Genomic DNA, 72,089 nt, shown 5'->3' with positions numbered 1-72,089 from the left:
GATAAACAGTTCACATGGTTGTCAGTAGGTGAATAAATGGCAACTTCTTTGTGTAAAGGTAATTTTTAAGTAAGATACTCAATTTAGCTGTTTGCTCACTGTCCTGCTGTTGCCACGAGTGAGCATCGGGCAGCTCAGCATCTCCATATCAGGCTTCTAAGTTAAGGTATAATGGATAGCCTAGAAAGAGGCTGTGTTTTTAGTTTCCTAGTCAAATGCACAGTGAAGTAATTCTTCTTATAATTCAAGAAGCAGGTAAAACACATAATTGTTTGAAATGGCATTATATAAAACTGTAGTGATAATGAAGAAAAAAGTTCCATAATTAATGGATTGCTGAGGACCGAAACAATATTCTGGACCACAGTATTTAGTAAGGAACAATCTGCATGTGCACTGGTAATATAGTTAAAGGTTTTGTATTTCTCATTGTTTCACTTAACATGACACATCACATCTCTAGTGTAATCAAAAAGGGAGTGTACAATTTCTTCTGTCTTCAGGCGTTTGCCTCTGTGGACAGTAACTACAGTACCTCTTGAGATGGTCTGATATCTGACTTCATTAAGATAGTACCAATCAATAATCAAAGCTTTTTTTATTTTTCCTCTGTGGTGATTTCTTACCTCTTTCTGAAAGGGAAACTTTTGATTAACTATTCAGGTTTCCCTGGACTACTGGAATTATGTCAGAATTTATGCCATAATCTAATTATCATTTTACAAAACTGATTTTTATATTTGTACTTTTGGTGGAAATAGTGAACAAGAAACAGATATCTAATATATTCCAGAACAAATAATCAGCAGCTGTTGTACATAGGCTTAGAGATGTCTAAATGGATTGATGAATTCAAAACTGTTCAACAGAATTGTCTTGTTATATTTGTGCACTCCACTTTCAGTGTCTAGCAGTTGCCTACTGTCATGTATATAAGTACACACACACACACAAACAATATATTATATATATTTATATATATATATATATTTAGTTCCTAAGGCAACAATGATGAAATTTAGAGCAATTTGATACAGCTGCTCATGTTTTCAAATACTCAGAATTATTCATTCAGTACAATTTATTAATTTGTACAGGAGAGGAATATCCTGCCAGACACTTGTTTTCATTTTACTGTTAACATTTTATTTTGGAAGTGTAAAATAGCACTTTTTGCAATGTATAAATATGGAAATGGTTTTCTAATATTAAAACATCAAGAAATATTTTCAAAAACATACTTTAAAACAAATTCCAATATAAGAGTTGCACTCAAATGCAAGATATATATTTTTCTTTTATTTATTTATTTATTTTCCTCTCCCTAAGGTAGAATTTAGTTCACTAATTTTCTATTTCAGTATATTTGCTATTTTAGTATCAGTCAAAGTTAAATATTGACTTTAGTTTATTCCAGAAAATGCAATCTACCTCTTGTAAATATCTTGATATCCATCACAGTCAGTATCAGTTTTAAATATATTACTTATGGACTTTGAACAGAAATGATATCTCAGCTTCAGAGCTTCAGCAGTACCATGCGGAACTTCTGTATATATCATTTCTTATAGATGTCAGCAAATAGAAAACTTTGCATCCTAGGATAAATCATGCCTGTTAACTCCCAGTAAGAAAAATCTTGCAAATCCTTTACATTAGAGAGCACAATTTCACTTTTGCAGAATTATTTTTAAGTCATTTCCATTTACATATGTTAAATCCTTCCCCAATCTACTGTAATTGTTGAATAAGATGAGATGATCCACAATAATGAATAATCATAATTAACTAGCCAAGAAGCATGCCTGACTTCACTTTCCTTCTACCGTTATCAATGTCACTATCAGCTCCCTGCACATGGAGACTATTATTGCAGCTGTCATGGAATTAAATGAAATCTATCCAGCAACATCTGGCTCCTCAGAAGAAAATATGAATAATTTCACTAGCTTTCCCCATCTCTGCCTCCTGTATTCTAATTATGATGTAATGGAGGACATCAGCATGCAGTGGACTAGGTGATTAACCCAGGGCAGCTGAGAAATAGGTCTAGTGAGATGAGCAAGGCACTTGGATCAGCTCAATCAATTATCTTTTTTCTCAAGGCTCTTAAATACAGGAGTGACCTTGTGATGGGAAACAGTAGGTTACACTTGAACCCATTTAGGAGGTCAGCTGTTTCACAGTACAGTACGGGAGCTAAATACTTATTTTTCAGTTCAGTTATATGAAAAAGGAGCATTATGTATATACTTTGCAAGACTTTATTTTGCTAATACAGGTGGAAGTCCTTAGCTTGTTCACTCTCTCTTTTAATCTGTTTTTATAAGTAGTCTCCCTTGTTTGTTTCCTGTTCTGATTAAGCATCTGTTTTCAGGTATTGAAGTGATATGGAGAAAGATATGTCACTGTAATGATGAGGAAAAGAAAACCAAGCTAGAAACTGACAAATATTTGTGGCATTCGGTCCTTGATTTGTAATAAACATGGGCATATTAAAAAAAAAAAAAGCAGTTTTTAAAATACACACATTTGTACCTCCTTATGTTCTGGAGATTGTGGAGCTTATTCAATTCAGATTGCAGAAACATTCAGTTTCTTGCCTGAAATGTTCATTCAAGCAGTTATCACTATGGAGCAATTGGACTAATGATCCTGGATTTATTCTAGTAGCATTGCATGGTGCCTACACTAAACTGAGCAATTCAGTGCAGTCAGACACTCATCCACATTGTCCTATTTGGCGTGTCATTTACAGTTGCTCCTATTTGGCGTCATTTACAGTTGCTTTGTGCTATCAAAGCTTTTAGCACAGAGTGGGGAGTCTTAACATAGTTTCCTATGCTATTCATTTTAAAGACAAAATAAGGAGTCTTGATCACAGTAAAAAATAAGGGTAAAAAAGGAAAGTTAATCAAAGCATATTCATTATAAAGGAAGGTGAAATATTTTCACAAGAGAAGTAAAAAAAGTCATGATCCTCAGTGATTCCTTGGTGTGAAAAAACATTCAACTGCTTCTGTCATGAGTAGGGCTCATTCTGCTACCCCAAGGCATAATGTAATCTTTCACTCTAATTATTAGAGGGGAACAAATGTCAGAGGCTTTAATAACTTTCTAGTACCAGGTGCTGCTGCAAACAGTATTGCTAATTTAAATATTGAATTATAACATCAAGTCTTCGTAAATATAAGAATTGAACTTGCTTTTTATCTATTTATTTATATTGACTCAATTTCTGAACATATTGTTCTTTTTTGAGTTCTTTTTTTGTGTCCTGTATAAAAGGTATCCTGTACTGGAACCAGTTACAATTCTCCAATATCTGAATCTAAATTTTCTTCTTAGGATTTCAATGGGCATATTGAAAATGTCCAGCATTAAAGCCATATTTTTTTCTTTGCTCCTGTATGTCATGAGCCATATACCATTTTTATGTCCTTTGCAGACAAGCTAGATCCAGAAATGGACTTATTTACCTACAAGTGTGGAACTACAACAATATTCTAAGCTCCTGACAAGGAATCTAAAATGCAGTGTAGCTGACAAAATTAAAAATTTAAAAATATAATCCAGTAAACTCACCCACTGAATACTGAGTTAGAGTTACCCAGCAGCAATATGCTAAGAACAGGTATATGTTTTTAAATTCTGTCCTCCTCTAGAATGTAGATACTTAAGTCCAGGCTACATCCCAGTCTCTTTCTCTTTGTGCTTTCTTAGTTGTGAGTACAACTGAAAGACTAAAAAAGAAAAGAAAAAACCCTAAAAATTGGTCACTTTAACGAAAGAGCACTTGAACAATGAGATGCCTATTGTACTCAGTTAGCAATTTCTTTTAGAAATAGCTGATGTATATGCATGTAATCAAGCCACCTCAGAAATCTGAGTAGACCATGGGTAAAGGTCTTTATTTCATGCTAGTACCTCTTGAGTACAATTAGGTTTGATAATTCCAAGGGCATGAAAAAGTGTGTGAAAAAGTCTCTGAGATAAATGGCTATTTGCTTCCATACATGATTATTATCTTCTATATCACTGAAGTTGTTTGCATCTAATTCTCTTAGACTCAATTAAAAACTAGAGTGGCTCAACAAAGGCTGTTGTATCTACTCCACTATAGACAGAGAATTAGACCCTCTGAGCTTTTCCTGATGATATTGTTTAAATCACGGAGAAATGGAGTTCCTGTGGATGTTTATGATATTGCATTATAAAAATGTATGGCTTTTTTCTTGACAAGAAGTTCGTAACTGACATCAGGAGTCTATCTACCTTGGACTGTCATATTACAACATTTTCACCAATCTATGACACAGATCAAAATTATAATTTAGTTTCACCTGAAAAGTTTAACTTTTGAGTTCTTGTTTTCCATCCTACTTATTAAAACAGGCTACCAACATACCTGTTTTATTGCCAAGTTAACATTTGCTGAATAAAATGGGCCTAATAAGTCTCAGACTGCCTACAGGCATATGCATGTGTGAAATTATTATCTAGAAAATATGCTTCTGGAGTTTTCCAGTTATTATAATGTAAGTCTCAAGTGAGAGAATAACACTCCACTGGTGGATTGGCTTAAAAGTTAATTTCAGAATTAAATCACAAAGTAAAGGATAGGCAAAAATATAATTTACTATACACAGAAATGACATCTGAAAATATTCTGGTTTATTAATGTAGGAATCATATACCCAAAATGATAGCATACACATAATTTCTGTTCAGATCTGAGAGGGGACTTTAATTTTTGAATGCTACCATTTTCTGCCTTGTTAATATAAATAATATAATAGGGGATGGATCAGCTAATCACAGCCTGGTATTTCAGGTTAAGGAAAAAGCATGGCAAGAAGTTTACCATGAAGAGACTCTCTGGGAAAAGAACAACTAATTTTGTTTTTCTCAGTTCTTGCTAGCTGTGCAAGTAAAACCAGCTCATGTAAATTAATATGAGATTTTAGTTGGGAAATGCACAGCTTGAGTTTGTGGAAAAGCTCTTACACTTATGTCTGATCAGCAATATGGTTTTCTGTTTTGTGATCACAAGTTTTCTCTCTGTCTCATTTTTTAGTGAAAAGCCCTGCTGCTTTCTTCCCACATATAGCAAGTGTTACATCCCCCTAGGCTATAATATTAAACATCCTGACACACACTTGTTTCAGTTCCCTTGATGGTGCTTTAGACTGAAATGGGTTTATTGGGTTTTCTCCAAGCTTCGGTAACATAATGTCTTTGAGCTTTTTCCACATATGGTATAATTAACATCTAAATTTTTTAAAGAACAAGTAGCAGGCCAAAAGTGGATAGGTTTTATCCAAAATAATAAAGCATTGTTTAAGATTTAATGAAACAGTAGCACCAGTTTCAACACTTCCCTTATTAAATGAACTTTGCTATTTATTCTGCTGAAGAGACTACTATTTTAATAAAGCAGTGATCTTTTCAGGAATGACACAAGTTCCTCAAAAAACTGAAATAGTGTATTTCTTTCATATATTGTTTCTTCAGCGTACAGACTTATTAATAAAATAAACATGAGTTGAATTCATCAAGAACAAGAGCTTAGAAAAAAAGCTTTGAGTTGAAAGACACAGAAATATATTAAATATAATATATTTAATTTTATATTTAGTATATTTAATATATAAGTATATTTTAATATATTTAAGAAAAGGATGGTGTGTCCCACCCCACCTCTTATAATATTATATCATAAGAGGCAAAAGGTGACAAAGATGTATTCTATAAGCTGTAATGTGAAGCAGATAATATTTAGCCATCCTAAGTGCTATTTGTTATCCCTAGTCTTCAGTGGTCCTATAGTTTCACAACCGACCTAGAGTCAGAAGAATTATGTCCATGTTTGTGTAATACTGCAGCTATCAGCCAGCACTCTTTAAGGTCGAGTAAAACTCTATTTTGTCTATCGGACTTGGTCCTTTGGCTTACAGTTGGACATAAGTAGTCTATCCAACAGGGAATAGGTAACTTCTGCAAATTCTTGTTGCAATCTCCTCTTCTTCCCACTCTCCTTCTCCACAGTCACCCAGAAAAGTAATTACCGATGAGAGAACTTTTTTCTAGGTCCCACTTGAAGTCCAGAGTGAGCCTTTTTAGCCTGACAAAAGTCCTTCAAACAGCACTTGACATTCTTGACACTGGATCTAGACTGCCTACTATGTCCTAAAACAAAAACAAAAACAAAAAAACACTAATCTTTTCCCTTTTAACCTAAGCTCTGCAAAGCTACACAAAATAAACAAAGAAACAAAAACCTACAGCTCACAAGCTCTTAATTCCTTCCAATTTTATCTTAACAGAATTCTAAATGAGCAATGACCATTCAGTCTCCTGGCAGCTTGAAACCACCACTTACTCTATTTTGGCTGTGGTGATGAGAATAACTGGTCATTTTAGTGGTAGGCCACAAAATATCCAGGTGACTTCACATTATACGAATCAGTCATCTTTCTTTGACCATTCTTGTTCCAATAATTAAATGGAATTTAAATGTTCCTTTCTCCTCTTCCTAAGAGTCACTTTTACAGTCCCTGTGTGGCACCAAGCACTCAACCCTAAACTGCTGTTTTGCCCTGCATGTCCCAGAAGCTGGCCAAAACTCTACTGGCATCTGGGGCAGAGGAAGACACAATAACATACCAGAATACTTACCTAAGCAACTATATACTGTAGGTTAAATTAAAAGATTCTTTAGCTTTAACAATTAGTGCAGTATTCAGAACTTAAAGTATACCAAAAAGCTGAAACATGGAATATTTGTTTGCGTATTTTCAATATTGAAATCTGTAGACATTGTAAGACCCTAATATGCAGTGGCCAAATTCATCATTTAGAACTGTGCAATTGTTTGACCTTAGAGGTTCTGTCCTAAGGACACTGTGATTAGGATTTTGATCTAATTCTGAGGAATGTCAATGGAAACACTTCAATTTTCTTCAATAAGAGTTTGATTGATTTTGAATAAAGAGTTATATTCATTAAATAGAGTTCATTACTACTAGACAGCACCAGAAACATGCATGGCGACTTTGAGGTAAACAAAACAAATATGTATCCTTCTGGAAAACATTACAGTGCTTCAGGGCTGGATTCAATACCAATTGCCATCTACAGAAAAATTTTATGTACACATGAAATACTTCACAAATTTGTGTCATTAAGTATTGCTAGTAACACTAAGATGTCCCATCATTTTGGAGAGTGTATGAAAACCAGCTTTGTGGAAGTCACAGAAAGTGCTCAGAAGTTGAAGCTAGGTACTCTTCAATTTATGGTACAGTGTCAAATTGGGCTGAGAGCCCTAAAAAGAAAATAAAAAGGTCAGAAGATACTCTGAATATTTTAAACTCTAATGTTATATAAAATGAAACCAGTGACAGAGCACATTTATAGTCTTCAGAAATAACTTAAGAACATATTTGTATTACGAACGTATGTGACTCAATAGTTTCCAGAGATCAGACTTTTGGGATCTTGCTGAGTTAGGTGTGATATAAACACTGGTAGATCATTTCTCAATAAGCTTAAAGAGTTAACTGATTTTGTACTATCACAGCTTTATCTAGGACCACATTTTCAAAAGGAGGTCACACTTTTACCTCTAAATAAATGATGATGGACTTTTGAAAGTTTCTACTATTTCTACAGCAGCAACTAAAACAGATAGTATCTGCTTATTTGAAGTTTATGTACTGTGTGTTGTCTTCCTTTAAAAAGGTACTCACAGTGCAGCGGAAAATAAGGTTTCTTTTTAACTTGCATTGTCTGCTGCACTGAGCCAGTAGCAGTCTCCGGAGGAAGGAGGCGATGATTCAGAGAAAGAGCATGTTTAGTGAGAGAAATGCTTGGAGGCATGGGTGGAGGAAGCAGAAGACAACACACACCAAACAAGGAGTCACCAGCAGACTTCTGAGAAGAGCAGACACGCAGCCAGACCTCCAGCATAGCTCCAAGAAAGACTTAAGACTCCATAGAGTTTGCTGCAACCCAAGAAGCCACTAAAGGTTGCTAGATTAAGGTCAAAGATCATTATTGCAAGAGCACATGAAACAGGAGGGAGATTTGTTTATAAACTTCTTTACATCTGCCCTGCTCTTATTGAGTTTGCTTTGTGGTCTTAGGTTGTGTTTTAATAAAAAATAGCAGTAGAAATTTTGGGGGGTTTAGAAGGAAAATCTATAAGGAAAAGGCACGGAAAGGTCTACTTCAATGATCTGGGCAACTTGGAATCCCACTAATAATGCAACTATTAAAACTTACTCCCTCACAATTTATTAGTTCAAATGACTTTTATGAGCCTTAGAAATTTTCAAGAATGTGACAGTTTTAACTTTGCAAAACACAAGCTCCTTGGATATGCAAGAAAAAACTAAACGCACAAATCAAAAATAGTGTGATCTTACCATTTCTGACAGCAGGCAGTCAGTTGAAAATTGGATTATTAGCCATTTGGATTCAGGAGTGGTAAAACTGCTCAGCCATCACAACATAGCTGTAATAATCCTTATGATAAATGAGGTAGAAGAGTCCTCATGCTACTGTCAGTGTTTACTATATCACTTCTGTGTATTTGATCTACTTCAGCACAAGGATGCACTGAGATATCTACAAACCTACAACTTTTCTTGGTAATTTCCTCAAATTAGTTTAGGCTGTCCACTAAAATACAACTCCAGGTAGCCAGTGTTATTAGATTGCTGTGCTCATAGATGTGAACTAGGGCATTATCATTCTAGACTATCATCACAGAGCACTCAGATAGACACAACTCATTCATAATTCTATTATTTAGCTCTATTATCAGAGCACTGCTAATGATTACTGAAAAAACAAGAACAATAAACAAAAATCTCCATCTCAGTCCCTGTGTTTTGTCCTACTGAAAGAAAAGGATAGACAATAAAGCCTTGCACTGGGTATTAGGGCACTAGAGCAGTCCTTCAAAGAGGACTACTAACTCCAATATTAGTCCATTATTTTAGGCTTTTATTAACTTATTTTCTTTGTGTGCCAGAGAGATCAATATTGCTTCTTAAAAATAAAAAAGAAAGATGGATTTCCCCATCAACATTTCTAAGTCATCTCCACATTCACTGATGATTTTCATGTTCTGCTGCTATCTGTGCAATCACTCAATTATCTCTTTGTTACTTCTTTGACTAATTGCTATCTATCGTTCTTGTCGTATATCTTCAATACAGATTTATGAGCTTTTACTGCAATTGCTGTCTTCAAGGATATGAAAATCCATATGCAGCTTTGGAATTTCAAGGGATAAATGCAGTTTAGTACAAATCAAGTTTCAGCCTTGCTGTAGACTCATCTGGATGTTGGAGATATCTATCTGTGAATAACTAAAACAACCTGGCAACTCAGGGTGGGCTGGAGATTTGTTATGTGTAAAAGCTCCAGCTGAGATCACTATATCCTGCTATTGTACAATTTGTAACCAGCCTGTGATCTGTGTACCTCTTCTGCTACTAACAAAGACTATTGGTAAGCATTGAAAAATCAGGGCATACAGGATTATATGGACTAGTATTTAGTGAATTAGGTATTCAATTCCTAAAGTTATGACAGACAGCATGGATAATTTGTATTTCAATATTATTAACAACATCCAGAACTAATACAGTAACTAAAATATCTAATTGTCTTATTTGATAGTATTGAAGTTATTTCACATATTATAAAAACATTGTGGAAATGAAACATGACCAAACTAAATGAGAAGATGTATGACAAAAGATAGGAACAGCTTGCAGTGTAAGACCTTGATCCTGCCGATATTTAATGAAGGGACTCAGTGTAATAAGAATAGGTAGTGTAACCTAAACAAAGGACTGTAAGTGAGCATGACAAAGAACAGCAAAATTATAGCAGAATATAAAATGCAGGTAATAGTGATATGATGATTCTCTCATAGAAAAGTTGAATCTGAAAAGAATAAGAAGGTAATGCTGGTTTTAGAAACTATTAAATAAAATTTAAGAAAAAAACTAATTAATATTCAAATTATGATTAGCAAAATGTATTTAATAAATAGCAGGAAACAGAGCTCTGAAAGTTTATGAAAAAAGGCACAAGACAAGGACATACGGTATTGTGAAACACAGTTACTGAAAATTTCAAGGATGATAGGAAAAACTCGCATTCAAAGAAGGTGTCTTCTGTGCAGTATTTGAAAAATTGGATATTCTGATTAATATTGTATAGGTTACCATCTTGAAATAACCAAGATATGAGGTGTCAAATGTGAGAAAGATAATGTTTGTGTCATTCATTGAAAGAAAGTAGCTGCCTCTTGAAAATATTAAGCAGAATTTGAGCAGAGTGGTGCCATCTGGGCACATTTCATTTCTTCTTTCTCTATTTTCACGGGATAATCTATTTGTGTGGGTGACTTGTCTGGTTTTCTAAAGGTATGAAGAAATTTGATTCCTTAACCAAACTAGGTTTTAAATATAAGGATTATTCAATAAAATATCTTCACAGTTTCATTATGTCCAGCTTGTGCTGGTTGTATTTTTATTATGAGAGGGTGTTGCTCCAATGCTTTGAGACAGGTGGAGACAATAAACCTTCTAACATGCATTCATTGCAAAAAAAAAAAAAAAAATATATATATATATATATATATATTTTTTTTTCAGCCTGGGATGTCTTGTACTGCGAAAGGTTTTATTCTGTTCAATTTTCTGAAACCTTAGTCAATAATTACATTATCTTTGATATGTCAGAATAGATTCAAGGCACTTTAAAATTAACTTTCTCATTATATTTACTGACTTCAAGATATCCTCTAAATTTAATTCTTTTAAATAGGCTGTTTTCATATAAACTCACAGTTTCCAATACAATATATTTAAAAGTTTGAGCTGAAATAGGACATATTTTATAACATTAACTGGAAGAAAATGAAGTATATTATAAGCAATAATTAAATTTCCAGGGAAGCAAAATATTCAATTTTTCTATAATTTTTCTTCTTTAGACTGTTATTTAGGCTGCTAACATTTTTTAAGTTTTTCAACAAAAGCTTTTAAAACCAGAACTAAAAGTTGATATTTCATTTACATTATTTAGCAATAAGCTGTAGTACAATTTGCCTCTAAATGAAATGAAAACAATTCTTAGGTACAATGTTGCTGTTGAAATTTTGCCCATACCAAATCAAAAGATGGGTCCACTCCTAAAAATAAATTGAGTAATATTATTATTAAAGCACTTACTGTTCTACATCAATGTAATCATAATCAGGTTTGTTTTACCATCTGAAACAAATATTAAGTGCAAAGAGTTTTCTAGAATTGTCCTGGAAAATGAACTGAAAAATAGATAATTACAATCCTAATTCTCTTGGACATAATAGGATTTAGATGTCTAGAGAAGATTTTGGTTGTATCTATTTTTCAATCAAGCCACTAAGGTTAGAGCCAGCCATGGTACTCTTCATGGTTTTTTTTTAAGAAGTTACTTCATGTTTGCTTTCACTTGAACAACATATTAAAAAATGTTTCTGGAAAGACCACGTATATATTTTAGTATCAATTGAAAAGGCAGCAATTTAGAAAATTTAGCTGCAAACTTCTCAGGAACAGAATCCCTGGCTTATGCTACAGTACTTAAAGATTTGAAGTTCAGTACTCTGAAACTATATTAGCTAAACAGTACTGAGAGTAACTCAGAATATGCCACAGCTTAACACAAATAAGGAATTCTGCTGGAAATAAGCCAAAGGTTTTTCTGTGCAAAGTGACTATTTCAGGCCAATGGCTCCTTGGCTCTGCCAAATACAAAGAATTGCCAAGAAAAAGGTGGCAGAAAAGGGGAGGGCAAAACCTCCCGAAGGAAGCCCTGATGTGTTTTGAGTCAACAGTTACCAGGATGCATATTTGGAGGCAGGGTTGTTGTACTTGACTGACATTCTTCATCCAAATCTCTAATCTGTGTTTTCTTTTTCTTTTTTTTATTGTTTATGAAAGTATGTGGACTTGATTTAGACTGGTTGAACTAAACAAATATATCAAGGTTTTATGTATTCTGATAAAAAGAAAAAGAACTTTATGCTTCAAAAATACAAGCTGTATTGAATATGATAGAGCCAAATAACTGCGGTGGCACCTACTAGAGTTTTAGAATTAATTGCTGGATCAAGCATAGGAAACCACAGCTACTTTCCAGTTTCTGGGTCTGGATATTAGAGGGAGATGAGGTCTGCAGCTATGCCTTCTTCCACAGTTTCTACAGACCAGTTCTTGAATACTGTGTTTATTTATTTGTAATCATCAGGCTGATTGGAAAGCCAGGACCCGAAGGCCATAGTGTTGTGCACTGCTGGTAAATTTTAAAACGGCCATTGAGACCTAGAGATCTACTTAAAATCTTTGTGAACTAATCCTATAACAACATATGCATTTCTAAAATAGGATTTTTATGGCTTCACAACATTTTGATTGTGCAAAATAGATACAAGTAATGGGTACAGATAATAGTAAACTCTGTATTCATGTAAATGCACCAATTCCTTTCATAAATAGACTTTATGAACTATGTGGGTAGCACCTCTCTCTGGTTATTCTTAAATGATTTATACAAGATTCTGTAAGGCTGGAGAATCTATCTTGAAATATTGAATTCATCTGTAGCCTTGGGGACTTTGTTTCTTTGTTTCATTGTCTTAGGGGGAGGACATAGCATAATTCTAAAATCTTTCTGTTAATCAAAATAAAATAGCATTTGCCCCAATATATTATTATAGATATTATACTTTTCTATGTATTATTTCAGTATATTATGAGCTTTTGCATATTTTTCATTTAATGACATTCAAATCCTCTAAGTAAATTTTCTCTCTGTGCTTTATATTTTCATGTGAAGCAGTATTTAAATGCTCTTCAGTAGATCAAATGCTTGAGTTTATTTTTCCAAAGTTCCTTGAATTTGAATTTTCTAAAACATATTCCCTAGATGTATATAGGTGAAACTGATGAATGTTAGCATTCCATTTTATGATAGTAAAATAGAGGAGTCACTAAAAGTTCAGTAATTGACAATCTCTTCTAGCAGCAGAATATCAGCTATAATCATTATGATCATCACATTATTAAACTCTTTGAATGTATAGAAAATTTAACATGTTTTCTAGAATCTAAATAATGAATAGAATAAAATAAAATGAATAAAATGTTAGTTAGTTTTCATATGCAAAATGCTATGCTCTCTTTCCATGGCAACAGCTAAGCATTTTTAAATGAGCATTTTCCCATTTTCCCACTACATTCCTGAAATACTCGAGACGTAAAAGTAAAACTTCTACCAGCCAACCTGTCTGAATCTTTTCAGCCACTCATATGACTGGCACAAGCTGATTCTTAATGTTAAATGAAATTGTATTTCATATTAAATAGTCTGTTCTTTATAAATGTGTTTCTCTAAAGGTATTTCTCATTTATATAGTTCAGTGTAAAGACAGTACTAATTAAATGAAGTAACTTCCCCTGTCAATCTGTTAATTAGTGTGTAGATTAATCTGCATCACTTTTTTTTATTTTTTTTTTAATTTGGAATCTAACAACACCTGTACACTTATAGAAGGCTATCTTATATGAATTGCACATTAATTACCAAACACCAAATTTACAAAACGTTTTTTAATCTTTACAATCTTCATGATCTTCTTAGTGGAAGGGCAATATTGCATATCCTAATTTTACAATAGTTTCTAATACCACAAAAACTAGAGTTAAATCATATTTTTACTTGATAAGTGACTGATTTGTGGCTTATAAAACTCATAGGGAGTTTCTTTGTGATGATTATATGAACAACAGATAAAGACTGGCAGAGAGTTTGCTAATTGCTCTTTTTCTGTGAACAAAGAAGATTCTGGAGCTTGTCTAGGTGTGTATGATCCTGTATGTGCAAATACAGCGATTGCAAGGAATTAGAACTCTAAATTTAATAAAAATAAAATTTAAAAAAGTGAATCACAGCAGAATCTCAACCTAACATTAATCTTTTTCATATTTTTTATATTTTTAGAAGCAATAACAAACCAATATGCATATCAGTTAAAATTTATTTAATTTATTATTCTTACATGAACAAGACTATAGTTCCTTTTTTCAGGAGAGACCTAATTTTAAAATGCCTTTTGTTTTAGTGACTTTATTTTACATTAATCTTCAAATCTTATGTGAAGGAATGCAGACACATGGACAATGTCACATATTCTGCAATTAATCATAGAATTCATCTTTCAAGTGTGCATTTCAGGGAAAATAAGAAGCATGAAGTTATTAATCAAAACCAATACATGTTATGTTATTAGGTGGTATGTCAGATGATAAGCAATTCAATCATTTCCAGCAATTTTTGGATAAAGGCCCAACTTTAGCTTCGATCAATGAAAAAGTCACCATTCATTTCAATAAGAGCATGATTAGCCTAATATTTGTATTACCAGAAGAGAAATAGTTTCTGTATCAGCAGTTAAGACATTATATTAATCAATATTTCTAAACCCTGTCAGCAATATTTTTGCAAAATAATTTAGGATTGTCCCATATTATTTCACAATCTCAGACATTACAGTATTTGAGATTTTCATCATCTTCAGATAGTATTCCAAAAGTAAGAAAGGAACTAAAAAGAGAAATAAGAGTTTGTAGTTTCATTACAAAAGGTTAAATTAAGAATATATCAAAAGCTGAAACTCAAGCATTTGTAGATAACAAAATAGTGAAGGTGTGAATACTAACAAATGTGGCCTGATTTTCATTACTACAACATATTCTCATTTATTTTACATGTAGGTATTTCAGTTCCTTGAATGTTTCTCCATGTCTGTCATATGTTGTTCATTTCAAGAACTATCAAGACATTATAGGTCCCAAACGACTGATAGATTACATGAATACTTTGCATTATTGCAAATAAGAAATAATGAAACTGAGATGACTGAGAACATATTTCGTAATTCTCACATTGTTTTATAGTTCCTTAAAGATTATGTTAATGTATGCTTGGAAAAACAAATTTCAACAAATGCAACACATGATCCAGGCTTTAAATGTGGTGGTAGGTAACGTCACAATTACTCTGTAATTCTTGGCAGTTAATTCTTTTCAGAAAACCATGGGGATCATTACAGATATAATAACTCCAATATGTGCCTTGTTAAGTGGGAATCTTAATTGACTTTGGACAAGGAAGAACCTGAAGGGATACGTAAATGAAAGCGTGTGAGGGATCCTTCTTGAAAGTGGTCTCTCATGGCTCTCAGCCAGAGAGAGAGGGAAGTGATTGCTTCTTCATGCTCCAGTCTCCATAAAATACCTGGCTCTAAGCCCCCCCCCCTCCATTTCCTATGGGTTCTTTACATTCCCTTCCTCTGATGGTAGTGGGGGGGGGTTGTTTTGTTTTGTTTTTTTGAAGATTTTTATAACTTAGAGGTCATCATTTTGGAGGTTGGAAGGACTTTTTCCTTAAGAGAGCTGGATAGGATGTGGCTTGAAGTGTGCACGTATAAATGTGTGAATGAAAGCTGCCTGTGGCTATAGTGAACTTGTTTTTTAAATGTGTGTCTGTGCATACTTTTGTTTTTTCTTTATTCCAAAATGTTTTGTAGTAATAATAGTAACAACGAGAACAATAATAATAACAACAGTGATAATAATAACTTCTCTAAAGTGCAAAGTGCCACCAGACAGCAAAGTTTCTATCCTGTATCTCTGACAGGTGCTGTCAAAAGAATCTTCTCCTCAGAACATTCTTGGGTAATTAATTGATCTTCTGGAACAGGGAACGTTTCTGTTCTATTTATGGTGTAGAAATAGGAGAGTGGAACCTGACTGGTTATTAATATTTTTAAAGTGACTTTTTCATTATTGGTTGCCATTGAGACTTTGTTATAAATTTGTTCAGGGTAGCTCGTGTCCCTGACATGGAGTTTGTATCACCTGTATTCTGGCAAACACAATTTCCAAATGTTTTAAAATCCTTCCCTTTAAAAGCTGTTGCTGAGCCTGTAAATTGAAATCCTCTATTCCTCTCAGTGTGAATACTCTGCTCCCAAAACTCTTGGGTAAAAATATGTCTCTTCCAGTTTTGGAGAAAAGAGAAAGAAAATAAAGGTTTATATACTTTCTAAACCTCTCTTCTGGATTTTCACATAATGGATATTTGGACCAAGCTATCCTCCTTAAGATGAGACTTTTCCAATTTTGAGCTGACTGTTCTTCACTAACATTAACTGACTTGCTCAAATTTGGGGGGAAAAAAATACATACTTCTTGCTCATCCTCCTTCAAATAAAAGTGAATAGCATTCTGCCATATCTTCAGTGTTCTGGATCAATTTCTTTTCTTCTTTTTATGTTAGAATTGCCATTAATATGACGTGAGTAAGGCAATTGGTAATTTCACTTTTTCTGTATGTTCATATAATGTCTTTTCATTAAACTATTTTTTTTAAGTAAGTCTTAAAATGAAATTTGATTTATTTGCTGCTAAGACTTTATTGAACATTTTAGGTATTTTCCTATTAATGTTTGTAAGCTTGTTTCTAATACCTCTTATTTAACCTGTGTCCTCCTTATAACTTAAAAAAAGGAATATTCTCCTGAGCTAAGAGTTACTATTTTATGCTGTTAGTTGTTAATAAAGGAAGCAAAACTCTCTATTTTTGTTTACCCTGTTCTTTCAACAAGAATTCCCAAACATACTCTCTTTTCCAACTTTTTATTTTATTTTATTTTATTTTATTTTATTTTATTTTGGAGCTTTGGAATACTTAAGTAATATTGACATAACTAATAATGGCAATTTTGTCCTTAGAAAACCATGACTGCAAATTAATCTTTTTCCTTTATTTATTTATTTTTTAAGTTTTATTCCAGCTATCATAAGCCTTTCAGCTTAAATAATTGAATTCTGACTGCAAAGGAACATTTACTTTTCCAGTTATAGGGAATCCCAACCATCTAGGATTCACCATTCTGTTTACCTAATGTGTAATAATCTGTAGGAATTTATTGTAAACTAATACTTGTTTTCTCGAATAACTGTTGCATGTTTCATAGCTAAAAACAAAATTTTATTTTATTCATAAAATGTCATTCTATTCATGGTAAATAATTTCAGGTAATGAAGAAGCCATATATACCCTAACAGGAGATTGATTAATCCAAAAACAGCTTGTTCTTTACTTCCTTTAACAAAACTTCTCCTTTCAGGAACTGACTCTTCCTTGTTATGCCTTTGTTTATCAAACTGGAGGGGAAAAAATATATATATATATTGGTTACATACCTGATTACAATAAATTCACCTCTTTGTGGTTCCTTAAGATATCTCCATAAATAATTTTTTCTAGATCCTTCACTGTAAAGATGGTGTTCCAGGCTTTTAATTGTTCTTGGATTTCTTCTCTGAACGTTTCCCAGTTTTTCCATGTCCTCTTGCAAGTGTGATGGCGCTTTCCAGGAGACACTCTCATTCCTCAGCTGTGACCTACATTTTGACTCTAACACATCATATCTGTTACCTTATATTTGGCTCTGTGTGTAGAAACAATGAGGATAATAAGCCCAGTTCAATGAATGAGTTTGAGACAAGTTTTCAAAAGTTCCTAACAACTTCCACTAACCTTAAGTCAGAACAACAGCAGGTTCAGGGTATCGCGCATTTTAGAAAAATCTAGCTCCTTTCTTCTTAAATATTAAATGCTGATAGGATATCAATAATCCTACAGTTACATCAAATGCAAAAGCTAATGTAAGAACTATTTCTTCATGTACTCTTACAAATCTTTCAGGAATTTAAGAGATTTCCCTGACTTATGCTGCATTAAGTCTCTGGATAAGATATCAAATAAAATAGGAAGATTCAGTTTATGAAAGATTGAGAAGGGTTATAAATTTTGATTTACTGTAAATAATTCATGATGCCCCTTTGCAGCACTGTGAAATCCTTTTTCACAGTTCCAATTTTTGGTTCTAAATAGACATGCGGTGAATTCAGAGCAGGATTATTTTACACAGATGGCAAGATTGCTAACTGACTGTGTAACCTGTGATATGGGTATGAGGGATGTATTAAACCTTCCACTTGACTGTGTTAACACAAAGCAAAAACAAAGTTGTGATGCAACTGAAAATAATGTCATAATAAGTTTTTTGAAAGCCTTTAGTTATGAATTAATCCCAGAGTTTCTTGGTTCTAAAAATTCTCAACCTTTTTTGCATGACATATATTTGCAAAATATTTTTACTTCCTAAGTTGTTTTTTGATTAACTAAGAAATTAGAATGCTAGAAAATGGAAATTCTGGATGAACTTTTATAAGATTCAATACCATCTCCGCTACCTTCTGTGGCCTTAATGTTTGATTTTCATTTATGCCTTACAGGGGTGTTATGACTAGGGAGGGATCGCATAGAGGAACATGCTCTTCTGTGCAGTAAAATAACAAATGCAGAGATTGGTGCACACATGATGAGACTGGAGTAGTGGAAAACAAAATAAAATTAAACAAAAACACTAGAAAGGTGAAAAGGAGCTTTCAGTCCCTTAGCAGAGACATGTGAAAATATAGATGCAACTCCAATAATATGTACTGTAGTATCAAAAAATGAAAATCTGTACTAAAATTCTGTGGCCAGTCTTTGAATTAATCTGTGTCTGAAATCTCCTTCCTCCTTCCCTTAATCTTCTGAAAGCTGAGAGTAGTGAAGAGGGGTTTTCATTCTTAGAACCTATGTCCTCTTGGGAAATTTCTTAGTAATACAAAATATTGCCATGCTCCAAGCAGAAATTTTCAATATAGTATTTAAAATGCTTATTCAAACAATACCCATGTACGATAAAGCTGCCAGCTATACCAGCACTTGAAGAAGTATCTAAAACAGTATTAGTAGTGATGGAGAAATATTACCATGAATACCTCCTAGGGCCTTAATGAGATATCTGGTTGCCAGAAATTTGTATTTGTCAGACAAAACAGAGCTTCACATCTAAAAATCTATCAAGAGTGTAATATAGATTTTTGGTTCTTATACAAGAATTTGTGACAGTAAAACAGTAAGTAGTATCATTTAGATTCAAATATATATATACTTTTCCATCTAGGACAGACATATATTTTGTTTCAGTACTGCTTGTGTTATTTGAATGCAAGCAGTATATATATCTCAAGGAATCACATTTTATAAGGAAAAAAATCTGCCTAAACAAGAACACATTATGCAGCTGAGAATTTGCAAGTAAATCCACACCATCTTTCAAAACTCCATTCTTCTGAGATAAGCAAAGAAGACAATGGTTTATTTTAACTGTTGCAAATGAGTACAGCATAATAGAAATCTGTTTACCCAGATTTCAAAATGTATTATGAGGTGGCTAGGAGTTTTGTATATGTTTTTCATCTGGTCTGTCTTGTGATACTACTTCTTCATATTAAGCAACTGCCATAGCTGAAAAAAAAAAGCATATGTATGATATGTCATTCACTTAACTAATATGCAAGTTTCATACAGGGAAAACAAAAGTTGAAAGAATATCAACTGTTTGCTTCACAGATGTTCAGAAGACAATTTTTGAGCCAACCTAGACAGATATATCCTCAGTATATAGATTTTACTTTGTGTTTACAGGTTTTTGAGAGCTAGGATCAAGAAAACTATTTAGGACTTCAGGAACAGTCCTGAATTCTAAGGATAGTAGTGTTTTTTTGTTTTTGTTTTTGTTTTTTCAAGATAACATGAATAAAAGCACAAAGAGAATGAGGATGCCCTTAAAACAGCATTGAAAGAGAAGATCTTACCATAGGATCTTCCCTGAGATATACTAGGGAAGCAGTAAACTTTTTCAAATGAATTATTTCTGTTTATTAACTTCACATGCATTAACATGGTGATTGTGAAGTAAAGTAGTGCCAAAGTTATTAACACAATGTTAGGTTTGTTTGTAATTTCTAGTGTTAAAAAAGGGAATAACTAACCTGACGTGTGAGGGAAAAGGGAAAGTGGTTATAAGACTATAAATATAGTCAGATGAATGAATATATCACATTTCAGATTTATGTATAGACCCTTCATAGCTCCAGATGATGTCTACAAAACCCTATTCCCCTTTGGTTCTCTTCCCCCATTCTCCAAAAACAAGAGAGTTGACAAAAAAAGGTCTACAGTGGTTGTTAAATCTCAGATTAGACTGAAGTCATGAAAGAGTAAAACATATGGTCAAGTTTGGATATGAATATGATCATCTGAAGGTGAAATGTAGTATGCATTTCAATTTTTGCTGCTTTTCAAGCATTAGACTTTCCTTCCTGGGAAAAATATTAAAAAGTGGTATTTATATTTAATGACTGCTAATTTAGGCACTTCTGAATCATGAGGATTCAGTCAGTCTAGAGGATCCTATGATACTAATTTTTGTATCTAAGTGGGGTGCCTGCTGTTAGGTTATGTGATTTATTTATTTTTTTTCAAAGTCTCAAATATGTGCCAACAGTAGGAGAGCAGTTGATATGAATGAAAAAATAGGACACCAGTCTGCTAAATTGTTTCAGAGAGTTTTCTTGGCCTTCAGCTCCCCTAGATTTAGCCATGCCGGGGGTAGAGTCTCTCAAAGCAGTAGTGCACAATCTAGTAGGTGTACTGTGATAAAATCTAACATATGCTTGCAGCACTGAACCTTTCATAAGAAGGAGGAACAGCCGCATTCAATGGTACCATTGTTTTCCCTTTGCACAAGAAACAGAGAAATCTGTCCATCTCATCTACAGTAAGTTCAGTCTTTCCCTGAGGAAATACCATAGCATCTGCTTTATATAAATGCAAATATATATGCATATGTGCTTATGCTGGGGTGGATGTGTTCTGCTTCCCGGCCATCAAAGTAACCCCTTCTTTCTGTAATCCCTGCTGTAATCCCTCCGACCCTTGGCCTCAGTGGCTTGTGCTCTGAGGGTCCAGTGCCCACCTCTGATACAACCCAACAGCATTAACTTCGCTCAGACTTCTGAGAAAATTGCAAAGCTGTGTGAGAGAGCTTTGCACAAGAGTGCAGAAGGATAAAAAAGGTAAAAGTGCAGGCAGAAGGTAGAACTATTGAGACAGGAATTGCCTTTAGCTCAGGGATTCAAGAGGAAAAACACCACTACACTAAAGGAAAAGCAAACAAACAAACAAAAAACCTCAGGGATGCTTGTTGGGGTCTAGCAGGGTATTGCTGGGTTAAAAGGTTGAGCCATCAGTGTCATCACTGTTGACAGAGATGGAGGAATATGACCAGTGAGCAACCCTGAGGAATCATGCTGGGAGCTGTGGAGGCTCCCTCCAGACTGATGGCTGCCTGTCCAGCAAATGCTCTTTGGGTGCCTTATCAGGGATGGCAAGCACACTAATGCTTAGCCTGGTTAATCTAGCTATTTTAGCTAAATCTTAGCTATCTTAAGTACATGGTAGCCAATTAATTGTTTTATATTTTTAAGCTATATATATATTTTGCTGGCAGAGTCTCTTTGCACCTGGCTAATGATGCCCTGGCAAAGTGAATCAGAAGAGGGGAGGTAACATTTCAATGTAGCAAAAATGTCAGATTTATGGGAATAAAGAAGGATATGGAAGAGACTGTAATTTCTGGTGGCATGGGATTTTTTTTTCCCCTCCCCCCATGTTTTAACCATCACTGCTTAATGTGAGAAAACAAACAAACAGGAAAAGAGAGAAGTCATTGGCATAGGGACTAGAACCCAGTATTCTTCTTTCCAGAGCAATAGTCTGAGTCTAAGCACCTTCTTTTCCTTTCTTCTGAGCTTTATGAATTCTTTGTTTGTTTCTACAAATGCTTGTAGCTTCTAAATTCCAAACACTTGAAAGTGTAGCATTGTAAAAGCTCCTGCAGGCACAGAAGTCCTACATACTGCACCAGAAAGTCTCTGCTGCTAGAACAGAATAATCTGAGCTTTGCATATCTGATCACATAATTTTACATTCTCAAAGTGCTACCCATGAAGGTGACACAGAGTACATACCTACATCCAGACCTCATGCTGCACTCAAGATTATGTAAGCGTAAGTTCTTTTTCCTCTCTGCCTTTTATAAGAAGGAAGGTTGTGTGAAGGTGAAATGACTTTTTTTCAGTATTTCTGAGTTCTTGTTTTCAAACATGATGCATTTCTGGATAACAGAAGAGAGCATTCTACAACAATGTCACATGTAGTACAGTGAAAAAATAAAATGGAATTATGCAATTTCAGCTTCGACTAGACAACTGAATGCAGAGTACTTCTCAAAGGTGTCATACAAAATGCATTTAAAATAAAATGTACTTTGTGGAGGGAAAATATGGGGATTTTTTGTTGTCAAATACAATTGTTCTTGGAATTTATTAAGTGTTGTTTTAAATGTAAGGGTTCAGATATTGTGTAGAAATAAAACTCTTTTTTTTGCAAAATAAGTCAACCTTTCTATAAAGCCTACTTGTTTTTTCTATTATTAGTATTTTTATTTGTCATCCTCAGAAAGCCAAGAAAGGAATAGCAAGTACAAAGGTTATGTAATGTTTTATTATCCCTGTAAACTTAGGCTATGTCCAAGAAGGTATAAGCCACAAAATCATCTAACCCCTATGTCATGCAGACCAAAGTCATCAAAAGAGAGTTAACAAAAGAATCATTAAAACCTTGATTCTTTCACCTTTAAAATCAGAAGCAACAAACAAAACCCCTATTTTAAACTTCTCTAAAACCAGGATGATTTTTTTTTCTAATTACACCAAAAAATGCTGATTTTAAAGTGTATTTTATTTCTGATTTAAATTATTAAAGGAAATAAATTGTTTTCAATTAATAAAGTGGATCTTAAAATTAACAGAATCTGGAGGAAGTTCAGATCCTAATCCTTAAAGCTTCAGGCTATCTCTATTTCATAGAAAAAATGATATTTATCTTTCTGGTAAAAGGATTTTTCCCTTTCATATTTAATTCTGCTTATTAAATTATACTGCATGTTTATTTTTTTAATAATTAGCAAGCAATGAACATTTAGGTATTTTAAGCCTCAATACCCAGCATCAGGCTTATATTTTTCTTCAGCTTTCAAGCCAAATTAAGCAGTTTTGGTTAATTTTCAATCCAATATAGACAATAGATGTTTCCACTTTTTTTTAAACCCTGATCACCAAAGATGGACTTTGTTTAATAACTAAAAGGCAGTCCAGACCTATCCTTTCTATACTGAAAGTTCACAAGAATTCATTAGGCTATTAACATTTTTGACATAGCTTAATTACAACAATTAAAAGATTACCTGCACTGAGGTACTTACCTGCAACTGATGTAGTTTAAAGGTGAGAATCAAAGAGAGAGGAAAAAGAGAATATTTCACTTACTTGTAGTTTAAGTTGGCACCAGGCTTTGAGGCATATTTCTCACCTTTCCATTTTTTTAAAAAACAAATCTGTTTTAAAAACAAACAGCTCAGTTGGCTGTGCTACTTGGACCAGCAAGATACAACAAAATATAGAAATCTCAGTCTGTTTACCACTTTTCTCGTAATTCTGGGAAGGAACATAATCCATGACCTTCTTGAATTGCTTCTTGCATTTTGTTCAGTGTTGCCACATTTGAATATTCATGTAAGATGGAAGTTCTAACAGGTGGACAAGCTGTTATCACAGAAATATGTTTTGAGATATATAAACACATATATATATGCAATCACATATACAAATATACATGTGATCTTTTTCTTTATTTAAGGACTGATGTCTTTCCATGACTTCTGGATGAAAGATTAAAGTACCGATTTTTTCAAAGCAACTTTATTTAGCAGGGTCAACAATAATTTTCCACATCAAAATTCTGGTCTAATTTGGTGCAAATTACCCTTCTTATCCTGTCCATTTGCATTACCTCTTTCAAACTCTATTTTATCTTCTTCTATATGTGTTATTGCACTAAGTATTTCCCAAAACAGGTATGATATATACATATATATGCACATATATATGTGTGTGTATATATACCTATATACTCCCCCTTCCCCCCTCCCCCAAGGGACTCCACTACTTCTCCTTCTACATCTTCTCTTAATAGAAAGACTGGGTAGCAAGAACTCTGTTCTTGTGGTATCGTAGAGGAAAACAGAGGTATTATTACCTCATGTAGTCTTTTGGGGCAATAAGCCCTCCTCACAGATCACTATAGCATTTGAATACAAACAGGTATTTAGCTGATATAAACAAATAAGGGCATATCTCTTCAGACTTTAGAAATAGGAAATAAATGGGTGTTGCTTTAAGCAAAAGGGCATCCATCTGTCTTAGAGTCCTCTCTTATGCACTTCTTACTTTAATCTACTGTTTTGGCATTATGTTACTAGCTCATCAGCCAATTTGGAGTTGCAGTTCAGAGGCAACTATCAACTCTCTCAGTGATATAGTGGTATGCCCATGCTGTAGTTTATACATAATCATACAGCGAACCGTATATACTGTACATATGTAAACACTCAGTGTAAATGAGCTGCAGGGCCTGGAGAACTGAAAAAGTGAGTGAAAGAACAAACTTATTTGAGGAATCAGTTTTTCACGTTCTTCTTAGTCTCTAAGATCAAAGCCATAACAGTGGCAAGATTAATACTCTGAGACTCTTTGCTTTTGGAGCTTGCCTGTCACCTGTTATATTGAATGGGTTTTGTGGAAAATCTTCTACAAGATTGATGGATACCAGGTTCTGCTGGCTAGAGAATTTCCTTCTTCTCCTGTGCAGAACCACGTTTCAGCACCTCTGATTCTCTGATGGTTAGAGGAACAGACAGAGAAGAGTATCGTGGCTACTCTGAGATTCTAGACAAATGATCCAGTTTTCCATTACAAGGATACTTTGACCTTGCATGGAGAGACTTTCCCTTTTATGGAAGGAAGTCAGAGATTCAGAGTCAAATGTATTGTAAATGTCAGCGCCCCTTTAGTTCTTCATACAATGCCAAAAAGCATCATTTACAATAAATGGAAAACATAACAATGTCATTGGTTTTAGATCTCTTTAATAGGGTTTATAAAAATATGAGGAAAAAATGTTTAATATTACAGATTTTCTTAAAAATGCAGTTGGAAAAAAATGTATTCATGTATATACGACTGGATGATACTTAGGCTACAAGTTTTGAAGTTTTTGATGTTTGATCTTTCTTAAGATCAACATTAGTTTAAAAATTCACCGCGGAAGCACGAAATCACACAGACTGACTGAATCACAGAATTGTTGAGGTTGGAAGATCGTCTGGAGACTGTCTAGTCCAACCCACCTTCTCAAAGCAGGGCCACCTACAGCAAGTTGCTCAGGGCCATGTCCAGTCAGGTTTTGAATATCTCCAAGGATGGATACTCCACAACATCTCTGGGAAAACTGGTCCAGTGTTCAACCGTCTTCGAAGTAAAAAAGTATTTTTCTTATGTTCAAGTGGAATTTCCTGTATTTAAATTTGTGTCTATTGCTTCTTGTCCTGCCACTGGGCACCACTGAGAAGAGCCTGGCTCTGACTTCTTCACATCATCCCCTCAAGTATTAATACACATTGATAAGATCCACCCTCAGCCTTCTTTTCTCCACGCTGAACCTCTCAGCCTTTTCTCATATGAGAGATGTTCCAGTCCCTTCGTCGTCTTTCCTACTCTTTGCTACAGTAGCACCATGTCTCTCTTGTATTGTGGAGCCCAAAACTAGACCCAACACTCCAGGTGTGGCCTCACCAGGGCTAAGCAGAAGAGAAGGATCACCTCCCTCGACCTGCTGGCAATGATTTTCCTAATGCAGCCATGGATGCTGTTGGCCTTTTCCTTGAGGGAGTATTGCTGGCTCATATTCAACAAAGCATAAAAGTTATAAAAGTGTGGTTCAGGAAACCTGTGTGTGATTTCATTATGAAAAAAAAATGGTTAAACGTATAACATCAAAGGTATGTTTTGCTTTAATGTCTCTTCTTAGTACTGGCTAATCAATTATATATTTGAGTTTATTTAGATCTCATGGGAGTAGATTTTTCTTGGTAATGAATTTTGTCTTCAGTGTTTTTTGTTTTTGTTTTCCCTAATCTATAGTTTCTATGTAAAAGGATTTAAGTTCCATTTAGAGAGATTAGGCCGGTGATTATAGAATTAACATAAGAGGTGATGGAAAACTGTGTTTTCCATCAAATCAGATACTGTATGGATATAGGAGAATCAAAACCAATAAATTATTCATATGATTTTTGTGAGAAAGCTGTTCTTTCTTTATCCTATACAGGAACTTTATTTGTAACTTGTAAAAATAAATTTATATATATTCTGCTGGGCCTAAATCAATGCCAAATCTGGAATTACCATTGACTTCCAAAGTAGCAAGCTTAGATCCAAAATGTCTAGGAATAAGAGGTATTTCTCAGACTAGAAGTTCTTTTGAAATTTGGTGATATTAAAAAATGGATCAGTACATGACTATTAAGTAATTTAAACAAATCAAAGAGCAAAACAAAAGCTGACCCCAGCTCCTGTATTATTCCTGGCTGTAGGTGTCCTTCACAGTCAGAGCTGTCATAGATGATTTTTCCACTATCCTTTCTGCAGTGTGGGTGCAAAGAACAAATCAAGTCTTGCAGAAAGAAATCAGGGCAAAGCATTCTCTTGATCCTTAATTGGTAGAAGACCTCTTGGGAAGCCAGGCAGCCCTGCATGCCAGCTGACAAAAAGTTAAAGAGCATAGCCCGGTCATTCTTTAGTTCCAGTACATTCTCTCTAAACTGGATGCATCAGACAATCTAAACTGCAGGATATAAATAAAACTATCCATGACAACTTGACAGTGCATCAATCTTCCATGTTTATGTCTTTTCTGATATAAACTAATTTAGCTAATTTACTTGCAAACTCTTACTCTCCAGAGTCATCCTATTAGAGCATTTTCACTGACTGAGTTGAGGCTACTTAAGCACAAGGTACACGTTTGCAGAATATAGACCTTAGCTACTCTCTTCAAGCACTGCTTCAACTACTACAATGACAGCCATCAAATAAAAGCTGGAATAATACAAAAAAGCTGATGGGAAATCAGGGAAAAAGCCATGTGAAATATTTGAAGCTTACAAAGGAGGGCTTAGAAAGTTTCCTGATCAGCTTCTCACAATAATCTAGTTCAACACCTAAGCTATTGAAATTGCAGTGATGAATAAGTAAAGAGCAATATTAATGTATATTTAGAATTGAATATTTCCTTTGGTTTTGCATTCTTGTCCATTTGTTTATTCTCAGTGTATCAACTGCAACATTGTTAAAGCAGTAATGTTGAAAATAATAATGTATAATCACATACAGTGTTAAAGCTTTTCACTCGGGAAATATGCTCGAAACATTATAATTTGAATAAAAGTCTTGGCAAGAATTGAGATGTACTTTGTGTCTTTGTCGTATCCTCAGCTGGTAAAAACTGACTAGCCCCATTTAAGTCTATGAAGATATCCTGATTTACACCAGGCAAAATCCCAGCATCTGCCTACAGTGTTTGAAATACTTTACACACTAGTACCATGTTGTATAATTTAATACTGACATGTGTCTACTTTCCTGAGAAGTTTGAAGCTTAGTAATAATAACATAATGCTATTATCCCATATGAAGTGTGAAGATGAAATCATATAAAACAAGAGTAAGTACCTCTGGGACACCATGTGGATGTATTTTAAGGTACTAAAATATGAAATACTACAGAAAATCACTGCAATGCTTAATAGAGGCACTCCTTAAGAGCAGCTCCCATCTTCGCAGATGAAGAAGGTAGTTCTACTGTAACTTAAAACATCAACAAAATTATTAAACAATTTGTGTAGTCACTTTTGACATGAATTCTTATTTTACATCAGTATTTTACAGTAACAAAGGCTCATCCCAAAGGAAAAAGAAGGAAAGCCACACAACTATTTTAAAGGAGCCCTGTTGTCTCTTCCCAAGTCCAGAGGGCATTCATTTGTGCTTGAATTTACAAAAACAACCACACTTTCTGATATAGACTTTATTCCATATCTGTTCCAAAACCATGAGAAGTTGCTTTCTCTTCTTAATTTTTATCAGGGATTACACAGAATGTGCAGACTGTCTTCAGCTCTTTCACAGGCTTTAGCAGACTGTCATCTGGTGCTGCTGAAGGCTGGCAACATGCAGGCTTCTCTGCAGAAAATAAAAGAAACCACATACCTGCCCTGTGCGGTTAACAGCTTAAAGAGATAGTCAGACAAACAAACGAACCGCTTTGCTGTATGTAAAGGCACAAACATAAGCTATTACTTGCCCTTTAAGTAATACCCTTATTCCTCAGAACTTCACAGCAAACAATGGGTCGTTTATCCATCTTTCCTTTAACACGCATGCTAGTTTACTTTACAGTAGACTGTTCAGGCTACAGTAGATACAAATGAGGCTGATTTTTTTTTTTCTAGGTAGGAGTTGATCGTATGCAGCATTTTTTTTATAATAATTAATTATCATTTTGTTTTGTCCTTCTGGATAGGTGTCAGCAGCACTAGAGATGGGATATATTTTCAGGAGAAGAGAGAAGTTCTAGGCAGATGTTGCATAAAGGGAAATACTCAACAGGGATTTAAAGGGACAGTTAGGCCAAGGAAAGGCCAAGGCAAAGGTCAAGGAATTGAATACAAAAATCCAGTAACAATAGACATAAAAGGAAAAAAAAAAGTTTTCCATAATCCTTAAAATGAATGTGTGAAGTACAGAAAAACTTATTTGCACTTCATTCACTAACACTCTCTGCTAGGTTTTATTCTATTATACAGGTAGGCCAGACTGAAGGTCTTCAGGCGCAGTCTATAATGCTTGCATTTTGAGCGTCTGGTGCTGAACATGGTCATTTCTAAAATCCTAATATGACAATATTGAAAAAAAAAATGTTTAAAACACATATAGTTGATCTTTATAAGACTGTGTTCCCAGAGATCAAACTGAAATGCAGCAACTCTCTGTTCCCTGGAAATAATAGAATAATGGTAACAAGTCTCCATTTCTTATTTATTTATTGCAGCTTCCTCTTACATGAGAGGTATAGATATAGAATAAAACATCACAGGACAGGGAGGCAAATATTTCCTTGAAAAGTATAACAGAACTGTTGGCAATTCAGCCACTAGCCAGGAAAGAATGAAGAATTTCTAATTACAAGGAATACTTGAATTCAATCTAAATAGGGATAATGTGGTTGTGTTAAAACAATCCAAATGAATGGATGCATAATCAGTTATGCTAGTTAAAAAAGCTTTTAAAAATCATTTTGATTTTTTCTGGACATAGAGAATGTTTTAATACATAATTCAGATACAGACAAGCTGACTGTAGAAACTGCTACATCATTTCTATTGATATCATCCTATCCCAGTTGGAAACTGTCAGAAAAATAAAAGATAATAAATCTTTGAAACAAAAACATTACCTTTTTTTTTTTTTGAATACATCGTGGAACTAACAATTCTGCACATTTACTCATTTTCAGGAGAAAAATAAACTTTTTTTTTGTTAAATGTGTAAAGAAAAAAATCCTCCCACATACACAGAATTAAACAAATTTAATAAAAGAAGAAAAAAATCACTCTTTATTTACATGATTTGTATGGTTAAATGTCAGATATATTGAAAGTGAATATACTTCTGTCTTGGTTTGTCTCCAAAGTATCTCCTGACAAAACAATCAATATCCAGTTTTAGTTTGAGTTATTGCAGTTTGTGAAGCTATAGTGGTAGTGTGTGTGTGGGGGGGGGTTGTTTGTTTTGCTTGTTTTTATTTTCTCCCTCACTGCTATGAAAGTAGAATGTGTTTTAATATGTTTTAGCTACTTTCCTTTTCAGCAGTTAGGCTTGCAAACAACAAAGGGAGCGTTATACCAGGAAAAAGTTATTGTGCTTCAGATACCCTTCCGTGACTTGGTAAATTCCAGTTCTGGACTGTTTTCAGGCTTTTATGGTGAAGAAACTGGTATGCATCTATAAGCAGAAAAAAGAGAAATTACAAGGTTTTTCAGTTCCATCTAGTGGTAATAAGAGGTATATGTTTCAAAGCACTAAATTTACAATAATGTGATAATAGAAAGGTTGGTTAACAAAAATAATATTAACCAAACTACTGTTAAACATATAAATCAAAATTAATGAGAAGGCACAATAATAAAGAAATTTGCCTCAAGACTTTTTTTGGAACTAGTGGCCATTTTTATTCCCCTTCTCTTCTGTTTGTTAATTCAGATATAAGAAAAAATAGGTTCTACTGACTGAGACTGTAAGCCCCTTAAAAGTATGAGGCAATAGGCATTTAAAAGCTCAAGAAGTAGCTGTATTGTCTAATTATATATCATGCTTGTTTAAAGTTTACTTTCTGAAATAAAAAAAAACATAATTCTTCTTTCCATCTTCACTGACTTTCAGTCGTGGTGATGCTGCTTTAATTTACTTTGTAATTCCATGGTATTCCACTGCGGAACATGCAAACTGGTCATAATTACAAAGGTACATTACACTGCAGAACTTCTATTATGATTTATAAATGATGCATACCACTTAGAGTAAATTATTTTTCATTTCCTGTGACGTTTACCTGAAAAAAGTACTTATTTTATATATAAACTCATCTTGTTGTTATTGCTACTTGTTGTTTTTACCTTATGAAATTAAAAGTGCACAGATGTAGGCCATTATGTCTGCTTCACGGCTGAGATAAGAACAATGCAAGGAGTGTGTGACAGCTGTAGATCGTGAAAATGTACAGTACAATCAGCATAGATGTAAAGCAGATTATGCACTCCCAGAGTAAAGAACAAGCTGAGACTGTAGTCCTCAAAGCCGTGGTCTCCTTCAAGAACAACAGAACAACATACTGACCCTTGCTTGGGTCATCTGACAAAGCCACAGATTCATTTGTTTTCTGTCTTCCTTGCTGAATTAACCTCCCAAATAAAAAAAATTTGGATCATGAACCAAATCATGATAACAAATCGCTTTACAGATGTGATTTTTTTTTTTGCAGATGAAGACTGTGCATATATTTTTCTGCAGTGGCACAGACTGGAGGGAAAAAAAAGAAAACAAAAAAGAAAAAAAAAGAACAGTTAGGAGATGTGATATACAGTGAAATGGATGAATTGTAGTCTTTTAGTACCAGAAAGTTGAGATCATATTTTCAAAAGCTCTCTTCATCTAGCAGCTCCTTTTGTTGAACTGTAGCTGTAGAAATGAGCTCTTGTAAAGATACAGATTCGGTTACAGAAGCAGAGCACTTCTGAAAGTCAGCTTCTAGTCCTTGTCTTATTTAAAAACTTTGACTGTTTAAAATATATTAGGAAAAAAGAAAATGTTGAGAATAGAATTCTGCAGTTTGTCTCATTTCCTGTAATTCTGTAGACTCATGATCTGTGAAACATGAATCCCAGAAAACAGCATCTGAAAACAATGGTATACAATGATCATCTCAGAAAAAATGTTGCATGAGGAGCTATCAACATTCACTCAGAATTATTAATTACGGAGAAATATTGAAGAATGAGGGGGAGCTGATCAGAAATAGTACTAAATAAAATGGTGAGGGGTAATCTCTCAGGAAGCTAATGTCAGTGTATGTGGGACTTTAGAAACAGAAGGCTACCAAATGTACTTAGTAATAAACAAGAAACCAGTGTAATGCTTATAATGTTTCACCCTACTTAGAAAACGAATAGCTGAATTCTGCACCAGCTGTCATTTACAAGTGAATTTCAAGTGCATCTCACTGTAATCTGCTATGCTGAAGTCACTACTGCAGTCTAAATATGTGGTAGAAACAGTGGATCAAAATAGCATGCCAAAGCTACGAGCCATTTCAGCTGAAAGTGATTATATACTTCGCAACACAAATTGGCATATCTCCATCTTCCCATTCTCACAAACTTTTCTGCTTTTGCTTTATGTTTGTTTAATATCAGCTAATCATACTCTACCACATAAACTAAGTCATTTAAGTTTTTCATTTAAGTCGTTAGAACAGATCACCTCACCTTCTTTTAGAAAATTCAGATCCTGCAGTGTCTCAGCATGTTGTTCCCCTTCAGTATTCAGTTGCTTTGTCTGCTCTGGTATTAGCAAGCGATGGGAGTTTTACCATTAGAAATTATTCTGCTGGTTAATTCAACAAAATTTCAACAAAAGATTTCCTTAAACTCACTCTATTTTTTTTTCTCCTTAATTTCATCTATTTCTTTAAGGCATACTCCTTTTTATTATGCAACATTATTCATCATTTTTCAGCATTAACGGTCTAAAAACATCAAAAAGGCGTAATTTTGCCCTCTCTTTTTTTGCTTAACAAAGCAACTGTATACATGTCTAGTTTTGTTGCTGTTTTTAATCTCCTGTTATGAATCAATCCTTCTAGCCTTCTGATGATAACTTTTTCTGTTATTCTGTGAATTCTTTCCAACTTGCCTTCATTTTTTTCTGGTAGTGGGAGATTCAGAATTTATTCAGACATCTACTCATTTATTGAGTGGCAGTTTTACCACGTTAGTGTTTTCAGGAGCGCTATGGACAGAGTGCAGTTTGTCTCAGGTCTACGGATACAAACCCTCCAGAGGTACCTGGCTGTATCCAGACGTATGGGTTCAGACAGTTACACATTTCTTCCACCTGTGTTTTGATCCGGTTTGTTAAGAGCAAGCACCAGAAAGGAAATGGTGTTGCCATGTAAGAGCTGTCGAGGCCTGTGCTAATAAACCCTCGGAAAGTGTTTCCTGGATACTGGAATCATTTTGTTACTCTCCTTCAATCATTTCGGACAGACATTAAGATTCCTAACTGAGAATATTTGCAAGTCAACATCAAACCTAACATTAAGTAATCTGAGGGATCAATTCTTTTACCCTTTCTCAAGTCGCCCAAATATTTATGAGGTAATGATATTTCTCAATAGGCAGGATTTTCAAAGCATCTAAATAATTTCAGAGTAAAAGAGCCATTCAAAACGGTTATATATTTGTATATGCACGTGTATAATGATAAAGACTCAATGCAACATTAAGTGAACAAATGAATGACTAGACCTGATATATGAATATATCCATTACTGAATATTACTGAATACATCCATTGGACAAAGCTGGGCATACGGTGCAGCTGTTGGCTGTGTTCTGATTGCCCACTGTAACACCAGAGTTAATGAGTGTTATTAAAGAGTTCTCAAACTGTTTAGATACTTCCCTATTGCTTTACACCATTTGACTTTGGCTCCTAAGTTGTCAGTGGCATCCAAGCACATTAGGATCGCTTTTACCATACCTTTGACGATCCCTGTTATAATAACTGAAATTACTTCAAAACTTTTTGGCCCCATATGGAAGGTAGAATTAAAGTTTCCAAGAGTAACATTTCCACAAATGCTTTGTTAAACTTTAAATGTGTTTTTCATTGTCTCTTCATCATCTAGTTTTAAATCTGAAATGTCTGACAAGAGTGTATTAATTCATAATTCATTAACCTCCTATTATCCTCCAAAAGCCAGATTTTTAAAAAATAGCTAAAGTCCCATTTTGTCCTCTGCATGAAGTATTCACCTTTTCCGAAGAGTGATCTGAGGCAGTTGGTGTCATGTTACACATGTATGCTGAACATTGAGATATTTGATTATTCATTTAACTGATTTTATGGGGTCATAGTCTGTTAAATGTCCAGGCACCTAAATGGGAGCTATAAATAGCTGGTCTGGTCCATGATCCTTCAAAAGTCTGGTCTTCTTTTCAGATAAGTTGATGTTTATATGCTAATCTTTCCAAAGTGCTGCCTATGTTCATATCTCCAGTACATATTTTAATAAACCTTCACAATTTTCCTAATCATATCAACATTTCTCTTTTAGTTCTCCCACTGAAGACAGTTTATTTAAGAAAAAGAAAAAAAGATCAGCATGTGGGCCGGTTTTATTTCAGCATTAATTTGATCACCTTCATTTATTAACTGACCTATTTTCTTTCTGTTACTTCTTTTCTCTCTGAAATGTCTTTTTTCTTGTTGTTGTCATGTTATCTAACATGCATTTATTCTTTATTTTCTTTGAATTAAAAACAGACAAAAGTACTTCTTTAAATTCATTGTTTTCTTCTGTATGACTGCATCTATTTTTCATCAGTGTTACAGTCATCTCTCAAGGTGTACTGGATGACATTTTTTATCATTTCCTGATCATTTTTTCTAGGATTTTAGTATATATGAGAATTTCCTACTTCCACACTGTTTATATCTTACTTCTGCTAATGGCACAGTGAAGGCTTCTATGTTATTTGAAGTGTAATAATGAGCTGTAGATTTGTGGCTTGATGGGGCTTGGTGGAGAGAGATATAGGGGAGAGATGCAGATGAGTCCAATGTAGTATTTAGTAGTAAAAAATCCTGGAACATCCTAGAACTTCCATATCTGTCTCCAAAGGCTGAAAAAAGACAGGTCCACTGATTTGCTATGAATGAGGAAAAACCTCAAAACTTTTGTCTTTTTCTGTGGTAAACACAATCATAATAAAGATTTATTCTTGAACATGCCAATTTCTAGTCCACGTTCAAAATGAGAATAGAAAGCAACAGAACTGGGTGGGAGAGAAGAAATTACCTTGAAACTAATGTGCTCCAGGCATTACTAAGGACAAAAAAATATCTCTGAACAGGAATTCTTGATTCCAGTGACAGACCTGACAGGAGGTATAAAATTTCTATAGGTATTCAAGAAAGCAGACACCCAGAGCATAATACCTGAAATCCCCAGCATTACTTTGTCCTGGAATGGTGTATTTTCTATTTAGTTTATAGGCTCAGACAATAAATTCTAGGACTTTTTCTCATTTTGAGCTGAGAAACTGTATGGTTAAAGCTGAGCTGAGCAAGGACAAGAGCGTGCTCTCACCAAATCTCATGAACACCTCATCCACTAATAGATAACCGATGCTGAAAAGCTTAATAGCAAGTGACCAATGCAATGACAGTGTGAGCAGAAGAGCCTGGGAATTGCTATTACTTCAGTGGGCTCAGAAAAGGCCCCTAAAGATGCCAGTGCAGCAGATAACAAATGCTGAATGCCTGATCAGTTCCTTCCTCCTCTCTAGTATGAAATCAATCTGCACTGAATATCTTAACGGTTTTTCTAAAAATTTAGGGACCATGGGTTCAAGGAAAGGGCGTTCAAGGAATGACTACAGGAAAGATACAAAAGCAGTATAACCAGACCATAGCCTCTCTCCTTTCCAAAACTATATTCTTCTTCATGCAGAGACCATTACTTACTCATATTTTCTGGGGCTTAACCACTTCTCAGGGTGTGTGGCAGGCCAGCAAGAAATGAGTGACTGTGATGAAATTACATGCTGCACCTTCTTCCAGGTGTGCCAGGGATCTCGTCCTCTCGCAGTGTTCTCTGGCAAATCTTATTCTTGCAGGACAGCATGCTAATTTTGCAGACCTCCCAATTTTCTTCTCATAAGATTGGTTTTAATTGTATGCTATGCATATGTTTGCATTTAAACTGATATTTGTGTACATGAAGTTAATACTAGCAGGATCGTTTTTGTTTTAAAGTTCTTGTTACAACCATATAAAATATGCTTGATTAAATATCCTGCTATTATCTAATGTGTTTTATTTTATTTAGTTAAAAAGTGACAGAAGTTTTATAGGTAATATATTAGCATGGAAACAGAAAATACTCTAAATACAGCAAGTCAACATGAACCTAATTTATGAAACAGAAGGAAAGGGAAATTCAAAAGAGATAGATGAATGAAAATGGAGCCAAAGTGTGAGATTTTCCTCCAGATGAATACCCTCCCTTGGTTAATGCACACCTGGTGTTGGTATCTATTAGCATTGGCAGCTGCTGTTTCAGAATATTCTTATTTTCAGAATATTCAGGCTTCTCTTATTTTTATTCTGTTTTATTTTCCAGCATGTTTCATTGAAACTTTGCCTTTTTATAATTACTTTGGAATATATGTTTCCCACAACACAAAAACAATAAGAAAAGAAAAGCAATAAAACTCTTTCCAGAAAATGTCTTTTGTGCTACTTTAGTTTTAGGACCAGTGCAGTTACTTTAAATATTAATGTTTTTTCTAATGCCATTTGTGCATTGGGAGTTGGCTATTTAGAAGTATCTCTTCTTAATAAAATACTAACATTCAAGATCTAAAGAAACACTGAAGCCTGTATAAATTCATCCAGGGATGGATGAAGCCAGAATCCAGATGTCAGGGCTGTGCAGTCACCAGGCCTCCACTACTCCTATGGTGTGGACCATGAATGAACCACTGCAGTGTATTAACAAGATTGTTTCAATCCTCTGTTACACTGTCTTCCTTCTTGCCTTCATCCATGTCTCTACATTTTCAGAACAGTATGAGATCATTTTCATCATATCTTGATTACAATGCTAGACTTTCACCAGATTAAGGTAGTTAAGAAATAAACAAAGAGTTTTAGATGTGTTTTAATAAATAATGGCTATAGTGGTTTGCCTGAATAGTTTACATTCATTTCCATACCCTGCCATATGTCCAGGAATGGAATTAGGCCATGGGATTCATCTCACCTAACTCTACAATATGTAACATACTCCCTTACCTGGGAACAATCATATCAGATGCCTACTTTGGGGCGCAATGAATCACATATTAGAAGTATCTGTTTCTCTCCAGGACCTATAAAGGAAGTCTGGATGGCTAATTCATATGGAGTCTGTCTTATATATGCAGTTAAGCAAAATGAATCCCATGAAAAATATCCAGGAGGTTTTTTGATTTTTGTTTGTTTTTGTCAGAAAGACTATAGATAACTGAAATCCTTACACTGAAGACTAAGTCCACAGTCCTGTAAATGTACATCCATCAGTTGCCAGTAACAAGAGCTTATATGCCCACTAACTGTTTGTAGTTTGTAGTTATAGCTTTTCACAGATTGTAGTTACTTCTTGCTAAATTTGTGGTAGCAGTCTGCAGTCTGAGTTAGGGGCTTGGTCCACCTTCTGCCAGGCTCAGTATGTGCAGACCGTGATGCCAGCAAGATGCTTTTTGTCTAAAGAATCAGTACTTGGACTGATGCTGCGGTGTCCCACATTGTTTGGTATACAAAAGAGACTTGTGCAGATTTTAATGAACAGAATGACAGACAGCAGGAAAAGAAATGGAAAGAGTTTCAAAAATGCCTTTCACTATTAGAATGTCAATGATTTCAGTGGAATTAGTTGTTATCACCTGAAACATCTCTCTCTCTGTCTCTTTCTCTCTAAGAACAGAACTCCAATTTTGCCAAAGCTTGTTTCAACAAGACTTTAAAATCCCACTCCCTTTCTTTTTAATATCGACCTTTAAGGGGAGTTTTCAAAAGCACTGTGCATTTTAGGAACAGAAGACTTTTGTGGTTTCTATGTCATATTAATATGATAATTTTATCTGGTATTTGTATGATCCCAAACCACACAACCACTTTCAAAAATCCCCCACCAAGTAAATTACAGAATATTATTTCAATCAGTTTTCTAAGTCAGGGATTTGAAGAGTAAGGAATAATAAGGAACAGGGATTAGTACTGTATGGCTAGACAGGCGCACAGACAAATTCTTTTAGGACCTCCACAAGATTTTGCCTACCTTAATGGCTGAAAAATTGAGTCACAATTATTACTCTGAAATATAGATAGTCAGGAGGGATCCTAGTTCTGTATGAGTCAGGAATTTTCGCCTGTCACAGTTCAAAACTTTGTGAGATATGGGAGCCCCTTATGGTAACTCACTGATGGAAACCATCTTTCTTTTTCAGCACTTTTTACTACGTCTGAATTGATTAGGAAATGAAAGCCCAAGCACTGAAAATCCCTGATTGCTGCAACTCCTTTCAGGTGTCAAAAGGATGTGAAGGATGGAGAGGAACAGTGTGAGTGAGCATAATCTCTTGGAGTTGGGATTCAGGCAAGCAAACAAGAAGTCCCAAGGCGGAAGCTGAGAAGCATTCTCAGGTCTCAAAGTGCACATTTAACCTAAATCCTTTCAGGCTCTTCCTGAGCTTTTCTTGTTATCCTTATTTTCTAATTTAGAAAAGAAAAATATAGTTCTATTTACTGCTTGAGTAGGTGGTGGTAGAATCTATTCAATCCTAATAATATAAAAGAAGAGTAGTAGGGAAAGGGAAGGGAAGCCAGTATCCCTATGTTGCTCCTATTCTCTTCTCATGTGGTGGCACTAATACCTCAAGATTATATTTCCCACTGATATGGTCTGTGAGTAGTAAATTCAGAGAAATAAGGAGGGAGCTGGAATAAAATAAGGATGCAAAGAAGACAACCAAGGGCAGGAGAAAAAGTAGAGATGGTTCAGGGAGAGATAGCAAATTAAGAGTAAAAGAAAAAAGATCTTGGAGAAGCAATATTCCAAGTGTAAACGCTGGGAGCAAGTGTTTTAAAGAGAGCATTAATAAAGGAGCTTAGGCAATGGAACAGATATTTATCAAAATATTCTGCTTCCTTAATACAAAATGAAATTACAGGGTGGCCATTCTTTTTCCTCTTCTGTTTTTCTCTTTAGTGCTTATGAAAAAGTCCTGGAGCAATATACACCATAGCAGTGAAGGTGTAAACCATGGAACTCAGGTATGCACAGGGAAGTCCTGAGACACAATGACAGCCTGAAAAGGATATCAAGACCATGAAGCCTCCATTATCAGGCTTTGGGATAGTTATATCACTTGGCAATATCAAATTGATCGATCATTGGTGGACATATTTTGGATATAAAGAAGCAATAACAGATAATAGGGGAAAAATGGGAAATGTGAACGTCCTTCAGAACAGGCAAACAGAATCCTGGTCTGGTCAAATAATGTAAGTCAAAAATGAAGCAATACCTCACTGAAGCAATCTCAAGTTACACAGGGTATCATAAAAAAAAAAGGAATATAATTTCATTTTAAGTTGTTTATGCTTATAAATCCAAATAGCTAGTTTGCTGGGTGTCTAAGCTTGTTCTATCAAACATAGATATCTATGGATTGTATGGTTTCTCTCTTTCCCTTCCACCTCCCTCAAAATTCTTCTTATCCAGCATCCAAAATGATAAAACATACTTTATGTTTTCAAACTCTCATGGCTTACATTCATTATAGGACCCTTAATATGACCCTTAAGTGTGCTAATGTTTCTATTTTTTTATTATTATTTCTGAATTAGTTTCACTAAACTAAAACCTGTAAAAGAGTTTTCTTGGAGAAAAGGGAAAAGGCATATAATTACTTTTGTGCAGATATTGAAGCTGCTGCAGAAAATAACTGGTCAGTTAACAGTCTTAAAATCAGAAAAGGAGCCCATACTGACAAAATTCCCATGGGTATAAACCTCATTCAGCTCAATATAAAGAATAAAATTCTATTTTGCAGTTGTGGGGGAGACAGCTTCAAGGCATAAGACTACATACAACTAAAGGGCCTTTTCCTGATGCCTGTTGACATCTCCAAAATATTAAGAGTAAATTGTGCCATTAATGTAATTTCTACAATTTTGTTATCATTATCTCTTATGCATTGAATTGCTCCCAGTTAGATTCAGTATTATGTACTGCAAAGCCAGAGTTCTTTTTAGGATAGAAATCTCTCTTCCTTGTGTGTGTGTGTGTGGGGGGGGGGGGGTTTGTTTGTTTTGTTTTGTCTTCACATCCAGATACATATATATATATATTCATATGATTATATATTAACCTGGTTTTACTTTCTGTCTGTGTGGTCTTTTCCTGAACTGTGGCAACCTAACTACTAATGGAAAGTTTGTAGACACAAACTAAACCAATACAGTCAGTTGAAAATTAGTGTAAATGTCCATATGCAAGACTGAACGAACATAATGAGTCCAATTTGAGTAAAATATGGACAACTACTTGATTTAGACATCTGCTTTCTTTCTTCCCTTCAGCAGCATCTATTTCACGCAACTGTAGTAAGCTTGGCAATACTGTTTTCCTGCTTGCTTTCATCCAGTTTTAAACAGGATGGTGGGCAGATGAAAAGGAGCAGATAAAGGTTCTTCTCAGATGCTTTCATGGGTAGCTGAATCAGCACCACAGGAAAACTATTTTCTGTGAATGTGAACTGCTGTTTCTGAATGAAATGAGAACATAAAATGAAATCTTACCTCATAGGAGCAATCAAAAGATTTGATTGAAATTTCATTACATTCTAGAAATAAGTTCCAAAACAGACTTGTATTTTTCCTGATAAAAAAGGATCAGTCAAGCCTAGTTGCTGTGCAAATATTTATAGTATAGCTATCAGCTTTCTTGTTTGACTGGTGTCTCTTGACACCTATCAATCGATGTTTGTGGCTGTTTGGATGGTCAGTACCTCTCAAGATATTCTGTCAATCCTTTGGATTGTTGTGTACACATATTCTAAAAGAAGCACGTCATTTTTGTGAGGATTGCTGAAATAAAAACTCGTGAGCATATTCTCATAAATAACTATGCTTTGAATTATAGCACAGCAAAAACCATCTATGCTGGGACATTCCATCAATGCTTTTTCTTATTGGCAATGTCAACTGGCTATGTATTTTATAACATTCCAGGATGTACTTAGGAGTTTTTAATTGGGAGATGTACTTCTGAAATTAAAAATAAATGTCTTTCTTACAATCTAAAAGAAAATAATAACAAAATAATCTATTTTTGTATAAGATGGTCTATTTTATTACTGGTAAAAGAAATACGTCCAAGGTTCTCTGCAAAAAGAAAATACATCAAAGGCAGTTGATTTCAATAGTATTATGCCACAGATGAAGTTAACCCTCAGATAAAGTTTTTTTTTCCCCTGTACTGACCACAATAACAATGTTAGCACAAAAGAAAAGAAAATTGATGAAAAAAGATAACATGTACTTGATGTTGATGGAATGCATGTTTGTACCTAATACACTAGAGAAATTCTCCAATAACAGTTCAACCAAGTGAAAATATTGCCCCATTTTGCTCCCAAGGTCAATGTCAATTGAGGTTATTGACTATATAAATGCTAAATACAAAAGTTAGAATCGTCCAAGGCTGCTCTAACTTGTACACTATACTTTTCAATGTTACAGTGTTACTCAGTTACATTTAAAATTTGCATTCCTTGATCATTTATGCCATTTCTATTTTTTTTGTCTTTTTTTTTTCCCACAGCCTTTTCATCCTGTATTTCATAAAGAGTGGGTGTTGCTATTGTGTATAGAAAAACATCATATTCAAGAATAAATTGTTAGGTTATGTGATTACAAGCTCATCCATGCTCAGAAAAAGCAGCACATAGGCACTGTGGCAGCTGCGAGGAACCCCACTACTACCCTGACCTGGCCACTTCCAGGCCCATCACAGGAGTGCAATCCACCCCTAAAAGACTCATCTCCACACACATGAAGGAGCGCAGAGGCACAGCAGCAGGGGGGACCCCAATAACCCAATCAGAGACACGAGTCCCTGACGTGGCCCTCTCAGGGCTGTCCCAGGGGAGCATCAGCCCCACGGGCTGGGGGTGAGACCCATCACCATAAGTCAATGGGGGCGGCTCTCTGGAGCGCTTTTCTGACTGAGGGGGGAGGTCACTGCCAAGCAGTCTAGGACACACTTTGGCATGTGGGGAGCAGGATTTCAAGATTGCACAAGAGTTATTATGGAATGATTAGGGGAGAAACCAAAGGTGGTGAAAGGGAGGGATCAGGGTGGTTTGGGGAGGAAGAAGCATGGGATAATAGAGGGATAAGGACATAAAACAGACTGGTTGCATGTAAGCAGGTTTCTAGTCAGCATGCTTGTCTGGCCATGCCCTGCACCTCATCAGCACAGTCTGTCCTGTCTTCCCATTAAACTCCATTTCTATCTGTTTTCTTTGGTGAGGGGTTCTCTCTTGTGTGTGCATGTGTGAATATGGAGGTGGAAGCACCAACAACTGGGGTAGGACCACAAGTCCCAGCACCCATGTGTCTGTGGTGCCAGCAACTGGAGCGAGTGGGGCATGTAAATCATTGTGCATTATCAAGCTGGACTAGCCAGCAGGTGGGTTAAGTGACCTGGGGGCCAGGTTTGTGGGTGTTTCACTGAGAGTGGGGCACGTAGAGGAGCTATCTACCAGAGGGACCAGGAGGGCCGGGCCAACCACTGAAGAGACCATGCAGTCTGGGTGTCTCTGTGCGTGAGGCAACTGGGGGGAGCGAAGACCCAGGGCCAGCTACTGGCTGGTCTGCGTGTCTAAGCGCAGTTACTGAAGGGATCCACAGTGTCTGTATGTCTGTTCTGTGTTTGAGGGATCAGCACTAGCAGCTGGAGTGGGGCTGTGGGCCTCGTGTATGTGCTGCATGTTTCTGTTTGTGCTGTTCTGCATGTATAGGTATGTATGTGTTGTATACGCATGTTTGGGTGGGTGCTACTGGGAATATGTGCTCAGCCTCGCTACTGGTTGGACGTGGGGACATAGAGCTGTGGCACCTCACCTCTATTGGGCTGCTGGGTTTGGCAGCTCCCACGCATCAGTTGCATTTTTGAGTCAAGCAACTTGTAGGACAATTGAATTTACAAATGTCTTGAGAACAGAGCCAACATTAGCGTTGCTGGACAGATTCAGAAGATTTCGAAGACACCCAACAAAAAACAAACAAACAAAAAAAACCCAACCCTGGTTCTTCAAACTCTACAGAGCTACACAGAGCTCTTTTAGGATTAGGGGGAAGTCAGTGAGATACATTTTGTACTAAGCAGGATCAATTTTTGAGTGACTTCAATCTCCTGCTACCCGTAAAAGATTCAGCATACTTCTTCTCAACTTTCTGATATACATGGGATTACTCACAGAGTAAAGAATTAATCACTGTGACTAAAGTTGACAGAATTAGGCCCTAATTAATTTGGCTGAGATCACAGAAGGAGGCAGTCAGTATCAGAACAAAAATAGAATGAGGAATCTGTGGTCCTTACTGCCATATGTAATGTTGCCAAATTGGCTGCCTCTCATTTTAATTAAAAACTGTTTCTTTCTCTTCAGTCACCCCTCCTTTTTATTTCTTGGTCTGCTTGATTTTAAGCTCTTGTACACACTGCCTAGTACAATGGGCTACAGTCCATGAATGGAGCCAAAAGATACTACTGTGCGGTTCAAAATACAAACCTGTAATTCTGAAGGATAATAGCTACTGTGACTCCCTGGTAGAGTAGCCAGGTCTGGCAAAAGCTGTCCATACCCGTTGCATTGGTACATACATCATTTGCACACTGTTACCTGGCTTCTGGGGCCATTAATGGCTGCAGATAGAGGCATGCAGCCAAAGATAAGCCAAGCCATTATTTGTAACCACCATTAGAATAACTCAGAACAAAGAAAACTCAGTAGCAGGAGTGTGAACTTGCATTTCAGTATTATATTGGCAAACACAATATGTTTTAAACAAGATGATTCTTTATAAGGGTAAATTTCCCCAAATTATTGAAGTATATATATCTACACTAGTGTATTATTAAAATACTATTTATTAGAAATATTTCTTTCCTAATGCAAGAGGGCTGCTCACATAGTCCCGACAAAATGCAGGAAGTATCATTCATTTGAATATAAACTGCCTGCCAGTCTTTTAACAGTTCATTGCAAGTGAGTAATAAAGCATGCCTTGCTTACACTTTGCAGTCACAATAGTGTGGTACTAGTAGGATAGTATGCAAAGTAGCATGGAGTTTAGCTCAGACAAATCATCTAAATATCTACCCTGATTCTTGGGAAGATTTGAAGCCTAAAGCAACTGTCGTGTCTGTGGGCCTCATATTGCTTAATTTACAATACATTATTCTGCAATATTAATCCTGTGCTTTCAGCTACTATAGTACAGACATCCACTGAGATTGTTACTGAAATAGAAAGCAAATGACTTTCCAGGTTAAACATGGATGTGACACAATGTTTGAAAAGCCAAGGTTAAAAAAAAAAAAAAAAGAGGGATTCCTATAAATGTTTTCCCTATGTGGATAGCGGTTGCTGTTCCACAAAATATAATAGAGCAGGGAACTCTCTTTTTTCCTCTCTCCAAGCATCCCAGACTGATCTTTGGTCATGTGTTATATCAGCAACATATATTATGGCACCACATTTTCTTCTAACCCATGCACTTGGCTTTCCAACAATGTTGATGCTGGATCTCAGAGGATAAGACTGAAATCAGATGGGTTGTTGCATCTTCACATCCAACACATGGGAACTGGCAGCTGATTTACCAGTATAGACATGGTCTTTAGAACCAGCTAGACTTATACCTTCTTTCCAGAACACTTCTGTAGCTTCTGACATTCATATGCGTTAGTAGAAAACTTTTGTCGTTTGCATGATGGAGCATGAAAATATAAAACATTTTGTTTTAAAAAAAAGTTCTTTTGACTTTTTTAAATCTATATACATTTGTTTTTGTTTTAATTTGGGAATATGTCTATAGTTAGAGAAGATGAATGACTAATAATCTTGGTATTTCTCTACGCAGTCTTCTGTTGCATCATTCGACTAGTTCATCCATGCAATTCCTCTGTTGCATAAGTTCTGAGATTTTCTCAGGAAGAGGCTGTCACTCAGAGATAATTGTACCAAATTATATAACAGGTTTTTTGATTGATTTGTGCAGCCATTGTATTTTGAAGCTCATACAAAATGCTGCAGTCTCAAAACACTTATTTCATCTATACAGTCTAATATAGCTTATTAAAGTGAATAATCGTGCAAGGAGCTACATTTACGCTATAAGATTTATCTTTGTAAAGTTTAATCAGACTTTCTGACTGTTCTTAGCGTTTATAGTTTTAGCACTTCGTTGGCAAATTCTTAAGTGGTAAAGAAAAAAACAGAATTCAGATATTAAAGAAGTTGCATTATATTTTCGTTTACTTTCTGCTTTAAAAATATCAGGTAAAAATAAGGATTATTTTTTAAACTAATCTGTGGATAAACCATGTATATAATAGTCTGGAGACAATTGATAAGCATAAGTGAAATGTAATTCAGGGTCTGATCTTGTAACCCATGCTCACATATGTATAAATGACAACATTTTTAGTTTAAGGGCAGTGCCAAGCAGTTCTAAAAATACTTGACTAATTTCACTCATTTCCCAGTATTCTGTAGAGAGTGGCTATTTGAAAAAGTTAACCGAGTCTTTGTAGTTTTAATTAGATTTATTAAAAAAGATGAAACAAGGAAATATAGCTCACATTCAAATACTCAAATATGTGAAAATAGCTGAAATTGCTCTTACTCCACTAAGCTCATTAAATTCACTTGCTAGAATGTTGAATATTCAAATGATCAGATCAGAGTATTAACAGTTCTAATGCTTTTATCTGGCGAGGTTCACCCACCTCCCCATCTGAGGGTTACTGAGCAGGGACGGTCTACTTCCTTTCTGACGGCTGTGATGCCGGGCTTCATGCTGGCATGTAAACTGTTGCTGTCTGTGCTTAGTGCAAAAAAAAGTAACTAAGAAAGACCTTTATGGTGATAACCCTTGATAAGTTCTATTGGGAACGCATCCTGTTGTCCTCAATAGAAAAGCCACCCTCGATCTCAAGTTCAGTTCCATAACTGATTAAATGGATTCTGGTTTAGATCACAAATATATCACATAGTCAAAACTGTGCAATATTCTCAGTCAACAATTAAAGTGATTATTTAATTTTAGACCTTGAATAAGGAGACTGAATGAGTTGGTAAACATTACTTGATGTTAAGATGATATGAAAATTTAATATCTTTATTCTTCAGTCTCAGTGGTGCAGGAGTCTCTCTTTCATCCTGGTAGATAATATTAATTTCTGTTTCTCTACCTATGGAGCATATGAGCTTTGCCATGCAAGCTCAGAATGAATGCAATTATCCAACGACCTTACAAATTCAGAAGACACTTTCCGGACCATGGTGTATAGCAGTGTTATAGCATACGTACGATCTAAAAGGATGGTTTCCAGAGATTCATATGTATATCGAGTTTCAGCATTCTGGGTGCGTGACTACTCACAGACTCTCAGTGAACTGTGTACAGTTTAGCCTGCAGCCAAACCGGCAGACCCAGCATGCCATGCCTGTGGTATGTTCAAGCTTGAAGAGATTTCAGGTGCACTGTCATCACTGGATACCATGCAGACAGGCTTATGGTGTCCACAAGGGGTGGATCTTTTCTGGGCAATTCACAGCTGCTCTTAGACTACCAAATAGTCAGAATGCTATATGGAATTATTAATGATTTTACTACTGAAAAAAAAAAAAAAGATAGAGCACTTGATCTGCATATTCGTAGCCTGAAAGAACAAACAAGATATAGGATGCAGAGAAAAGAAAGAGGATAATAATTCATTTAAAGATAAAAACAACATTAAACTACTGCTTCATGGTTCTACTACCTTTAGCTCACAGAGCTTTAGTTCCTGGGGAAACATGGGTAAGATAAGGGGTAGGATGAAATAGAAAGTTTTTTTTCTGTTTTTTAGTAGCAGACTAGTGAAGGTGATATGATCAAGGTCCCTAGTCTTTTTTTTTTCTTTTATCCAAGAAAACTCAGGAGAATACATCACTGCCTTGACAGAGAAGGGGAAAAAACAAAATCAAAGAAAAAAAAGCTCCATTGGTGTTGACCTTTCTCAGGAGCAATTCCCACTTACTGTGATTTAAGCACCCACTGTGAAATTCTGGGACTAAGTAGATGGTTCGTATGCTCTGATTACAAAAAACACGATCCACAGAGAGCAGGGTCACTGTGATTACCTATGTAAAGCTTCATTCAGGATGTCCATTATCTGGAGAAACCCACTGTTGCACATGATTTATTTTATTTTTTCTCAACATATAATACAACTTGAAGACCAATATAAATATTCCGTAGAATGAGACTTGCTAAGTCATTAATTTTAAATCATAACTCAAAAATATTTTTAAAAGAGTGTCAGAGAATAACTACCTTTAAAATAAACTGAAAAGGCTCTATAAATGAATAAATTTTGCATTTTTTTTGCCTTCAATATTATTCAAAGGTTAAAAAGCAATTAAAATCATAAAATAAGTGGTCTAGCTACTTATTTCATTTATTTTATTTTTCCCTTTCCTCCTTTGAATACTCTTTTCCTTAAATTGTATTTTCCAGATATTGCTATATTCCCATTGTACTTTCTCTTTTTCTAATATTCTCTTTGTAAGTATCCCCTTAAAGCACTTTTAAAAGTATCTGCCAAATGTCACTATTTCTCTACATTATGTGAATGATGTTAATTATCTTTGCTTTTTAATGGTGTGAAAATTCAACTTCCCATTTTCTATTTTTGCTTTTCTAGATTAAAGTTCAAATATTTCCTGATAGAAATGTATATTATTGCAGGTGGAACATTCCTCTGATAGGTACATTTGGTATTGCAATGAGTTAGTCCCTGATAAATCCTGGCATGGAACTTTCTTCACTAGTTTTAGGTGGATCTCTTCTTTCTCAAAAGTATGGCATTAGGTGAGAAAAAGGTGCCATCAGCCTATAGTTATATTTATACCCACTGAGGAGTGGGGATCTATATGTAGAAAGGGGACACATAAAACTGTAGCGAAGGGGCATATTTATCTAAATGTGTCCAGGAAACCTATGAGATAGGTAACGCAGAGAACTCAGAGGCCTTAAAACAGTGTCACCATTTGAAAAGCAAATTATAAGCTGCAGGAGTATGTGCACTCCTACAATGCTTAACATAACCACAGTCTTCCCTTTGAACTATGCCTGATTATTGCCTTACATCCCCTTTTCATGTAGTAATATCCAAGATAACACAAATCTGGCTCCAACTGTAAGGTATGTAGGAGACAGCAAGTATAAAGATGCCAAAGAATTCAAAATGTTTGAATCTGGAAGAACGAAAGAACAGTGTACTCAGTGATCAGCCTTTCAGGCAAAGGAGACAACAGCTGTGGTTTTCGTCCCTGTTTCCTTGATTATTTCTGTATGCATGGGTTGGTGAGTATCTAATCCAAATTAAAAATAAATACTGTGATCGAGGATCAAAACTCAAGGGTCCCTCCTTTCATTGACAAAGCCTTAACTAAATGCTGTTGAATATGTGTGATATGTTATGTGCAGAGCCCGTTAATTTTCCTTCTGATTTCTTTGATATTGTTTTAGGGTGCTTTCACTCTATTTCAAATGAGCTATAGTTTGCTCACATATGTAAATGCATTTATGCATATGTATGTGTGTGTGTGTGCATATATATTTGTGTGTGTGTGTGTGTGTGTGTGTTTAATTCCTCTTCCTTTTGCATTACTCTACTGATCTTTTTTTCTTATAACTGTTTCATATTTCAACAAGATTTAACAGAATGAAAATTATGTCTTCATAGGATAAAGACACATTTTTGGTCATTACCATAATGAGGGGACGAAAGAAAGAAGATAAAAGAAAAAAAGTTCTTCAGATAAAGTCCGTTAAGTATTTATAATGTGACGACATAGGTGATTGTGATATTATTTAGATAGAAGATCTCTGCTGAAGGTAGCTTTCAGACAATTATATTGGTAAAAAAAAAATAGGTAAAAACTGATGAAGTCATTAAATTTTCAAAAGTTACAAATTATCCTGTAAAGCTTCAGTGACTGCAAATTAGCCTTTGCTATAGCCCTTTGCTAACAATCTATAGATCATTTTATTATTCATGAATTTTAGTAATTTCAGGACACCACAGGTCATCTTATGCTCATTTATTTGCTAAACACCTTGTGCTGGTATGCCTATGCTGAAAAATTGCTACTATTTACTTCCCACGAGACAAGCAAGCAACAAAGTGGTGGATTTGGCCCCAGACATCCACTATGCCAGGCAGCATATACATCTTGCTGTCAGCGAAATAAATGAGCCCTTAAATTGGCTGCAAAGCTTTAAGAACTGAAATTTATATGTCTGGTTATCAAACAGAAAGTTCGGAACACCTGCCAATATGAAACATAATTATGACAAACTGTTACATTTTACCTTTAACTTTTCAGCTTTAACACCACAACTTCATTATAAGAATCTCATCCTCCCTGCCCCTCCTTTTTCCCTTCCTCCAGACCCAGCTCCCCTCCCAAAAAACGCTCACTACATTCCACTGTAAATGCTGAGGTAACACTAATACATTGGGTCATCTATCAGCAGACGAAAAAAAAGTCAGACATATTAAAAATGCTAGGATTCCTCACGAGAATAACCACAAATTTTCACAGATTACCAAAAATGTCTAACTGTATATAGATATCTGACCTTTATAACCTCCTTTGAAGGCTTTTCGGAGAAAGTCAACAATCATGAAAAAAACTTCTAGATTCTTTGTTTTGTTTTGTTTTGTTTTTACTTAAAAAAAAAAATCAGTTCAATTACTTCTATCTTCTTTCACTGACCAACTTCATTACCTTTCCTTTTGGGTCCCAGAGCCCTATGACATAGGTTTTTGCCACCACAAATCCAACAACTGATAAGCTGTTTACTGTTTATCCAAATGTTCATGAGAGGGAAAAGAAAAAGAAAAAAACCCTCCAAAAATAAATGTTACTTTTCTACAAACCCACTTTAAACTGTGCCCTATGTGCACTGTAATTAAATAACTTCTCTTGTGTGCAAACCACAAACAGCTATGCGAAAAGAACAATATTTAAAGGAAAGACTTTTTCTTCTTAGCTATCAAGGAAGATAATATTTAGGCTAAAATTCAATTCAACATTTATATATATGTACAGATGTAGAAATCTCACATATATTTTTGGAGGAATAGGACAGCAGCAGAGCAGTCTGTGTTTTAAGCAGGGTTTCTTGCTGTTTCAGATATATTGTTTGTTCAATGTTGGGATCCTATGTAGTCATACTGAGTTTTCTGTGTTTTGTGTACTGATAATGAATTAAAACAGCTGAAAATCATATATACATATTTTTTAAATAAGACATGTCTGATTTCATTTTAATGTGATTTGAAATATTTCACCCTGAATTTATAAAAAAAATCATTAGTACAGCTGTACACATTGACTTTTCATGATTTTAATTTCTTATTCTTTAATTAAAAATATGCTAAAAGCAGATTTTGCTTAAATTCTGAGATAATTTAGATAGATTTAGGACCAAACTATGGCTTCTTGCTGTGTGCAAGCTTTGAATAAAGAGGTGACACAGACATTTCTACCTGGTATTCAAGAATATGTCAACAAGGTCTATTTACACCAGTGCACCATTTAGTACAACCTGCATTTATGGAAATCCAGATGTAGCACATTCCTCTGTTCACAGAAATCTCAGCCAACACCCTATTATACTTCATATAACCATCACTGAAGCCACCACTGTCGAGCTAATTCAACTTTTCCAAAAACCAGCAGCTGCTACTATAACTGCAGTACTACATCAGAGACATACTTTGTTTTTTTAGCTTATTCCTCTCCTTATACAACTTGATGCTCTCAGTCTTGCATTGAAAAGACACCAAGCTCAGAAATAAAACTAGGATAGTTTGAGAAGACATCAAGTCACCCATAGTTCTTTGGAATCTACTATAGTAGAATACTTTTAGAAATTTTCATTGGAAACAGATTGTGGAGAAATCATTTGTTCATATTTCTTTTTTAGTAAATTTTATGTTTTTATACATTTCTAGTGACAGGCAGACCCTAAAGAATTCTATCATACATTTGTTATTGTTCCCAGGGAACGCACAGTGCAGCTGAGAACAGGGACCTGCAGAAAGCATCCTAGTGAAAGAGCAATTCAATCTGATAATCTATTGAATTAATTTGACAAACGTATTTCAGAGCAGTCCAGCAACACATTGCATAGCTTTTAGATCAACTAATTAAAGGAATGATACATGCTGTTTTTATTTTTTCAATAAATTGTTTTTCCTTGTTTGTACTTTCTTGTGGAAACTTCTGATTTTGTAAAGACTGTGTTTTCCAGAGGAAAAATCCTGGACCTATCAGTCAGGTCTTAACACATTGAAAACCTTTAAAATATTACCCTGTTGCCCTGTAATACAGTATTGGCATTGCCTCATCCAAGCTGTGTTAAGGAAATGCAGATCTGGAGCTGGACAAACCTGGCTTTGGGGTGACAAGGAGAACAAAGAAAATGGAGATCAGGAGAGGTTCCTGATGACTGGAAAAGGGCAAAAGTCACTCCTATGTTTAAGAAGGGCAAGAAGGAGGATCAAGGGAATTATAGGTTGGTCAGCCTCCCTCAATCCCGGGGAAGGTGGTGGAGCAAGTATTCCTGAAAGCCATTTCCAAATCTATGAAGGACAAGAAGGTGACTGGGAGTACTCAGCATGGATTTACAGAAAGGGAAATTGTGCTTAACCAACCTGATAGCCTTCTGTGATGTGTTGGCTGGCTTGGTGGAGGAGGGGAGAGCAGGGAATGTTGTTTACTTGACTTTGGTAAGCTTTGTGATGTTGACTCCCATAATACCTCATAGACAAACTGATGAAGTACAATCTAGAGAAGTGATCAGTAGGGTGGCTTGAAAACTGTCTAAACTGCAAGGCTCAGAGGGTTGTGATCAGTGGCACTAAGTCCAAACAGAGACCAGCAGGCGCTCAGTGACAGGACAGAAGGCAATGGGCACAAATTTAAATACAGGAAATTCCAGCTGAACATAAGAAAACACTTATTCATTGTGAGGGTGGTCAAGCACTGGACTAGGTTTCCCAGAAAGGTTGTGGAATCTCCATTCTTGAAGACATTCAAACCCAACTAGGCATGGCACTGAGCAACCTGCTCTAGCTGACCCTGCCTTGAGCAGGGGGATTGGACTAGATGATCCTCAAAGGTCCCTTCCTACCACGACTATTTTGTGACTTTGTTCTATTATTGTATGATTACTATTACTGAAATTTTTTCTTTATAGAAGTAGTCTCCTTTTTGTGTCATAATTACATTGGGACTAATAATGGTTCTTGTTTCAGACTAAGATTGCAATTATGTTAACAATAAATTCTTGTCTTAATATAAAAGTTGTGTTTCCATTTTATCCATAATCACGATTTTGAGCATAACAAAAACAAGAGTAATATTCATATAAAACATAAAAAGCATAAGATATAAAGAAGTATGTGAATATATATGAATTTTCTATTGTCACTACACCTTTCATTTCACTCAACTTGGTTGTGGTTTAATGTATCTGGCCGCAAGAATAACTGGTCACAGCAATAATTTCTTTTATAGATTTATAAAGTGCATAATTATGTTCATATAAAACATGAGGTTCACTGAAAGTAATGGTTGTCAACTAAGATTTGCACATTGCCTTAACTAGAACGGAAACAATTTTATTTTTCTTTGAGTTTTCCCCCACTAAGGGTTAACGATTTGTTTTTAGTTCTGACAAAGTCAGGATACACTGCAGTAGTCCTGTACAAAAGGTCAGTTGTTCAGGTGAGGAGGAGAGTCAAAACTACCTCAGAGAACTAGACATCCCGTGAAAAAGAAAGTTTGCAGTTTCAATGAACTCTCTAGGGCATCACAAACAAGTGAAATGCCAGCATGTTCTTCAGCTTGATATTGTTTGTTATGAATGCAATCTCTGAACTGTGCAGCATGTATGAGGACTAACGGTAGAGATTATATGGATAAAGTAAGGAAAACAGAATTCTTTTAGACTCAACAAAAGAAATATTGTGGTGTTTTTCTTTCACATTTGTCTTAATACAATCTTTAAGAACTCTTACAAAATATTGTCAATTTTGGACTTTGTAAATACTTTTTCTTTCTTATTTGGTTGAATTATGTTATTGTTCTGGTTCTCCAAATCTGACTATCCATAAAACCAGGATGCTGGATTTCTTTCTGCAAAGCCAAAGTATAACAAATCTTGACTGAACTGCCTGGAACAGCAGCTCAGAGATCCATGGCAGTACTCCACATTCAGCAGTCTCATGCAGTGACCAGTGGTAGTGAGACAAGCTCTTCAAAGTATGCAAAATAATAAATACATGAACATTTTTGCTATTGAAGGAGTTTGTAACAACTACCTGAACACTTCTACACTGAAATATTTATTTTAAAAATAATCCTCCAAGGAAATGAGGAGAGGAGAGGAGAGGAGAGGAGAGGAGAGGAGAGGAGAGGAGAGGAGAGGAGAGGAGAGGAGAGGAGAGGAGAGGAGAGGAGAGGAGGGGAGGGGAGGGGAGGGGAGGGGAAGGGAGGGGAGGGGAGGGGAGAGGAGAGGAGAGGGAAGAAAAATCAAGTTGCCAATACTCCTTTAGAATTGGCAAATATAAATATTTAAAAATAAGTATAGCATTCCACTGAAAGGTGAATGCATGAGTCAAGGCTGGCCCCTGAGATTGTTTCTCAAGCAATTACTTGGTGCTCAACAAAGAAGAGCAATTACTGATAAAACTCCCTCTTCCTAATAACAGACACACATATTGCACTTGTTGAGTCTCAAAATTAAGGAGCTTTCACAAGTTTCTTGACTTGCTCCCTTTAGCTGGTACATGTAAATAGAGGTGATAATGACAATGCAGCAAAAAAGGGTGCAAAAATGCTTGTCATTCTGAATTTCTTCCTATTCTTCCTATATTCCTTAGACAGCATCTATCATGTATTCTATCAGTTGAAAGAAAGATGTTTTAAAAATGTTCTTATGAAAATACAGGGGGAAAGCTTTATTTTTGTGTGAGATATTCATTGAGCTTTTCTGTTAAAAATGTAGGAAGATGGAGTTAATCTGATGTATGTTATTAATAAATGTTGAGATGGAGTGATCAGCCTCATCTTTATCTTTCCATGGAACTTGTTGAAGAAGTTTCTAGAGTTAAGAAAGGGTAATATAGAGATAATAGTGTTATCTAGAGTAATAATAGAGTTATTAGAGTAATAGAGATAACAGTGTTAGGTTTAATTCAAGTTGCCAAAGATATTCACTTTTGATTTCTTCCTTTTTGTTCTTAAGCTTTGTGTTCAGTAATGGAGCTCAGTCATATGCTCCTGTGTGTAGCTATAATTCTTACAGAAAAACTGTAACAACATCAAAAATTGTGTCACATTGTTAGAAAAAGTATTAAAATAATCCTTATATCTCTACTTACGTCCACTCAGTTCTGCAGCTCATGAGCAATGGCTGTAGTAGTCTATTAGTCTTTAAAAACAAAAAACAAAAACCAAAACCCAGTACCTTATTGCCTGCAAAACTGACATTTCGGTTCTGAGAAATAACTAGACAGTAACATATATTTAACAGAAGAAGTCTCTTTCATGTTTTTGCTGTGAAAGTAATTTTTTAAGGATTTAGAAATTCTTGGAAAAAAAAAGAGAGAGAGAAAGAAACATTGAAGATAGCTAATGCATACAGAAGACACCTCATTCCTCTTGCCATTTGTGCAACTCTGAGATTGCCTGACTTAATGGATTGATGACACCCCCTCTCATCTATATAAAAGTGCCTTTAATCTTGCAGTAATATGTATTACATGAGCAGCAATCAACAGTAGGGGTTGGGGGGCGTTGCTTTTTTTCTTCTTCTTCTCCTTCTTCTTTTTAATATGTAGCCTAATGGTCTGTGAGAGAGAAACTCTCTGGAAGCAATTCATGAAGTCAAGCACAATTTCTGAGCAGTGTGGTGTCTACTAGAAATAAATAGCCAGTAATGCTTACTGAGAGGTAAAATCCAAAGATTATGGAAGGCCAGTTTGAATAGATAACCTGTTGTGCGCACTGCAGAATTAGAGAAGACACATGTAGAAAGACTTGAGAGCAGTAAAAGCTTCTGTTTTATTCAGCTGAAATGTAAATTCCTATAGAACACAACGGTGTTTTTAACATTTCCAAATGGATTAACTGTTCATCCAAGCTTATTTTATCCTAAAGCTCTGTGAGAATGAAGGGTTTTTTGTCATATTTTCTGAAGATCACAGTTTCTAACCACCTCAGCATTTTCATTTCTGGACACAGTCAAACCTCAAAGCACACATGAACTCCAAAAATATAGAAAATAGCAAGAGTTCATACAGCTTGCATGGCATAGTGAAGAAAAGGAAATAAATAGGGGTGAAATAAACAAGTAAGAGAGGATATTTATTGCAGCAAGCCTATAATATTATATGATTCATAGTAAAAATTGCAACTTTAGGCAGTATGGAAGAGAACTGGCTTATCCTTTTTAATACAATAAAAACATTTAAAAAGTAATAATTTCAGGATTAAGCATGCAGTGTCATAACACTCCTACAAATTTTTGGAAAAAAAAATCTGAATAGTTGACTCAGAAAGTAGATATCTCAGAGTCTCATAGCATCTGACAGTTATTCCAAGTAAGCAGGAAGCATTCCTACTTTTCAAGAAAAATTGATTTTATTTTGAGCCAGAGTCCTAGACTGGCATAAAATAATCTAAAGGAAAGTTGTTCTGTGGGGTGACATCATAAAAATATGTTTATAAATCTCCATGTTTTTCTGTGAATCTAAATGGTAGAAAACTATTCAAAATAATTTCTTCTTCAGACCTTAGCAATCCTAATAATAATAGAAATGTTAATAATTATCCCTGTTCTAGCTAACTCTTTTCAGTCAGCTTTTTAAAAGCCATGGAAACAAGTTTGGCATTGACTTAAGCTGCCAAATCATGTGGATTTTAATGTACTTGTGCCAACAGGTTAAGAAGTCATTGTGCCTCTGAGAGCCAAAACCTACAATATTTGTATATTGCTTATAACTTAGCAGCTTTTCTTCTTTCTGATTTTCCATAGGAAGAATCATTGGGCATTTCCTCTTATCATTTCTTTTTGTTTGGTGTAATCATCTAAAAACAAAGTTGTTTAAAATGTAATATCAGCTATTAATTTCTCTTTGATTATGATTAATTCTTAGAAAAATAACAAAGCAAACTAAAATAAGTTGGTTATCTTGGTTTTACCACATAGGCTTTAATAATACAAAAAATGCATTATTTCTCTTTTTATCATTTTTCCCCTTTTTATGCCAATAAACACATGGAAGGATAAGAAGAGGGTTAATTATGAAGTCAAACAACTCTTATGAAGCAAAGTTTATTAATCATGGTCAGTTTTGTAAAAATAGCAATAAAATCTAATTCAAACTTTAAAGAACATTTGCAGTTGAATCTTTCTAAGTACTTACACAATAAAAAAAAATTAAAAAATTCTTTTTAATTATAAAAACTGTTAATTATCAGAAGAGTATGAAAACAGAGATCTAGTTATTCTTCTCAGTCTTTCAGAGGAGATGTAGTGAACTGCATCAAGAACATCAGGGGAATTTTGCATTTTCTTATATGGTGTATGTGAATCCTTATGCCTTATCTCTGTTGCATTTACTTATTGGTGTCACCTGAGTCAGAATCCAACTTTGGCACGTGCTGCTTATTCAGGTTGTACACAGATTTGCTGGGAATGGTGAGGGAAAGGAGAGAAAACAAGGATTACCTTGGTCTAGGTTAGATGTGTTTTGGCTGCCCTTCTAGGTGGTGAACCCTGCCAGGTTTAGTCTCTGTCAAAAACTGGAGTAAATGGATCGAAGAGGTGTGTGCCAGACTTGGGAACCAATTTAAATTCCCCAATTATTTAGTTTAAGCATAGTCAGACACATTAGAAGACAGCTGCTTTAGGATTTGTCACACCTATCGTCTAACTACTCCGAGTTTCCAGTTCATATGCAGACGTTGACAGTTCAGATGTCTAAATCTTGATTAAAACAAATCTGAATTTTGTAACTTGAGAGATTTTTATCAGACGAAAAAACATTATAGTTACTACTGTTACCCTGTAACACAATATTGGCATTGCTAGCTCCTGGCCATAAGCTTTGTACTGAGTTTGCAAGGCCTCAGGACTGAGGCTGGTCAGGCCTGGCCTGAGCTCTCTGTGAACTTGTCTTGCCATGCCTTCAGCTTTGTTTCACTCGGTTTAGCTGTGGCAGCAGTTTTTCTAACTGACCAGATGGCTATGACTATTTTATTTTACTTGTGTTTATCTCTGTACGGTAGAACAGAGATGTTGAAGTGTAACAATTTTAACTATTATTATTATTATTATAATCGAGGCTTTTTTGGTGTATAGAACCTTTCTTTCTTTTCATGTAATAATTTCTTCTGGACTAATAATGATCCTGCATTTAGACTGTTAAGATTCCCATTATATTAACACTAAATTCTTGGCTTTATATGTAAGGTATGTTTCCTCTTTGCCCATAAACAAGATTTTGAGCATAACACTATTGTTTATTTTGATCCTAGTAATATTATATGTTAACATATAGGCAAAATAGCATAATTAACAAATAAAAAAGTGTAAGTGGCTGAGAATATAGGCAGGATACATTTATATTCTCTTTATTAGGCATGTGATCCCTGTCTTTAAACCTAATTTTTAGGATATTAGGTATTTGCCAGAGTTCGTGCTCCCTTATGTCAATCCAATGTTTTTTTGCTATTTCAAATCTCTCATGAAAATCTATAGAGTTTAATGAGGCTCTGAGATTCTCTGGATGAATAAAAACCATAAATAATAGAAATATACAGAAATTATAGTAAAAACAAAGAAATATAATAAAAAAGGGGGAAAAAACATGATTCTCCACAGAAATATTGATATCCTCCAGCTACACACCACAAAAAGTCAATCAGTTGTTATGCTGCCTCAGCATAGTTATTTAGAAGCTGGGACACAAAGGACAGGTATTTGTGGGAAATTCAGCTCCAGCAGTTTTGCTACTCACAGAACAATTTATTTTACCTTTTCTGTGAAGATTCCTTTCTCTTCTGTTTAAAAGCTTGCTTTTCTTGCCTTTCATATGTCAGGAATTTTATAAGCAGAAATACTCTCTCTCCTTTGGTTCAAGAGGCTTTAGGAATATATTTGGTCTGAAAAATAAATCGATGTCATGGACTCTGAACATTAAGAACACAGACAGACAGACAGACAGACAGACACAGACACGAATGCAGTGGGCAGCTGGTTTCGGCACACCAGGCTCCACCAAGCTTTGGACCCTGCCAGTCCCTCGTTTTAAGAATGCAACTTGGAATCAGCTCATGGAGAACTGGATTTCCCTACCATTGAGGTACAACTTCCAGAGCTTTTGGAAAATATTTTAAACTGCTCCTTGTGTAAGATCAAAAGGGGCTGCTATGAGTCAGTAATACTTGGAGAGAGCTCATTCTGCCAAAGTGTTTCTCTGCTATATGAGCTGTGGCTTACACATCAGAAAGACAGAAAGGTCTTTCCAGTTGGCCCTCAAAAAATATTCCTTTTTCAGCATCAGAACAACCTGAAAAAAGGAAGAAATGGGCATGTTATAGATTCTGTAAAAAGGGATTTTAAGTGCTTTTTCCTCCCTTGAGTACTGTATAGACAGAGAATAACAGAGTGAAAGAAAACTATAAAATAAGCCACACAGGTATCTTTAAGAGTCTTCCTTTCTGGTTGAAGAGCAAAAGCTATAACTGATCATTTCCTGTTCTTCTAAATTTGGCAAGTGTTATTTTTGGTTTCTGGGTTTTGTTTTGCTTTGTTTTTCCTACAGGAGGTTTTTCACCTCAGAGGTTTTTCACCTCAGAGGTTTTAGTAAAACTTTTCTCCTTGGGCTTTGGGTTTAATAATCAAATGTAAGCTGCCTAGGCTAAGTTTTCTCATATGCAACACTTGTAAATTTGCACTAAATTTACAGAATTAGATCCATTAGTCTCAATTCTAAAACAGAAATAATTTTAAAATTGTCTTCATTACTCTTTTGAAAATTATGAATTTGCACATCAGCTGATATATGATATTTTTTGTTACTGTTAAAATGAATTTTACCTTAATAACCTTAATTTAAAATACTTTTAATTGAATGATTTTAAACCAGGGAATCTGACTAAACTTTGGATGGAATTTTCTGTGTTAGAGATAAGCAAGATAGAACTTGTGAATCAATGAGAGCAATGATGACCTCCAATATTAATGGTTACTTGCATTTGCCACCTAATATGGTTTTAAATCAGTTTCTGGGTGCTTAATGAACAGAATAAATTCAATTTATAAATGCTGATGAATGTTCAAGTGAAAAATCTCAGTAGATAGTGGGAAAGCAGAAAAAAAAGATTTACAATTACTATGAAAGAGCTTAAGTACTGAGTCATAAACATATTTTTGTTCACTTTACCCACATACAGAATCTTCTTTATCTTTTTATTTTGAGTTGTTGTATGAAGACAGAACTTTTATTGAATGTTAATATGTCTTTAACAGACTAACTCATCCTGCAGTATAATGGTTTATCATTACGACTGAAAGACCTGAAATACATACAGATAACCAAAATTCTCAGGCCTCATTTTCAGTTACCTGAGGATACTTTACACTGTTCTATGAATAGAAGTGTATTGAAGCTTAATAATATAAATGAAAAAGAATTTCTTATTCTTTTCTTTGCTTCAGTAATAGAACAGAATAAGGCACCAGTGGAGTTCTCTAAGAATATTAATGTTCAGGTTAGAAGCATAATCCTGAGATATATCTGTACAAGATACATAGTACTAGACTTTTTTGAAAGTCAAAACTTTCTTTTATTATTAAAACTTCAGTAAATATTATTTGGGCTGTTATATGAGATTATAAAAAAATTGAAGACCCATGATCCTTAGCTCATTAACTTCCACAGATTTGTCATCTCCCCACTCTCTTTCTCTTTCTTTCTCTCTCTTTTATTTTCTCTTTATCTCTCTCTTTCCCCTTCCCCTTCCCCTTCCTCTTCCTCTTCCACCCCCCTTTCTCTTTCCCCCTCCCCTTCCCCTTCCCATTTCCCTTTCCATGACTCTTCTCCATGCAATTCTTAACTGTTGGATAGTAGGCAAAAAACCCTCTAAAGAATTGGGTTTAAGAAGTTCAGTTGTGTAGTAAGCTGGAATTATGGAGGAAATTATGCCTTGTAAATCAATAGAATAATACTGTAAAAAGCTATCAGCCAAGCTTTATTTATTTATTTATTTATTTCTACTGAGAGAAAATTTTTAAGATACTACTAAGAGTAATCTAAATGAGATAAGTTCTACATATTAATTTATAAAGCATAATAAAATATTCTTTAATGAAGATTTTAGTGGATTTTTATACATCACACACACACACACACACACACATGCACAGATCTATTTTTGCATTCACAAACATATATATTCATATGGACACCAAAGAGTTTATAGAAGCCAGTTATTCAAAATTATAAAGGTATTTTTAGCTAACATAAAATTCTGGTTCAGAACACTGTTTTGACAAACACCAGCTTACCTCTAAGCTTCTTAATTGTCCCACTGATTTTATGTGACTATTTATTTCACTTAACTCACCTAATTTTAAGCAATGCAGAATGTCTACAGCTGAACCAGTCATACCAAGCTCTCCTCACAGTAAATGGAGAGAAATAGACAATGAATAGGTAATGGTAATGTTAAGTGTTTAAGATAATAAAAACTGTATTCTATAAGTTTATCTCCAGTGATGATAAACAGTGCTTGGAGTGACTAACTCAGCTGTAAGCTTGGTAAGATAAATATTACCTCTCAACTCACCTCTTATGGAAAAACATTCATATATATAAATAATTCACTGAATCAAAATGCTAAACGTTGTCTGAATTTATTACTGAAGAGGCTGTGTATTTGTCTTCTGATGATACAAACTGTCTTGCTAACAAGGCTTACTTTGGCATTGTACCACAAATATGTACATCACCACATACTTAGGAAGTCAGTGGTATCTCACTCTGGGCTCTATTGGAAAGAATAACACTTGTTTAAAGAGCCGGTCCTGGAGACCAGGGGCAAAAGTTGCTTATAGCTGCCATGGTTTAAGGACACTACAAATAGACAGGCAGACAAAGTGGTGCCGTTAAGAGAGTGTAAATAAAAGATATGTTCTGAGTTTTTCTGGTTGATGACATTCTCTAAAAGATCTTCTGTGCACTCTGTAATCTAATACCCTCTCATCAGATATTTATAAACATTGATAAGATCCCACTCAGTCTCCTCTTCTCCAGGCTGAACAGTCACAGTACTCCCAGCGTCTCCTCATATGACAAATGCTCCAGTCCTTTAATCATCTCTGTGGCCCTTTGGTGGAATTGCTCCAGTAGGTCCATGTCTCTCCTGTACTGAGGAGCCCAGAACTGGACCCAGCACTCCAGGTGTGGCCTCACCAAGGCTGAGCAGAGGGGAAGGATCACCTCCCTCGACCTGCTGGCAACACTCTTTCTAATGCAGCTGTTAAGCTAATGCTGGAGATGGAGCTAATGCAGCTCAAGATACCATTAGCCTTCTTTGCCACGAGGGCCACTGTTGACTCATGTCCAACTTGTTGTGCACCAGTACCTCGAGGTCCTTCTCTGCAAAGCTGCTATCCAGACCATCGGTCCCCAGCCTGTACTGGTATATGGAGTTATTCTGCCCCACCACCACCCAGGTGCAAAGGACTTTGCATTTCCCTTTATTGAACTTCATGATATTCCTCTCTGTCCGTTTCTCCAGCCTGTTGAGATCCCTCTGAATGGCAGCACAACCATCTGGTGTATCAACTATTCCTCCCAGTTTTGTATCATCTGAAAACTCACTGATGATGCACTCTGTCACATCATCCAGGTCATTAATGAAGATGTTAGAGAACTGGCCTCATCATCAACATCTGGGGGACACCAGTAGTGACTGGCCTCCAGCTGGACTTCATGCCACTGATGACAAAAATCTGAGCCCTGCAGTTCAGCCAGTTTTCAGTCCATTTCACTGACCACTTTTCTGGCCCGTACTTCATCAACTTATCTATGAGGATGTTATGGGAGACTGTGTCAAAAGCTTTGCTGAAGTCAAGGTAGACAACATCCACTGCTCTCCCCTTATCCACCAAGACAGTCATCTCATCATAGAAGGCTATCAGGTTGATCAAGCACGATTTCCCCTTTGTAAATCTATGCTAACTACTCCAAATCACTTTTCTGTCCTTCACATGTCTGGAAATAATATCCAGGATTAATTGCTCCACCACCTTCCCATAGATTTAGGTGAGGCTGACTGGCTTGCAGCTGCCCATATCCTCCTTCTTGCCCTTAAAGATAGTTGCGGTGACCCTGTAAGACAATATAAAAAATCATTTTAAAATAACTTTGTTTAAACTATCAGGATGTTCTATGGGAAGTAAGTTTATACTGGTCAATAAGTTTAGCAGAGTCAGCTCATTTGCCTTCTCTAGTTCTACTACAACCTTACAGTAAGGTTATGGGATCAGTCTCATTTAAACTTTAGATGCCTGTATGTAGATATCCACACCTGTCATAGTCATACTGTATTACTTTTGTAGAAAAAAGTAGTTACTTCTAGATTCATTTGATGTATTTCACATGTTTTTTGAACAGAAGAAGGTGAGTTACACTGTTTTACCTGATGTTTTTTTCCAATGCCTATTTATTAAGCAAAGGTTAACTAGCTCAGCTGTAGACAGCTACATTGTAAAACATAAATTTAGTTAGATGAATCTAACTCTCCATTACTGTATGTAAGTGTAATTTTCACAGTAACAGGAAAGGGTTGTCAATGGTATAATTTCTGAAAGTCCTGGTAACAGCTGGTAGAGGCTGCTTTTCTGGTGTGATGATCCAATTATAAGATCAGGGCAGAGCAAACAACTGATCATTATTTTGATGCAATAAAAAGACATAGTCTTCAGAAGTAACTCTAAATGGTCCCTTCCACTTTGGTGAAATAAATACATAAAAGAAATTGAAATAAATCCTTACTGGAAGCAATGATTAAACAGAAGTGAACAATAATTTCTTTAGAGAGCTGTAGACTTTAACTTTCAGTGGGCTAATAACATCACAGGGGCCAAAAATAGATGGCATTTTTATTTGATTTTAGTGATTGACTTATTACTTCTGCAAGTAATTTTCTGTGCAGATAAGAGTTTACCAGAGATATAAATCCTGAAATGTAAGTATTTTATACAAATATTTCTCCAGAGAAATCTGTATTTTGAATTGCACTTACTTTTAAAGACATCATATCTTTAATTGAACTGAAAGAAAAATGTTTTCCACCATATTGTTCACAGATTTTGTAGGCTCTTAAAGTTCAGTGATGGTGATATTTCTGATGTAATAGTTCTCCACCTTTGATTTTCATGATTTCATAAGATTCATCTATTTTATTCTCCCAACAATTTTTTGTAATGAGAGTACATTCTTTCTTTACATTTTCAAGAGCTGTTATATGAATCTACATATGCAGTTATTAATCTGTACATATATAGCAAAGTATATATGTTAGAATACAATTTTTTTTTAATTTTTTTTTCCAGAGATATTCATCATTGGTACCATGTATCAACCAAAACCAATAGAATTAAATGCTTCTTTCAGAATTAAGCAGCATGACTCCTATTTCACTCAAAATTTGAGGTCTTGCTAGTTCTTGGGGGATTAATGAATTCACAGCTAAAATTTGCTTCTCTGACACAGGAGGAAAGCTCATTTCTGCTACTTTTGCTTTATGTTAACAGAACATGAAATAAACAAAAAATTATCATGATTCATAGCATTAATTAACTAGACCTACTGACATATCATGGATTTCATTTACATCAGTCTCACCAGGACAAAAAGATTAGTTTTGTAAGAACCATTCTTATCTTTCCCTTTCAGAATAATGTGTAACCAGGGAATAAAGTAAAAAATGATATTTCATTTTGTACTACATAAAAATCATTTACTAATATAATGGGACCTACTGGCAAGAATGAATTGTATGGATCATACCAAGACACATGCAAATATCCTTCTAGCATTTAATCCAACATAATATAGATTTGTTTGTGTTTATTTATACATGTATTTATTAATTCATGCTAGCAATCACAGAGAACTTCATGACTCAAAAGGCCTTAATTCCTCCCAAACTGTCAAGCGTAACTTGTTCTGTCCTTTTCTTCCTCACTGAATTCCCTTTCCCTCCCATAACAACAAACAAAAAACCCTTCTTCCTAATAATTGGAGTGAATAATTGAGTTAAAAGGATATTTCTGTACCAGATACTGCTATCAAAACTATGTCCTCATGTGGTGATACTATACAGAACTACATAAGTTGTGATCCCCATCTCTGCTGTTTTGCACAGCTTTGCTCTAAGAAATTTTCACCCTTTTGTTCATCTATTAAATGTAAGGAACAAGATGTAATCCCTCAGAGGTATTTATTGAAAATATTTTTCATTAGACCATAGTCAGTTTTGATCTCCACAGTAAGATGTGCTGGTGGGTGGATTGAAGGGGTTTCTTATTTCTTTGTTGTTGCATTAGATAAGCATTTTGTAATTTATAGATTATAGATAGAATTTATAGATTAGGTAGAGCTTTTCAGTTCAATTTTACAGTGACTGTGATAACAATTAACTGCATCTCTTATGTCTATTAGAGTTGAGACTGTGGCCTATGAAGATTCAATTCACCTGTCATTGGATTGTAAATATTTTTTGTATGAAACAATGATATTCTGCTAGTCATACTATGCAGGAGAGTAAGATTGTTAACAAGGAATAACCCTATGCCAGTCACTAAGAATCACATAATTTATGGAAATCTCTTAAGAGAAAAAAAAAATCTGACCAAATTAGATGCCTAATTTCAGCATTGAAATGTCTAATAAGTAGTCTGTGGTCATCAGACCACAAATACAGACTATGAAAATTAGGTAGCATGGTTCTAAGAACTGTTCATGCAGTACTGGATAAAATAGGAATAATCTGGCAATAAGGTCAGAAATTCTCAGAAAAGCCCTTGTTCAGATGAATGCTGGATCTCTCTTACCTTCTCATATGGTCTTGGCTATATAGTGGTGCGTTTTTGTGCATTTTCAAAGAGAAAACTGAACAATGTTTTCACCCTTGTGCTTAGGATACTCTCTTAAATTTTAGGAACTGGGCTTAATATCCTCAGCAACCTGGTAAAAGTCTAGGACTCAGATTTCCAATGTCTTGGGAAAGTACTGGAACTGTTAGATTATTACAAAATGATTGTTGGCCATATTCACTACAGAATGAACACTGAAGATAATCAAAATCTGATCACATGCAACTTCTCAGATACTTCCGAAGATGAGAGGTTTTGAAAATTCTTCAATCATATCTGGATAATAATGAATTTTAAGAAGGAGAGAGAAGACTTTCTGCTCTTTCTACTCAAAAAAAAAGTGTCTTTAATCATGTAGATTTCAACTAACAGGTTAGTTAGTTGATTATCACAAAAGGATGTAGAGTATTTGAGTTTTAGATGGTAATGAAAGATAATATTTCTGGCTTGCTATTTGAGATTTTGGTAAATTTCTGCATATGGCTTGCCAGGTAGGTGGAATATAGTTGAAGAACTTCTGGTTTTATTGTTGATTTTAATGTCTAATTTGGAAGCTATCTTCAGGAGCCACAATAGTCCATAACATTTTCTAAAATGTCTATTAGATGGATAACTCTCTGTTGAATGAAAACGTACTTTGAATATAAGATCTTTGGTACAACATGTTTCATGTACAACGTGTCTGTGATAGTTTCTAGTAAAATTTTAAGTCCCTGTGCATCCAATATCTACAAATATAGCAGGACTTACTAATTTGTCAACTACATTGCCTACATCAGAAAATATATATGATAAAGCAGGAATTTAAACTGGGTAAAATGATTCACTAAAAAATAGTGGATCAGTTGCTTCTGATAGAAGAATCAAATTGAAAGCTATCATGAAGAATTTCCAAACTTAAAACTGTATTGATTTTTGTACACACTGTTACTTTGTTTACTGGATATGGCTTTTTTACCACAACAACAGTTTGCTTACTTTCTTTAAAAAGCACCTCTACAGCTTTGCCTTCAGATAAGCCTGTAAGCAACTTATTAGCAATTATCATTTAGGCTGCTATGCTTAAATATGAATTGAAAGAAACTTAGAGGTAGTAATCTTTCCTTATCTCCTTCCATATGCAGAGAATGTGGGGTCAAAACCGAAACTGGATAAAATAACTCCGAGGAACCACTACTAAGACTCTTTATTATATGATCCTTTGCAGTATTCTTTGGGTTTTAGATGCCCTTTTGCTGGCCCACAGAAGTTCCCCAGCTGGTTGTGCACACTTCCTCTCCTGCACTCAGAAGCCCCATCAGCTGGTGCATTCTGGTGCCATCCATAAGCAGGTGTAGTCTGTGAGAACTGCCCTGTATGCTGGCATGTATGTGAACAGGTGAATTTGCTGTTTTGAACATGATTAGAGCATGGAGCCAACATGAGTGCCATGAAATTGTGACACACTAAAAGCGGCTCTGGCATTTTGCATGGAAATAAATCTGCATGTCCTGGTCAGCGCAGCAGCTCAATGAAGGCAAAGGAAACTCAACATCAGGAGTGGGATCAGAATTAGCTCCAGATGCCTGGAGTAGACTTTCTGAGAAGTCTTTTCACTGAACACCACCTTCCACAGCCCACCATTGAGGCACATGGAGACAAAACACTAGTTCTCTGCACTATGCCTTTTAGGCACAATCTGCATTTTCTGTGTTTCTTTTCTAGAGTGCGCAAGGTTGAGAACTCTGGAAGGGAGTGTTGCAAAAGAGCAAAGGCTTCTCATCCAGTCCTTGAAGGTGTTTGCAAAGGGGTTCCTTTCATTTCTCCAGTTACTTACATTGGCAGCCTCTTGAACGGCCCGTTCTTTCTCTGCCCTTTTATGAAGATCACTTTGCATTGAAAGCAGCAGGACCTGACAGTTCAAAAATAACCCTAGCAGTACTCTGCTGTCTCACATTTTTTCTAGTGACTGGCATTTGCTTGGCAAGGAATACAGGACTCCTGTGTGTGTGACACAGACAAGTACCCTCTGAATAGAGGCTTGGGTGCTGAAAGTACTCATGGGCCTCTACTTCCACAGCTACGTGCCCTCTTCCTGGCTTCCTCCCAGGTTCCATGCCTGCCAGAGCCCTTCCCAGGAGCTACGTCTTCCTTCCTAGACCATCACTGAGCTTCCTATATGGCTAAGGAGGGGCATCAGAGGGGAGAAAGTCTTCCCAGTCAGTCCTTCCTTCCACATGGCTGGGGCTGTAAAAAACAGCCGAAACACACAAAAATGGCCAGAGGCTGCTACTCCAGACTCTGGAAAGCGAATCCCCATCTTATCAGAAAGCAGTCCCCCACAGACAAATATACTCTGGAATCACCTGCCCACCTCATGGTGTTCAAGGTCAGCTTCAGATGCATAGCCCTCTCTAGCTCCCTTCCCCCATACAGACACACTCAAACTCACTGCCAGCACAGGTGGTCTGCATGCACAACAGCCCTGCTTTGGCCAGCGGCTTGTTAAGAGACCATCAGCCCCAAGGAAGCACCTCATGGACTTCTGTTCATCAGGCAATGCTTTATTTTAGACAATTGATTGCACTGGCTCCGTGGTAACACTCTCTGTGGACTGCCTGCCCTTCCCTTGCCTCTCTCACCTTCCCACTGCTTACTTTCTGCACTCAAAGATGCTCTCTGAGGACCTCCTAGTTGCTCTGAACATTTCTGAGGTCCATCCAGTTGTCCCTGAGGACTTGAGCTGCTGCCTGCTGCACACTGGGATGCTGGTCTTCCTGCAGCAACTGGAGAGCTGAAACAACACAGGCAGATTCATCAAAGACTGCCAAAGCCCAAGACTGAATGGTCATGCCTTCCCTGGCTCTCTGAGCAAGCACCACTTGAGAAAGCTGGGTAGCTTTTTCTGGGCTCAGTCCTGGGAGCGGGTGGGAAGGGTGGCATAGGAGTGGCCTGCTTTGCACACTGTCACTGCAAACCCTTGACCTTCTGCACATATTCAGCGAGAGAAACTCTCTCCTGCCACCAAAGCTTCCTCCATCAGGAGTCTTCTATCTCCCCAGAAGTGGCAAGGAGGCTTCTTCTACCTCAGTTGTTTGGCCAAATGTGTGCAAAAGTTTAGTTTCTCAAGAGCCTAACAACTTTTCCCAGCGGTTATTCAAAAGACTTTCAGAGTTTATCAGGAGCTTCTTTCTCTGGGGATGCAAGGGCAGGGAGTCCATATGCAGCTGAAATAAAGTCATACCCAGGATGAGGTTTGGGGCAGGACACCAGAGAGAAGGGGCAGTGCTGGGCAGCAGAAGGTGGTGACATCTTTCCACAGGCAAGCAGAGAATGGAATGCAGGAGGGGCAACTGTAACCTACCTGTACTCAGAAAACTCGTATCCTGCTCTCTCAGCCACCAGGTATCTGCGTTTTCCAGGATAACACCTACTTGCACAATACAAATAAGTAAACATCAAGGCACTTCCTGTGGTAGCCCTAATTCCCAGTCTAGTTGCTTCCTCATCTCTGACAATGGATGATAGGCTTTGGGGAGCAGGGGAAGGTTAGAAATATCAAACCAGCAGGGTCCTTTCCACTTTGAAGTTCCTGGAGAAAAGCACAAGGCAGAGCTGAGCAACTGTGTGCCAGAGGCAAAGACTTACGTGGAACACTAATTCCACCATGCTTTTGCTACAGAGACTTCAACCACTTTACAGCCTTTACCTAATTCCTCCTGCTGCCACCCTCCTAAGGCAGGTGACTATCCCCGGTGCCACTGTAGAGAAAGTGGAGATTGTCCTTTGCTGTCTCTTGCAGGGAGGAGCAGAAGAGAATATCAGCTTTGTCTCTCTCCAGTTAATCGAATGACTGCGGTCCGCATCCCCCAACATAAGCTCCAGAAATAGGTCTGGAGGGTGTCACAGACACTTTCCAGAAGCTCTGGGATGTTTCTGGCCTGGGAGAAAAGAGAGAAACAGGAGTTCTTTGGCTGAAAAGGCCTTGCCATTGACCCTTGGCAAAGAAAGCAGATGAACCAGGAGATGAAAAAAAGAGCTGAAGGCTGCAAGGAACTGACAGTTCCCATCATTGCCATGCTAGTTCCCATTCTACCACTTCCCTGAAGGGCATTCCATGCTCCAGATCTCTGGGCCAGGGAAAGTCACTGCCACCAGTCAGTCTTACCCTGGGGCACAGCTTACTCACCAGGTGACTGCAGACAATTTCCTGGAGCTCTTCTGCACTCTTCTCAGTTTTCAGAGCAACCTGTGTCTGTAGCTTCCACAGGCCCAGGAATGGAGTGCAGATCAGGAAAGTGCTTCGACAGGCCTAAAAGGAGAGTTGCCCCAGCTCAGTCCTCCCCAGGACCAGCCAGGTGCCTTTCAAGGGACCTCATTGAGCTGAGCACTGCTGCTCTCTTTCAAGAGGGGGAGGTGTTTCACTCAATGTCGTTTCTAGAAAGAAGAGGGGAGTGATTACAACAGCAGCCATTGTTCCCCTGGCCTGGTATGTGGCACTCCAGAGACAGCATCAGTGCCCGACAGCTGTCACCACAAGATAGCTGTTAACTGACATGCCCTTGGTAGAAGCACTGGATCTCAGGAGGCAGGGGCAGATCAGAGGGGATGCAGTCAGCAAAGACTTGGAGGCAGGTTTGAGACCTGACCACTGTGGAAGCTGCGAAGACTGTCCTGCACCTCTAACAGAAAATGCTGTTGGAAGAGATTGAGGTTGTCTTTACATGCAGACAGATTATCAGGAAGGGCAGTATTGCTCTGCTATTGCCATATATCACCCTCCTTATGAAGAAAGAAGTGAAAGCTGGCTCTTACATTGTAAACTTCTGGATCTGGGTCCTGAAGATGAAGCATAATTCTAGTCCAAGTAGAAGTTGTAATTTCTTTGCTGAGAAAAGATCTCCATTTCCTCTTGGCAGAGGAGGCCAGGACTCCATACAAGGTGAAGGCTGAGGAACGAAGGACTGTCTCATCCTGCAACCAGGAAACTCCAGCCATCAAGTTGCTGCCTAGGACCCCAAAACAAACATCTCCTGGCCAGCCAAATGCTGACCCCAGATCCTCAGCAATGGTTCTTCTCAGTTTGTCCAAGGCCAGAGGATCAAGATAATCCATTTCTTTGAAAGACATCCTTTGGATTCAAGACAGTGTTGCCTTGTGCTGATTCCTTCCTTGTCCCTTGCTCAGCTTCTCAGGACCTTGCCTACTGAGCTACCAGGGACTTAGGCTTTTGGTCTCTGAAGTCCTCAGACACTTTACTGGCACCTGACAGAGAACTAAAAGCCTAGAAGCTCTTGGACTCCAAAGTTTCCAGACTCAGAGCCACCTGGCAACCTCACACATTCCTAAGGCTTTGGGACTTTCAGCCAGAGACAGCCCTCCAGGTGGCCTGTAAGGGAGTTGTAAACAGTAAGTTTCTATTTCCCTCAGAAAAAAAAAAAAAAAAAAACCCTCACATTTAAAAGGCTCTACAAAATGGAATATTTGATTCCAGTTGGTACTGCTCAGTGGAAGAACTCAGGCTCAGAAGACTCTGCTGTGGTCTGTCATACCACAGCACGGGCACCTCTCATGTCAGAGAAAGTGAACTCCTGCCATTTGAGAGGATCATCTAAGCCAGTCTTCCAGACTATAGAGACCATGGAGAGGAAGAGCCACTTCAAGGTGCAAACCCTTGTTTCCAGGGTAGATATTGAAAAGACCCAGATTACAGAGCTAGGCAAAGGAGACTCTCAACACACCTCTTCCTCTCCATTGACAATGAAAGAAACTGGGAGGGCTAGACCAGATGTGGAGAACTACTGCAAAGGGAGGTGATGTCCTCCCTCAGTGTCCAGCCTTTCTTCACCCCTTCCCAAGGGCAATGCAAAGGTGATTACCTCTCTGTGGAACTGGGAATCAGGAGACATTATCCCATGTCTCATCAGTTTCTCTTCAGCCTTTTCTAGGAATGAAGCTTCTTTCCTGAACACAAATAGTCCTCATCTGTGCTTGCCCACATCATACCTTTCAGATGATCTCACAAAGACTACTAAGACAAAAGTTACCTACTGCTAGTTCACTTACAACATCAAAGAAAGTCTTGGTATAAAGGGTGATTTCTTTAAAGGTGACTCCAACGTCCTTCTCTTTCAGCTCCACCACCACTTTTGCCAGAGCTGACAAACTGTCACCCATGATCTCAGAAGAGGTGACGTCCTTGATGGCCCTCATTAACACCTCCAGAATGGCCTTCTTATGCTTTCTCAGCTGTCAAAGCAGAAGGCACACAAGAGCTTCTCACCATTCATGCCTACAACAGAAGTTCTTTACCATTTTTCCCATGAACAGAATTGGCTAGAAATCAGTCCAGAGCACACCTTGGCCCAAGGCTACACACTCTGCCTCTGATTGTGCCTTTGCAGCCAGAGTGATTTCGGAGAACAGACATGGTCTTAAGGCACACCTGCATTTCCCTGTTCTGGTCGGTCCAGTTTCTGTAAGCCTTGTGCAGCTCTTTACCAGGACTTGTCTAGTTAGGAGCTGTATGTAGTGAGTGCAGTCTCATTCTCACCTTCTCAAGTGCTTCACTGGCCAGATTTCCCAGGCCTCTCACTGCCATCTGGCAGACAGTGCTGCTGGCATCCAGGGACTTGTCCGCCAAGGCACAGAGGACAGGCTGAAGCAGCTTCCATTCCTGAAGCACTGGGGCCTTCATCAGCTAGAAAAGAGCAACATGACCATTAGCATTAGATTGATCCCGAGCACTCATGGCATGTGAAAAACTACATTTATGGATTCCAGCACGGATGAGATTCTTTCTGCTAGGATCTTCCTGGAGAAAGAGATGGCCAAGACAGCAGTTTGCAAAGACAACTGCTCTCAAGCCCTCCTTTTCCACCTTCTGTCTTACCTCAGCAAAGAAAGACACTGTCATGATCCTCAGGTTTGCTGATGGAGAATCCAGCCATGGGAAGACAGCATGTACAATTGTCAGTGTAATCACGTCAGCTCGGAGGAGAACACTACACACAACACAAGAAGACAAGAGGGCAACAGATTGTGAGCTTCCAACAGTCAACTGCTGTGATGCAGATGGTCTTCTTTCGCAACTCAGGACAGCCTCCCAAGGCAGATATGCTGGAGAGGTTC

The sequence above is a fragment of the Apteryx mantelli genome, chromosome 1, assembly GCF_036417845.1.
Source record: "Apteryx mantelli isolate bAptMan1 chromosome 1, bAptMan1.hap1, whole genome shotgun sequence".
Lineage (NCBI taxonomy): Eukaryota > Metazoa > Chordata > Aves > Apterygiformes > Apterygidae > Apteryx > Apteryx mantelli.
Note: the sequence above shows the minus strand (reverse complement) of the source record.